Source organism: Eublepharis macularius, chromosome 18 (assembly GCF_028583425.1).
Source record: "Eublepharis macularius isolate TG4126 chromosome 18, MPM_Emac_v1.0, whole genome shotgun sequence".
NCBI classification, from domain to species: domain Eukaryota; kingdom Metazoa; phylum Chordata; class Lepidosauria; order Squamata; family Eublepharidae; genus Eublepharis; species Eublepharis macularius.
In genome coordinates this window covers 4,529,551-4,593,342 of record NC_072807.1, presented here as the reverse complement: position 1 = coordinate 4,593,342, position 63,792 = coordinate 4,529,551, and the positions used below count along the sequence as shown (strand labels likewise).

Below are 63,792 nucleotides of genomic sequence, written 5' to 3'. Positions count from 1 at the left end.
TCTGGAATCATTCCACTCACTTCCTACCACATTGTCACCTCTCAACTAGGGTTGCCAGGTTTCCCAACCCCCTGGGAGGGAGGCTGGAGGCTCGGCACCTGCCTTTCGGCATCCCTCTTGTGCACACATGCAGCATGCATGCTCCTGGCCTGCATGGTGATAACAATAACATTCGATTTATATACCGCCTTTCAGGACAACTTCATGCCCACTCAGAGCGATTTACAAAGTATGTCATTATTATCCCCACAACAAAACACCCTGTGAGGTGGGTGGGGGTGAGAGAGCTCCTAGAAGCTGTGATTGACCCAAGGCCACCCAGCTGGCTTCAACTGGAGGAGTGGGGAATCAAACCTGGTTCTCCAGATTAGAGTCCCATGCTCTTAACCACTACACCAAACTTCCAGGAAGTGACATCATCATGCAGGCCATGTGCCACCCTGGGAGCGGTCCGTGGTGGTGGTGGGGGAAATCCGGCTTGATTCGGGCCTAAATCAGGCTGCTGTAGTGCGTGGGAGTGTATCCCAGAAGGTGTGTTCCTCCTCGTGCCAGCCAGGTAAGCAGGGGTGAGGGTAGAGGATGGGAGTGGGGGATCCCCCACCCCCAGCAAGGGACTGGCAGCCCTCTTCTCAACTCTTCTAATGCAGGCAGGCAGAATGAGCCTATTCATGGCAGCACATGTGCTCTCTGGAATTACAGGGTGAGGGTCCCGATTAAGCCGTGCAGGAGAATTACTGGGTTGCAGCTTTCTTGCATTCGAAGAAAGGCTTTCTTAGAGTTCAGTGCAAGCAACAGAAGGCCAGAAACAAGATTTGGGTCCAGTAGCATCTTAAAGACTAACTAGACTGCTACTCTTAGGTCAGCAATGGAATGTCCTGGAAGGTTAAGATGTTCTCCCTCTAGTTGCTGACCTAAGAGTAGCAGAGAAAATTCAAAGGAAAATTATGCAAGATTGCTGAAATAGAGTTTATTTGCAAATTTGGAACAATGGATTCCCCTCAGGCTTGAATCGGGACATGGGATTTTTCTCACAGATGCTAATTTTCTGCACTTTGTACCCCTGCTCTATCAAGCTAATTACAGCTAGCTTCCTGACACTCTAATTTGCAATACCCCTCCCACTCTCTGCTTGGATTATAAAGACTCCTATTTTTTCCCACTCCTTGTATCCGATGACTCTTGAAAGCTTTGACTCTCGAAAGCTCCTATCCCGGAAATCTCGTTGGTCTTTAAGGTGCTACTGGACCCAAATCTTGCTCTTCTATTGCAGACCAACACGGCTGCCCACCTGAATCAAGAGAGGCTGGCAGTCCTTCAAATGGAGACCGTTAGAGCTGGAGCCAACGTGGCTGCCATTTTCCAGAGCAAACAACTGAATGCAAACAACTGAAATACCATTTAAAATAAAAATCTCACTAATATTCTCAATGGATCAAGTATCTTCTCTTCCCCAGGGGATGTGTAATACTGCAAGTTGTCAGTGCCCTTCCAGCATTAATCTATTTCTAACATCAAACTTAAAACTGATCCATCTGCTGAAAATGGAGAATTGGGACAAGAATTAAAAGTAGGAGTCGCTGGTTCGATCTCATGACTTCCTTTCGCCTCAATATGAGGCACCGGCTCTCAGTGTCCTGGGCAGGAGAGTCCACTGCGTCAGGATAATTAAATGGAGGGGCTAAGGACATCGTCTACTTCTGATGATTCCGTCAGCACATGACAGATTCTGCACATCACTTGCCTTTTTCTACTTGAGATGTTGCAAGTCAGCAGGATCAGGTAATTCTTCCCTGCTCCATACCTGAACGAAGAACTAGGTGGGTCGGTGCACTTTCTCTTGGAGAGAGGGAAATTGATGCTTCCTTGTTAAAAGCACCACAAATGATATTCCTAAAATTAATCCAACTCTCTCTCCTCTCCTCTCTTTCCTCAAAAGTCAGACGAGTCTGGTCATTGTCATAGACTACTAGTCAGCTGTTGGCGTAAATGCAAGTTCATGCCAAACAGCAAATCGTGGGTTTAGAAAAACTGTAGAAGTTCTGGCTTGAGCAATTCAGGTCCATTGGGGGTTCATATCATGAAAGCATGTTCTGCACATGCAGAGGGATATCCCAATGGCAGCCACAACCACTGGTGGCCACCATGACCTGCTTGACCCCATTGCAGGCTGGGTGGGCGAAATAATTTAGTGAGTGGAGAGGCAAAACCCCGCCCTCCCATCCATGCGTACAACGCAACTGACCTTAGCACAGCCTCATATACCTCATTAGAGGGATGTAGAAGCATGCAAGTTCTCTTGGCTTCTCTCAGCAGATATTCAACACCTGCCTTTTTCTTCCTCTCTTTCTGCACAGCGTTTTCTACACTGGTAATGACTTGATGACTTGACGCGGGGAGTAGAGATTGCTGCACAGGATGATGTTGCAGGCATAGCTATTTTGCCAGTGCCCTCACTGGTCAGAATTCCCTGGTTTTAGCCCATTCTAACATTACTCGTGGACTTCTGTTTTCAATTCCTCTTTCTCTTGGGAAAGCCCAGAGATCTCAGCTTCCACAACGTGGAGGTGCATTTTGGAGATCCATCAATCACAGCAGTTACTGCCCATGAGATCCACGACCAACTCAACCAATTCATGGGAACTGAAATGGGCAGCACACAACATTAGCCACACCTGCTATTTACCAATCACTTCCTCCCTAAAATACCAAAGAATTTCAAACTCTACATTCCAAATGTTCTGTCTGTCCAGCCATATTAAAGGTACGATACACATTCTTTGAGAAATTGGCTACACTTAGACAGCCAGTGTAGTATAGTGGGAATCTCAGACTAGGATCTGGGAGACCCAGGTTCGAATCCCCACTTTGCCATGGATGCTTGCCTGGGCTAGTCACACACTTTCAGCTTAACCTACCTCGCAGGGCAGGTTGGATAAAATGGAGGAGAATGATGTAAACCGCTTTGATTCTTCATTGGGAACGAAGGCCACATATAAATGAAGTAAATAAATAAAATTTGCTTATGTGCCCAGGGTATTGGTAGCTTTCAGTGACAGAGAAGAACTTACTTATTTATTAATTAAAATGTTGAAATCTTGCCTTTTCCCATGGCTCAAGGCAACTTCCCAGGTTGTCTTCTCCAAAATGTTATTGAATGCACAGGAACATGGCAGATTTTTTTACTTGCTGAAGACATTTTCTTTTTTGTCAGTTTGGTGAAATGTTAGCCATTTCTGGCACAAAAGCCACAATAGCAAAGTTACTATCAACTGAAATCTCAGGCATACCTAATAGAGTGCAACTTGCCCTTTTCTTATGCCCACAAAGGGAACCAGCAGGGCTTTTTTTCAGCCGGAACGCGGTGGAACGGAGTTCCGGAACCTCTTGAAAATGGTCACATGGCCGGTGGCCCCGCCCCCTGATCTCCAGACGGAGGGGAGTTGAGATTGCCCTCCGCGCTGCTGAGTGGTGCAGAGGGCCATCTCAACTCCCCTCTGTCTGGAGATCAGGGGGCGGGGCCACCAGCCATGTGACCATTTTCTCCAAGGGCAACTCACTGAGTTCCACCACCTCTTTTCCCAGAAAAAAAGCCCCGGGGACCAGTAAGGCCCCATCAGTTGATAGCAATCTATGGTCAAAAAGGGGTTCTTTGTCGTATGGATATTACTCTCGAGATGGTAGTGTAATCTTCTTAATTCCTCCAATCAGAGGCATAAGGAACAGTGAGAGCTAGCCTCACTTTTCACATATATACATGGAGCAATCGCTATCATTTTAAATACTTTACAAGTTCAGGCCATTGACTGTACAAGCGCTATTTATTGTGCATGTTTCCATGGGGACTGGAATATCAGCTTCCCACAAGTCCAACCACACATCTTCTTTTTGTGGTACGTTTTTTTCCCTTACTGTAATGTGGATAAGCAGTTTTTCATTTCAAGGGAAAACTATTATACATCACAAAGAAAAGGGGTATGATACATTAACGTAAGAGCAGAGCATGTTTATCGGAACCACTCAGGTACATTCATTCACCAGGAAGCTGGTGGTCTGGACACGTATCATGCGATGGCGATAGCACACTTCTATTAAAGCCCAGCTGGAAAAGTCCAAAGATGCTCTTCTCCTTCCATTTTTCAATGACCATCACAGAGTTTTACTAGAAGGATTACGAGACCGATGCCTCTGGCAGTCTTTTCCCATCAGCATTCCTCCGGAGGCAACTTTACCCTGCTGATTCTAAGAAGCGGTAGGCCGTGTCACAGATGTCCCCAGTTCTTCCCCTACTCAGTAGAAAAGCAGGGGGGACAGACAGATGCCTCTTTCTCCGATTACGAATGAACAGCATTCTCTATGATGGAGTCACAATCTACAAAATCCCGCAAGTATGTTGCTGACAAAGGAGGCGGCTCTTCTTCTAAGTTTTGTGCTTCTTGCGGAGTTTCTCCTGCGACTGACTCCTGCGTGTTGGTGTCAGGACTGGAGAGGCTTTGGGCATTGGGCTCAATGACTAGTGGGTCACTGGACCGCAGAGGAAGTAGAGCCTTGTGCCGCCTAAGGCTGTCGTCACTATTCTGGGCTTCCAAGGAGTTCCTGTGTTTCGCGTTTCGGCCGGCCACTGCGTTCTTCTGGTGCTCCTCAAAGCTCAGTGACAAGGTGACAGTCCCACCACCAAAACTCACTTTTTGCTTGCACCCATGTGGCTGTTCTGCAGGAGTGGCAAGAGAAAAGGGCTCTTCGTGGTTGCTTTTGCTGCTGATGGATGAGGAGGGGGTGGAGCCTGTGGAGCCGCCCAGACTATTGGACCTCTTGCGTGACACGTTGCTGCGTCTCAAGGTGGCTCTGGCTGCCACCTTGAAGGCATGGGCAGCGGTACTGCAACGCACCTCCTCAATGGTGTTACGGGAGGGCTTGAAGAGGATGATGTAGACCTTGTTGAAGAAGATGCAAGCCAGCAGCCCAAAGCTGGCAGCGAGGATCGCAATCACCTCCACAGCAGACACAAACTTGCCATAAGTGCTGGCATAGGCTGGGATAAAAGATATCCAGACAATGAAGAAAATCAGCATGCTGAAGGTGATGAATTTGGCCTCGTTGAAGTTCTCAGGCAGCTTGCGGGATTTGAAAGCAAAGAAAAAACAGATGGCAGCCAGGAGACAGGTGTAGCCTATCAGGAAACCCAGAGCCATCAGCGAACCTTCGTTGCAGGTGATAAAGATGATCTCATCCTCCAGCTCATGGTTCCGAAAGCTGGACGGGGGAGCTGTGTAGAGCCAAATGACGCAGATGACGATCTGCACAAATGTACACAGGAAGACCAGGAGAAACTGGAGGTTAAGGCCCCACCACTTGCGATGGAGGCTCGTGGGGATCTTGGCCTCAAAGACCAGGAGGACGCGGTTGGTCTTCACCAGAATACAGGAGATGCAGAGGACAAAGCTGATACCAAAGGCGGGCTGTCGCAAGCGGCAGTTCCAGTCCTGCGGTTCTCCAATGAAAAAAAGGGAACTGGAGAAGCAGCACAGCAAGGAAAAGAGGAGGAGGTAAGAGAGTTCACGGTTTGTGGCCTTGACAATGGGTGTGTTGCGGAATCTGGTGAAGACTCCCAGGACGAACGAGGTCAGGAAAATGCCGAGCACAGCAAAAAGGGTGAGGGCGATCCCAAACGGCTCTGTCCAAGACAAAAACTCTATTTGTTTGGGAGTGCAAAATGTGTGGTTTTCATTGGACCAGAAGTTTTCAGGACACTTCTCACACGCACTGGCATCTGCAAGAAGATAAAACATTCAGTCAAAGAAAGATGGCGGGGGACAAAGTCTGAAGGGCAAGACATCTCTTTCAAAGCCTTCTGCACGCAGCACGTTTGGATCGACTGATCAAAAACTACTGCTTGATGGGTTCGGTCAATATGCGTGTGTGTTATGTGCCATCAAATTGCTTCTGACATACGGCAACCCTATGAATGATCAACTTCCAAAACTTCTATCATTGACAGCCTTGCTCAGGTCTTGCAAACTGAAGGCCAAGCATTAAACACAAAGGGCACAATCTACCAGGATTGCACAAACGGTAGCGCCAGAGCTGGCGCCAACACATGTCAAGGTGGGGCAGCTGCCGGGGCCTGTGGCTTCTGGTGGGGCCCACTGCTGCTGACTCTCTACTCATAAACCTCTCTGATGTCTGCACACACACCCTTTCACCGCTGGTTTGTGAGCGCCTTGCCACTGCTGCTCCCAGCTGCAGATGCTGCCTAGAGCTGCTGGATAATGACGTGTGGGTGGTGCACGAAGCATCAGCGTTCCTGGTGGCCCCGGCAGAGGCACTCCTAGTGGCCCCCGGCACCATTAAGGAAAGGGCATGCAGGCAGGGTGGGCAGCTGTACTGCAAGTGGTGGGAGAGCTTGCAAGAGGGCAAAGGAAGGATGCACAGGCAGGTGGGGGCACGTGGTTGGGAGGGCAAGAGGGGAACCTAGTAGTGGCCTGGGGGGGCTGAGTACTCTCTGCCTGAGGTCCCCCCAGACCTGGAAATGGTCCTGTGAAGTGCTGTTGCACAGCAGCATTTCTATGGGGGTTATGCGAGAGAATAGGCTCAAAATAAATTACAGATTAGATTGACTGGATCACACATTGTGAATTTAGCCTCTTTCATCTCTCTTCAAAAAAAAAAAAAGAGGGGGGGTTGATTTAGTTCATGCTGGAGCGGAACTTGCCCATGCCTGTTGCTGCAGCAACAGTAGGGAAGAGGGGGGGGGGGGGAAATGAGCCTGTGGCATCCTCTCCAGGTAAGACTGGATGGTTTTCCCACTGACTTAGATTCCCATAAATGATTGTTCAGTTCTTTAACAACCTTATAGGTCATTAGTGGAATCAGATCACCTCCGCAATATGACCTGCCTCTATACTATCTTGTGCCAGCCTGTTCATAGAAGGAACAGCATCTTGCCTTTAACCTCTCTCCATATATAAGCAAAGTTTTACTTTCTTATACTCTCCTACCTCTGGAAGATGCATTGCCTGACTCCTCAGAAATCACGTGCAAGGATAGTCCCACAGCCTTTGCAATTCTCCTTCCTCATCTTGGCTCTCCACAAATGTGCTTTCGCCCTGAAGCCTCCTCTGCCACTGACTGGAGACATTCCCTAAGGTTGCCTAGCAACCCCCCAAAAGGTGGCTGAGATCTCACAATGTAGCAATGCAAGATATCGGTCAGTATTTATTTTTCTGTACACTGTGTGACATCATTTCTGCAGTGGGGGGGGGGGAGGCAGACTGAAGCCCCCATTCAAATAGGCTTTAGATGTTTCTTCAAAAGTGGGTGTTCCCTAATTTTCAAATGGTTTCATGATGTAGACGTTTCGTTCTGCACAGTGGAACAAGCGATGTTCACAATTATACAGGTGTTAAGAAAAGCTAGTTGTGCCTTTAAGGCCAGCTGACTTTTATCTCCAGTACAAAGCCTGTGTAGGTTATTGACTTTGCCCTTGTTCCGATCCCTCATTTCAGGGCACAAAGATGGGCTCAGAGCCTCCAATGACTGCGAGATGCTTCCAGTCCCATGTCCAGGTTCCACTACTCCGGACTGTGGTGGGTGGAGGCTCGTGGGATAGGAAGCCCCACACCGAAAACTGGCCTGTCAGAGAGAAGGCAGGGAGAGGCCACAACTCTCCTCTCAGTCATGGCATTTTCCTAACTGCAATTTTTCCCTACATGGAGGAACATTCAATGTGGGCAGCCCCTCCCTGCATTCTAAAACGGCAGTGTTCAGAAACAGGCGGACTGCCTGGCTAAGATATTGATTATCCTAGGACAGATTCTTGCAGAGGTTGTTTTTCCTTGGAGGACAAAACTGAGAATGAACTCCAGTAAAGGAACTCCTGGATGACCAGAATGGTCCAGCCTAGCCCCATCTTGTTGGCTCTCAGAAGCTAGGCAGAGTCAGCCCTGGTTGGTACTTGGATGGGGGACCACCAAGGAAGTCCAGAGTTGCTACACAGAGGCAGGCAATGGCAAACCATATCTGTTCATCTCTTGCCTTGAAAACCCCATAAAGGGTTGCCACGAGTTGGCTGTGGCTTGATGGCACTTCACACACACACAAATATTAAATTCAAACAGAAGGGAGATCTGCAAGGATTCCCTGGGGAGAGAAATCCCATCCACACAGCTGGTCCTCACTTCCCCCCCTTTTGTTTTTATTCCCCTCCACCACGACCAGCCTCAGAATCCCCCATTTTGTCCCCTCTTCCCTAATCAGCAATCTGGCTGATTTTGCTTACCTCCTAACCATTTTAAAAAACTTTTTTTCCGTTTTGTTTTCTCCTTGTGACATCTACATATGCGTGGTAGTTGCTTATTACTTTGGGTGTATGTGTGTTAACCCCATCTCAATTATTTTTTACAGTTTTACACACAACCACCACCACCACCCCGTCCCATCCATACACAGTCCCGTTATGCAGAATGTTTGGTCCACCAGGTTTGGAATTACATAAATGGTATGTTGGAGGGAGTGAACTATGCAGTGTTTTAACTAACAGTCTGAAACATGGACTCATCTCAGAGTCCTCCCTACACAAGACATGATACATGGGGACGCTCAAGTGTAAGGAGACGCTATGTTATCGAGGAAGCGTAGTTTTAAAAGGTTGAGCTGGAGATCGCTCCTCAGAGGGTTTGTTAATTTCATCTTAGCCTCCCCAAAGGCTTTGCCAATTTAACCTCCTTTTGGGGAGGCAAAGATCGCTTTGCAGAGCAATCTCTGGTTCGGTCTTTCGAAACTCCGTTTCCCGGCTAACAAAGCATCTCCCTGCACTTGAGAGTCCCCGTGTTAGATGTCTCGTGTAGAGAGACTCTTAGAACAGATCTCAAACCACAGCTTCTAACTCCAGCGTGGGAAACGTCCCTCAACAAACGGCAGAGCTATTTTCTCTCGCTGCCTTGGAGCGTACCTGTTTCATCGCTGATCTCCCCATCAGTACATTCTACGCATTCAAAGCAACAGGTCGGCTCCCCCTCAATGATACCTTTCCTCGTGCCTGGCTGGCAGTCTCTGCTGCAGTTAGAGAAGGGCACCTGCATGAAGATAAATAACCTAATTGAACTGGGAGGCAGGGCAGGGCTGCCAGCCCCCGACTGGGAAATTCCTGGAGATTCGGTGTTAGGGCCTAGGGAGGGTGGGGCTTGGGGAGGGGAGAGACATTAGCAAGATAGAATGTCATCAATTCCACACCCTACAAAGCAAACATTTTCTCCAGAGAAATGATCTCTGAGGTCTGGAGATGAGTTGTAATTCTGGGAGCTCTCCAGGCCTCACACGAAGGCTCTTACACCTAGGGCCTTTCTATCAGCAGGCCCATTATGTGATGGTGATCCTCTTCCCACTGTGGAGGGAAAGGCATATGCCCCCCCTCCATGAATCATACATTGTTCTGTATGAGGCTAGGGTTGCCAGGTCCAGTTTGGGAAATTCCTGGAGATTTGGAGGGTGGAGCCTGGAGAGGGCAGGGTTTGGGAAGGGGCTTCAGAATGGTATCATGCCACAGAGTCCATCCTCCAAAGCAGCCATTTTCTCCAGGGAAACTGATCTCTGTCACTTGGAGATCAGTTGTAATTCTGGGAGGCCTCCAGTCACCACCTGGAGGCTGGCAACTCTATATGAGGCAAAAAGCCCCATGTGAAGGTCCAACCCAGGAGTGCTAACACCATTTTACAGGAGAATTTAGCTGTTTAAAAACTGCTGCAAGGTCACAGCACAGTGGCATCCTGCAATCTCCACATACCCACACACAACCACACCTTTTCAAGGGCTGAATGGGGGAGGGGGAGAAAATCCCCACCGTGCCGCCGTGCTACTGGCTCCATCGAGATCAAACCCTCATGACAATTTTTAAATGGCTAAATTCTCCTCTAACCTCGTGTCACTGCCCTCAGACTGAACATGTTGCTGCCATAACGTGTAGTTTGGCTCTAGGAAACTTTGCTTCAGAAAATTACTGTATCTTGTACATTTACTGAATAGCCACAAGATGGCGGTACAGTTCAACACTGCAGATTTGAATTGGCGGTCTAAGGTTCTTAGCGCTGTCGCAGAACTTCTGAAATTATGAACGTTTATCAACCATGTACAACAAAATGGATCTTTTTCATAAATCAATAAAGAGCAAAGAGATGATCTCCTGTGCATGTGGCTGCCTTTCCTTTGAAAGAGTTACTGAGACTGGAAGATAGTAAAGAGCCCAGTAGCACCTTTAAGACTAACCAACTTTATTAAGCTTTCGAGAGCCACAGCTCTCTTTGTCAGATGAGACTGGAAGGTAAGAAGAACACAAAGAAACAAAGAGGTCTTAAATGAGCATACTTGGTTCCCTCCATTCATTCCTCTGAGATGCTCTAGAAATAAAATGTACTCTACTTACCTTTTAGAATGTACCTGAAAATGCAATTCAGTTCCTGCGGATGCAGCAACTTTACTTGCTATCAAGATCATTACCTAATCTAGGTACTTTATACTTTAAATACTTCACATTTAAATTATGTTGCTGTCATCAGTGGTGAAAATAAGCCCTTCCTCAAAGCCAAAATAAAAATTGGATGCTCTTCTACAAATAGATAAATGTTGTAACAAAGGGAGGGTATCAAAAATGGGACAATAAAGAAATTACTGAAAAGACCTCAGCTCATTTTGAACAAAAGCTCTCTTCTTCAGAAGAATAATCTAAAAGATGTAAGTGAAGGAAAGATTATAGAACAGATTCACAAGGAGTGACAATCAATTATGCTTCAGATTATATTGTTATACAGGATCACATAATGCTAAAAGCTACTTGGAAAAATCTTTTAGAAGGATGACAACTCTTTTTGATTCAGGTGGGTAGCCGTGTTGGATGAAGAGAGATCTGACTCTTGAAAGTTCATATCCTAGAAATCTAGTTGGTTTTTAAGTTGCTACTGGATCCAAATCTAACTCTTTTTGTCTGTTATATATTCTTATGTGTAGCACCGGAAGAAGAAATTTTGATTTTAAAGGATTTCTTTCAACACCTATATGTTTTTCATGTAATTGTTTTATTTATGTTAGGGGCAACATGTGGTGAATGGTTAACGTGCAAAATAATTGGTCACTGTGCACATTCACCATCCCTTATGGAGATGGTGCTCATCAACTGTCCATGAGGAAGGAATTGTATACACTGCCCAGTCAATATACACATTCTCCAACAGGCCTTGGGAAATGAACATCTGTATATTTTCCAGCAAATATACGTAATGTACAACAGGCCTTGGGAAACGGTATACCTTGGCTGAACAAAAATTTATTTATTTATTTACATTATTTATAGTCCACCTTTCTCACTGAGACTCAAGGCAGATTACACAGTGTAACAACAGTGTGCCCAAATCTACTGGAACTAAACTGCACCTAAGAAATAAACATTTTGATGTTCTTTATTTTGAGGGCTTGAACTAGGGAATTACGCACAAAGCATCCCCTTCCTTATACTTTCCCTCTGTGTAATCCACGTTCCAGTCCTTATAGAACTATATCTAGTCCCATGAGATAGAATATTGATTGGTGATATGCAGGTTGTCAGTTTCCATTCTGGAAAGGCAAGGGAGTGAAATTGACCAGATGTGTGTGAGTGGAAGAATACAAACTTCTAGAATGTTCAATAGAATCATAAAGGTCAGTTAAAGGGCAGGGGCATTGACAGAGCGTGTTGGGGGAGTGAAAAAAGATAACTTGCTGGTGTTCATTTTTTCCTCCTCCTGAGAGAGCTACAGAGCTCCTGCCTGAGTGATAATTTAGGGGAATGCTAAGTTCTTATGAAAATACATATAAATAAAGTTATACAGCGTGGAAGTGAGTCTATGTTACTAGACTTTAATGGGGTCATGGGTACAGTCTAATGGTTGCCTGAGCCACAGGCTTACAAAACATTCATGAGAGCAACAGAAAACGAGCTATCCAGAAAATGGGATTTCCCCCAATACAAACGTATTAGCATTGGAATGCTGGGGAAATGTGGTTTCCCTGCAATATCAGAACCAACTTGAGTCCAGACACTTGGATTTCTCATGTTCTAAAATGGCTTCATGAAAGATACGGAGGGGCTATCTAACAATTCAGTAGTCAATGCATTTTTTTGCTTTAAAAGGCCCCTGCCAGTATATCTTCTTGCTTGCCAAACACAGACACACACCTTGCCGGCTAATATGCTTGTAAAATAGGCTTTCTGGGTAACCGTTAGAAAAGGAGTGTGCATATTTTGTTGCCACAGATCAGGAAAGAAGCAAGTATGGCCCTTGCTGGCTGCTAGCAAATATGCCAGGTTACTGAGGCCAGCCAAAATCTGTGGACCCCTGTGGAAAAATACAGCCGATGTCAATTCAGGGCAACAGGCACCTCTTACCTCCTTGGAGAAGCCACTCCACAGAATCTTGTGTTCGCTGATGAACAGCCTTTCTCCCTTCTTGGCATAAACGTTGTAGTGTCCCACCTCCTCAAATACAATGGAGCCGTCTTCTGGGGACAAGTGCCAATTGATGATGGAGTAATTCCCTATCAGGCCCCCAGACTCATCAAAATCCACTTGCTCTCCCATATTATTCGTGAAGTTCAAGTGCCGCAGATGCTTCAGTACCTACAGAGAAGGACACACAGACGTGCTAAAACCTGCCACAACTGGTATTTGCATCTCCGGCAGGAAGGCTCAAACCTTCCGGTGCCAAAAGGTAAAACCATATAATGCTTGAAGGAAAGTAGCAACATGGGATTTGTTGCTGCTGCTGCTGCTGCAGTGGCCACAGAAATCATTATACTTCCTTTTAAAAACTATCTTCATTCGGAGTAGAGGGCAGACATCTTCTAAGACCCTGGTCTTCAATGGAGTCTTTATCTGAGGTCCAGCCCAGATGATCCACCCTTCTGGGGGACATGTCTGTTTTCACGTGATGTGTCTGATTCCCACATGAATTTGGAGTGTCGGCAGTTTGTGTCACCTGACCAGTTCCATTAATGTTTTCCTCTAATATTTTTGATCAGTTGCAATTAGAACACTGCACTTGCAGGGAAGGAGGCTTTCAGTATCTAACAGTGCAATCCTATGGAGAGTTACTCCAGTCTAAGCTCATTGACTTTAATGGGCTTAGACTGGAGTAACTCGCCATAGGATTGCACTGTTAATCTAAACTGTCTGAAAGAATGGGGACGATCTAGCCATCTGTGTCGATGGTGCTCCTTTCAAAGTACTGGCTTCCCTTAGCAAGTGTGCAATGGCATGTAGAATCAGTAGAGAATTTAAAAAAACAAAACCTTTTACAATAAATGATGCAGATTTACATTTGCAACTATCAACACTCATGGTAAATATCCCTGCCAGGCATCACATCAGGGGGATGAAATAAAAGGGGGATGAAATAATCAGAGGGATGAAATAAAAGAAAGTGCAAAGTGCTCAAAGTGCTCCTACAAATTCCTATGAGCAACTTGTCTTGGTGTACCTGCAACACAAAGGAGAACATTGATTGGTATCAGTGACATTACTATTCTTGTGGCCATTATTAATTTATTCTTGTTATATTTATTGAGATATTTATTGTGAGAATCTTGTAATCTGACCTGGAATATCTGTTCATAAGAATTTCTAGGACCACTTTCTTTATTGCACCATTTAAATACCATAAAAATCCATAACAATTTTTAGAAATGTCTTATTGTTTGGGGATATTAGTTTTGATTGCCTGTGGTTTAACTATGCAGTAGCCCTGGCAGGGGGGATCACTTTCTATTTCTAGTCATTCTCAATTCAAAAGCAGCTACAAACTGCAGATCTTACATCCTCCACCAATAAACTAGAGTAGTCTGCCACTCTTTGCAACCAGAGACATTGCCTATTACCTGCTTTTTTATTTTTCATGACTAGAATTTTTAATCATACTATTGTGATCATGAAAGTGAAAAGAAAATTAATGAGCAATCACTTTGACTGCAAAATGAAACCAGTAATGAAAGTTGCCTCTCCCACTTCCCGGGAACAAGAAATACCTGTGCTAAAGGTATTCAGGACTGTGAACGGGACATTAACTATGCTGAGAAGCACACACTGCTGTACAACACAGAGGAGGAAAAAGCAAAGTTGAAAAGGAGAGAAGTCTGAGTAGCACCAGGCCAGCCCCCACCGGTCAGGCGGCCACTGCAAATTTCTGCTTGTGTGTTTTTTTAAAAAAAAACTAAGTCAGGTCTGCAGGAAGATAGAAAAGCAATGCAAAAACCAGTGGAAGGGTTTGGCATCAGCTGAATGCCTCATCAACGGTGAGTTGGCTTTTGGCCACAGGCTGCTGCAAACGTGTTCGACAGCCATTCATGTTGCTCAGTGGAATTCAAACATCCCCCCCATTGGCTAACAGTCTGATCATGATGAGCACTGAACATGGCAAAGTTCAAGTGCCCGATAGGTTTGCTCAGAAATTCAGGGCATCCCTAAACAAGTCAGATAACAAGAGCAGAGCCTGCCGGCTTGGAACAGGCTGTTCAGTGTTGCTGTCTCAGATACTGGAGCCTGTTTTCCAAAACTATCTCTGGTTTAACTCATACGAATGGGAGGCATCTGTGGGTTCCCCCCTAAAAAACTAGTTTTATTTTATTCATTTTATTTATTGTCTGCCCTTTTCAAATTCCCACACAATTTGAGGAAGCTGAGAAGGAGACCGAAATCTGGCACTAAAGTGTAACTAACGTAAACATGACAGCTGGGCTGGTTCTTGCCCAAGGGCCCCAAGTGACGGCTTGGACCAGCACCGATGCACCCAAGGGGCCACCAGCGGCTCAGGAGGTGACTGGCGTCACTCAACCAGTTGCTCAGATTATGGCTGAACCGAGCATGCCTTCCAAAAGAATCTCTGGTTCAACTCATATGAATTGTGTTTTCTCCAACAGGGCAGCAGGGGCCCAGGAGGGGCAAAAAACCCCCAAAAACCTTGAGCTGTCCCTGCTTGGTAGTGACTTCAGGGATACACTCCCCCTTTCCCACCACATCATCCACACAGTGGGAGCCTTTGTTCTATTAAGTTGCTCCAGCAAGACTTGGGGAGGAGAAAGTAGACAGAGGGAGCTTTTTCTGTTTCTCCCATCATACGAAACTCAGGGACTCCCAGTGAAGTTGGTGGGCAACAGGTTCAGGAGCAACAAAAGAAAAAACAGGGTTGCATCTACCTGAACTGTTGCTCATTGAGTGTTCTTCTGTGCAGTCCCACATGGGAACTGCATATGCGCAGGCCAGTTGCTGTGCATGCGCATGTGCAGTTCCCATGTGGGACTGCACAGAAGACACGACAATTAAAACAGGATTTCACCTACCTGTAACTGTTGTTTGAGTGTTTTTCTGTGCAGTCTCCATAGGAACTGTGCATGTGCAGGCCAGCTGCTGGTCTGCGCATGTGCAGTTCCCATGTGGGACTGCACAGGAAGACACGACAATCAAAACAGAGTTGCACCTACCTGTAACTGTTGTTCATTGATCTGCTGGCCTGCACATGTGCAGTTCCCATGTGGGACTGCACAGAAGAAACAACGATGAATTCATCTTTACTCAACAAGTAATTAAATTGTAGAACTCACTGCCAATTAATATAATGACGGCCTGGAGCACAGACGGATGTAAAAGGAGGTTAGACCGATTCACAGAGGAGAGGTCCATTGGCTACTAGCCATGGTGAGCCATGTGTCTTGAAGCCATGAATAAACTGAACTGAACTGAGTAAAGGGGACCTCCATACCTGGAGGCAGTAGACCTTTGAAGACCCAGCGCTAAAAGGGCAACATCAGAGGAGGGCTTTGGCCTCTGCTGGCCTCCAGGACAGCCAGTTGGCCTCTGTGTGAAGCAGGATGCTGGACTACACGGGCCCCTGGTCTGACCCAGCAGGGCTCTTCTTACATTCTGTGAAGTGGCTGACTACGAGCCACCTCTGAGCATGGGCCTGCCAGGGTTTGCGGGGCGGATATCCCGCTGGGAGGTGTGGGATACCTCCAACTGGCCCTTTGTAACCTCTTGTCCAGTAGGATACCATGCCTTAGGTAGGCACTGAGTCTTTGCACGGCTACAAAGGGCTGGATGTCAGGCTGACGGCATCCTGCTGGTACCAGGCCTGGGTGTGCTCAAAGTGGCACCTGCTCCCTCCTTGGCATGAGCAAATGCAGGCTTGGATTTTGTCACTAAGCAGACACGCTGCTACCATTGGATTATTTCTGTGAATGCCAATGGGATCCTGTACGCAGAGCAAACACGCAGATACCCTTTGCTTAGCAAGCTCTGCCACTATTAAATTCTGGCTGCAATTACATTATAATGCTGAGCTCTCCAGACTTACTTATCAAATGCTGTCAGAATCTGAATAATCTAATTGGTTAGTTCATATGGGGGGGGGAAATCGATGCTATTGGTTTATTTATAGATTCATTATTTATGTTTTCTCAATCAGATGCATTCCACAGGATAAAACACAGAATTCTGGACACTGAATCATAACATTTTTGTAGTGCAGCCAATAAAACTTGCTCCCCTTTGAGTCTGGAGATTCCATTAAAAGCAAGCCATATGGCTTCTTATATCCACTCTTTACAAATTCCCCACAACGGAGAGCTTTTTCTTTAGCCAGGTTCAATGTTATGCCATCTGCAATCCTATATGGAAGATATCGTTCTTGTAAGTTGTATTGAAACAATTTTCACATATTCTTTTTTATTGCCCTCTCTATGTAAAAATTCATACTAAATATTTAGATTCTATTTTGGTAAGCAAGATCATGGTACTCCCTGATTCTACTAAGATTCATTTTATTTTGAATGACTCCTCTCCAGACATAACTGAGACAGTGGCTATATTTTTGCAATGCACTATAAAGTTGTGTGGTGGGAAGATATAAAGAGTTAATTTGATGGTATATTCATTCAACTGTAATCTCAAAGCAATTTGAATCTTATGTTCCGTCTTACCTATTCCTATGCCAATAAAGAACTAACTGAAACTGAAGCTCAGCAAGCTCACATGAACACTCATGAAGCTGCCTTCTGAGTCATGCCCTTGGTCTGTCCAGTTCAGGACTGCCTATTCCGACTGGCAGCAGCTCTTCAACCTATCAGGCAGAGGCCTTTCATATCCTTTACCTGCTTTTTAAGACTGGGTATCTTGGGAAGGATTCAACCTGGGACCTCCAGCATGCAAAACCACTTACAGCAGTTTGAGCCAGCACTTAGAGCCAGTTTGGTGTAGTGGTTAAGAGCACGGGACTCTAATCTGGAGAACCGGGTTTGATTCCCCACTCCTCCACTTGAAGCCAGCTGGGTGACCTTGGGCGAGTCACAGTTCTCTGGAGCTCTCTCAGCCCCACCCACCTCACAGGGTGATTGTTGTGGGGTAATAATAACACTTTGTAAACCGCTCTGAGTGGGCATTAAGTTGTCCTGAAGGGCGGTATATAAATCGAATGTTGTTATTGTTTTGTTAAAAACCCAGAAGTGACACAGGGTAGCTGTACGAATCGCTGAGAACTCTGTAGTTTTACCATAGAGTTTGCAGTGATTCCTAGAACTTCTTTATGTGAATTAATGCACTGCACATAAGTCCAAAGGCACTTAATTTAGTTCCAATCATTCAAAAGCCTTCTTTTCAAAAACCATTCTTTTACAGATGCACAGGTCACCGGAAACAATAGGTAAGTAGTAACGTATTAACCTCTCTTTTTATCTTTTCAGGTAGAAGCAATATACAACCTATTATGGACTGAGGATGAATTGAAATTCATAGAATCATAGAATCATAGGGCTGGAAAGGACCTCTAGGGTCATCTAATCTGACCCTCTGTACAATGCAGGATATTATCAAAAATCCCGCCCCCCCCAGTGACCCCTGCTCCATGCCCAGAAGATGGCAAAACACCTCCAGGATCCTTAACCAAACCAGCCTGTGGAAAACAGCCACCCAACCCCAAGGTGGCGATCAGCATCACCCTGGGCATGTAAGAAGGGCCACAAAACCCAAGCACTGATGCAACCCCTTCTGCTTTCCTCCTCATGATCCACCCGGGCTCACAGAATCAGCATTGCTGTCATATGGCCATCTAGCCTCTGCTTAAAAACCTCCAAAGAAGAAGCACCCACCACCTCCTGAGGAAGCCTGTCCCACTGAGGGACCGCTCTGTCAGGATGTTCTTCCTAATGTTTAGCCAAAAGCTCTTTTGATTTAATTTCAAGTTGTTGGTTCTGGTCCGAGCTTCTGGGGCAGCAGAAAACAACTCCGCACCATCCTTTATATTGCAGCCCTTCGAGTATTTGAAGATGGTTATCCTATCACCTCTCAGTCGTCTCCTCTCCAGGCTAAATATTCCAAGCTCCTTTCCTCATAGGACTTGGTCTCCAGACCCCTCACCAAAACAGGAGTGGCACTCACTCCTGTTTTGTCCAAAGTGCCAGTTTTGGAATTTCAAAAGCAAAGTTTGTGCCTGTTCATCCCTGGGGAAGATTATTCCGGCATGTGACACAAGGGTAGCAGTCAATTGTGGTGCAATTGCCATCCACTGTACACAGCTGTTAACAGTGGATCCAGATGACACCAGCCTCACGATTATGGAACAATCTCCCCAGGGGAAGTGGTCCGGGCCCCCCACCCCCCTCTGTCTTCAGGAGGCAGCTGAAAACTGTGTTATTTAGGATAGCTTTCACTGAGCCACTTCATAAAATAAACATCAGTAGCAAAGCACAGTTCTCTGTTACATTCTTTCTCTGTTACACTCCAATTTTCCCAGGAGCCAATTTTTCATGATTTCTCCTGCTATTGTTGCGAAGCAGAAGCATAACTTCTGTGGTGTGGATGGTGTCTGCGGATGTGTGGTTGTGCGGCACTGTGGGAAACTCCTCTCTAAGGGGCACCACTCGAAGAGCAGCATCTCTGGGCAGCTCTGTCAGAGGCAGAGGCCGTGCAGGGACATGAGGCAGCCAGAGACCTTCCTGATAATGCCTTGAGAGAAGAGCCATTCTTGCAAGAGGCCAGAAGCAGTGAATGAGCAGGAGCAGCATACAGCGTTGCTGTCCCAAGGGCTGTGAGGGGAGGCTGATGAAGAACTCCCTGGCGACTTGTTCCAGGCTGGGCAAGAGGAGGAGGAAGTGGTTGCTCACAACCTCCCTCCCCGTCCCTTCCCATTTGAAGGCAGGTGGGTCCAAGTATTTGGTCACCCCAAGCACGGGATGCCCGTCACCTCCTGACCCTGTTTTGCCGCTGGACACATCCAAGTCAAACTCCAAAAGCAATGCCACAGGGGCCTGGCTTTGGGCTGGCCGGCAGTGGCCCAAGCGCAGGAGGGGCTGCTAGTCTCCTCCCATGCCACTGATGGCTGGGAGTGAGCCAAGCCCTTCTGGGCATCACCTCATGGTGCCATCCCAAGCAGTCACTGGGATGGCTCAGTGGGAGAATGGTATGTCTGATGTGTGTTTTGATGGCTCAGGGAGGGGAGGAAACCGCCAACAATGCTCCCCATATTTACTTGCTTCATTTATATCCCACCTTTCTCCCCAATGGAGAGCTTGCATCACTCTCATCTCCTCCATTTTATTTTCACAACAACCCTGTGAGGTAGGTTAGGGTGAGAGTGTGTGACTGGCCTAAGCTCACACAGCGAGCTTGCATGGCAGAGCAAGGAATCAAACCTGGGTCTCAGAGATCCTAGTTTAGCCCCTAGACAATGCTGGCTCTATTCCGTTTGGTCTTTCCTGTTCATTGCAACTTCCTGCTCTGTCACTTATGAGCCGGTCTGCAGCAGCACTGCTGCCACTTTTTATCATTAACGTTCTTAGAAGCAGCAAACTCTTTGTCATCTTACCTGCAATCTCCAGGCAGTGCAGTGATAGCTGCCACAGCCTTGTGTTTTGAAAAAAAAATTTGCATCATAAAACTTTGGTGCTATATCTCTTCATGTAGTTTCCATGTGAAACGTTTAAAAGTGCGAAGGAAGGCTGAAGTTCCTAGTTGTTGTTGTTATGTCATTTATAGTCTGCCTTTCTCACTGAGGCTTAAGGTGGATTATGCAGTGTGAGATTCACCTCAACCATCGTATGCCTGGCGAACAACTCCGTTTTGCAGGCTCAGTGGAAAGATAGTAAATCCTGCTGCGTCCAAGTCTCTACAGATAGGGAGTTCCCCCAGGTTGGTGCCAGGGCCAAAAAGGCCCTGGCCCTGATCAAGGTGAACAAAAGGCTCTCTGGGTGAGAGACGGTCCCACAAGTATGCTGATCCCAGTCTGCTAAGGGTTTTAAAGGCCAGTACTAATACTTCGTACCTAATCTGGAATTCCACTGGGAGCCAGTGCAGCTGGCGCAAAACCAGTGTTATATGTGACTGGAATGGAGTCCTGGTCAGAACGTATTTTGGCCCAGTTGCAGCTTTTTGGCCCAGTTGCAGCTTCTGGAGTAGGGACAAGGGCAGCCCAGTGTAGAGTGAGTTGCAGTAGTCAAATCTGGAGGTGACCTGCTGTGCTTTTTCACACAAGTTGCCAGTGGAGACTTGAATCTGCGTTATGGCGCCCTGTCCCCGTGGCAAACTTGTGTAAAGCGTAATGTGTAGTTTGGCCCTAATGGACTCATTAACTGTCCCCAACGCTCTCCCCCACTCTTGCCCTGAATGAACTGAGCTGCCGTGAAATGCTGCTGAATTGATTCTTTGGTATTTATGTTGCTATCTTTAGTTACAAAACATAAATGACAAGCTCTGAAGAGCGAACGGAGTTGGCTAATCATTGACGAGTGGTAACCTATAAAAAGTTGCAGAAGTCACACCATAATAAGGGCAGAGGATGTGAATTTTTAAGAATGCTTTTAAAGAGAATGTTAAGAGGAAGGTGATCATGTTTATTAAGATGCAAAATGATCCATTGGTCTAATCTGCTGAGGAAAAGGGTGTCTGACTTATTGCCTGTCTGAAACCGCAATCAGCTATACATGAGGTCCCTGTAGCTGTGAAGGGTCCTAGAGCAACAAAAGAGTTAACCTTCCCACTCAGCTGCTAATTTCTTCTTCTTCTAATTTTATTTGGAGAGCGAAATACAATTAACAAAATTAACAAAATACAATTAACAGAAATTAACAAAATAGCTTCTAATTTCTTATTAAAAGATCCTCAGCCACAAATACATTTTTTGGCTTTGAGCAAGCCACTCTTTCACACTCTCAGTCAACAAAAGGGCATAAGACTGCCCTACTTGGCAGGGCTGTTGTAATCCACTACAGCAATAATGTATGTTAAGTGCTATGCGAATGCTAAGTCTAATTATGCTAATTTCACAGCCAAGTCACCAAAATTGGAAGATGCATGACTTGTATCAGTTCAGAACGTTACTTCCAGTGTTTTTCTGAACAATCTACACAGAAGTATAAATCAATAAATGATGAGGATCTCAGTTTGAGGGGTGGGGTGTGTGTTAAAACAGAAAAGTACCTATTTAAATATCTACAGAATGCACATGAGACATTTGTATGGTATATATGAGCAGGACTTTTTTTCTGGGAAAAGAGGCGGTGGAACTCCGCGGGTTGCCCTCAGAGAAAATGGTCACATGGCTGGTGGCCCCGCCCCCTGATCTCCAGACAGAGGGGAGTTTAGATTGCCCTCCACGAGTAGCGCGGTGGGCGATCTAAGCTCCCCTCTGTCTGGAGATCAGGGGGTGGGGCCACCAGCCATGTGACCATTTTTAAGAGGTTCCGGAACTCCGTTCCACCGCGTTCCTGCTGAAAAAAAGCCCTGTATATGAGTATCAATCCCAGAGCATCAAATGACCAGTGGGAAGCCAAATCGGGTGGTGCTTGGAAGAGCAATACTTTCTGGTGGGTCTCAAATCTTGTTTACTTTTCCACTTGGAGAATACTTTGCACACAGATGTTGCTTCTAATGGTGGAACTATACATTGTCAGCTGGACCCCACAAACACATCCCACTAGCGGAGGTATTTTGCTGGCAGATGGAGCCTTCCCTTGACACAAGACAGGCAGCCCCTCCACTAGTGGAACACATCTGTGGGATCCAACCTGATGTTTTGGTGCAGGCATCTAAAATTTATTTAGCAATTTAGCTGCAGCAATAATAAGGGAAAGACCTTGGGCAGGGGGAGCTGTTTAAGCCTTATTCAAGCACCCAGTTGCCACCTGGAAACTAGTTTTAATAGCTTTACTCCCCTCCTCCCCCGCAAGCTTAAAAAGGAATGAGTTTCAGCAGAAAAACAGAAAACAAGACAAGGGGCATAACAGCACTATTTTCATCAGGGTGGTATAATGATAAAAGCATTGGATTAGCACTCTGGACTTCCATGTTCAAATCTTGACTTAGAGCCAAGCTACAAGTGACGAGAATGACTCTTGCCTGGCAAGTGAACAGACTCGCGTGTATTCCTCCCTGTTCACTTGCCATTCACTTGCTCTCCACTTGATCAAGCGGAGCGCAGGTGAATGGCAAGTGAACAGGGAGGAATACACTTGAGTCAGTTCACTTGCCAGGCAAGTGTCATTCTCGTCACTTGTAGCTCGACCCTCAGCCATGAAGTTTACTGGGTAACTTCAGGCAATCTCTCTGGGCATGACCTGCATTGCAGAATTGTTTGGAGGGGAGCAGAAACAGGGCAGAAGGGTGAGATTAAAAAATGTGATGGAAAGATTTAGGTCTTCCCACCACTACCACTTAATGCCAGACTTCCTTCCCCACATCACACCCTAGAAGGTGCATTGTAAGTTTAAAAGAAATTCAAAAAGACCCACAAACCTACATACAATATGAGTGGTGAGGCTTGAGATGCTGTTTTTCCCAAGTGGATGGTCCAGATTATTCAATGTGAAGAAGAACTATCTGATTCTTCAGGCCCTCTCTTTTTATACAGGACAGTACTTAACTACCTTGTGTTGCTGGAACAAATCAAGACAGAACCTTATACAGTAGCTAGTTCATACACTAGTAAGTACAGTAGAGCAGCACCAGGCCCCCCTACTGATGGATTTCTTGATAGCCAGTGGCTGCTTCCCCAAAGCAAAGATCCTGTCTCTGGCTTTCCTTCACTTCAATAGAGGAGGAGATAATTCAGAAAAACCCATTATGCTTTGTGCCTGCAGGACATGCCCATTCAAAAACAGCCATCTCCATCATAGGAGGGCACTTGGCTTACAACCTCTCAGCATTTTGTGACTAGCTCTAGATCCCAGGGAGCCATTTTGGGGTTGGCTGTGCCCAATCCACAGCCACTTTGTGGTGGTGCTCACTTCCTGTTCTCAAAATTCCAAGTTCAACAATATTGGGAGACTCCTGAAGCCGCGTAACTTTTTGAAGTTGCTTCCTCCCAAGTGAACCCCCTACATCAGCACTGTCTCCTCTGATCCACAACAGACATCAAAGCAGAAGAAACCTTTCCGGGCTCAGCACCCAGGATTCCTTTTAGCTGGAGATAAGGACTGAACTCTATCTACTAAGCAGAGTTCTCTCCACTGTAAAATGCAACCGGAAGCAATAGGGACTCTGGATTATTCTAGAAAGTGCCTCACCAGGGAAAGTCTGTCTATTGATTTCTAGAAAGGCACATGTTAGCAAGGGAAGCACAAGATTGTTTTATTGAGATTAATTGCTGAAATAAAGGAGTTCTCCCATGATGGACACAAGTTTCTCATTAGCTGCACCCAGTGACACCGAGTCCAAACTACCCGCATGTTGACAGCCTCATTACGAGGCACTGCATGGATGAGCTGCAAACTCATTTCCTACAATCACTCAGAGTTTAAACAAAGAACCTCTCTCATAAACAAGCAGCACTTCTTCTGTGCATGGAGTCATAGAGTCTGGTTCATAACCGTGTGGTAAAACCTGAGTATGAAGCAGTCTGTCCAGAGAGGACGCTTCCCAATCCCACCTGCATTTGGGCAGGGGCATTTCCTGCTGCCCATTGACCTGCTGCCACTAGTAGCCATCCCACAAGCACGGAGAATATGCATGTGACTGGAAGTGGAGCGTGGAGCATGCCCTCAAGTCATAGCCGACTTCTGGCAACCCCTGGTGGCTTTTTTCATGGCAAGAGACCAACAGAGGTGATTTGCCATTGCCTGCCTCTGTGACCCTGGCCTTCCTTGGAAGTCTCCCATCCAATTGCTAACCAAGGCTGACCCTGCTTAGCTTCCACAATCTGGTAAGATCAGGCTCACCTGGGCTATCCAGGTCAGGGCAAAATTAAACCCTGCCCTCAAGTCATAGTTGAGGTGAGGTTTTCATGGCAAGAGACTAACAGAAGTGGTTGTCATTGCCTGCCTCTGCATAGTAACCCTGGTCTTCTTTGGAGATCTCCCAATTCAGATTCTTGACCTTCTATTTAAACACCTTCTGGTAGTTATTAATTAAAAAAAAGGGGGGGGGGAAACTACTTAAGAAAAAAAGAAAGGATGAATGCAAGTATATTGAAAACGTTTCCTGAAGAACCAGGCAGCCTGCCTGAAGCACGGAGGAGGGGGAAGAAGACTCTCAGAGGTTGGTTTGTATGTCAGTCATTTAAATGGTGAAATGCAGAGTCGGCCAGGCTTGCGCTCTCACCATTGAGGCACACTGTATTTTATTGCTGCACCATCACTCCAATGGCACAGCACTTCCGGCGTGAACCTGGAAGAGATGCCATTGTGTCGGGGTGATGCTCTTGGATTCCACCAAAACTGTGCGGTTTCCATTGAAACTCTATGGCCAGAAGTGGTGTTGCACTGTCGAAGCACTGGCAATCCCTGTCCCATCCTCCCCTGGTGCCCTACCGAGCAACAGCAAGGGACTGAGTAGCCCTGTTGTAGCATATGGTAATATTCTGACCCTTCTTGTTCTGAAAAATCTGTCAATCTGATCTCCTTAACACTATAGAGGGGTGTGTGTGAGAGGGACCTTGGTAAGGGGGGTTAAACTTGCTGTTATCACAAGGTGGGCTGAAATGGTAGTTTTCTATAATGCTGATTTATTGCCATTGACCACTTAATGCACAGGTTTGTTGCTATGCAGACAAATTATGTGTTGGTGTGTTCTTGAAGCATCAGAGGGATACCAGACCTCACTACACCAAAGGGCTCAGAATGCTGTAACTGTGCTTCGGATGGCACTGTAAGAGCTAGGGCTGCCAGGCTGCCCACTACGGCAGGCAACCTCCCACCAAGGAGATCCATGCTCCTGATGCCACTCTGTGGAGCTGAGGAAGCAAAATGGGGGGCAAAAATCAATACTGCATGATACTCTAGGAATTTCTCAAATCTCAATGGTTTTTACCACAGAGATATGGGAAATTCCTAGAGCATTGCCAATGCCATGACATTGCTTCTAGTTCAAAAAGAAATATAGTTGCCAGGCTCAGCCAGGTAGAAGGGTTGTGGGCAGGGACATGGTGGGGGGAGTCACCACCAGTGTGACGACATTATGGGTAAAACCCAGAAGTGACAGCGGGTAGCTCTAGGAGTCACTGGAAACTCTTTCTGAAGATTCCTAGAGCTACCTGCTGTCAATTCTGGGTTTTCCCTGGAAGTAACACTGTCATGCTGGCAATGGTACCATTATTTGAAATTCTTCTCTCAGTGCTTGGAGCAGCAGCAGACAGTGAGAGCTAGGGCAGGGAATCCTTTGTCTCCACCAGGGGCTTGGCAGCCCTAAGCAGAAGTAAGTTCACAGCATCACCAAACGGATTTTTGAAGGTTCTACTCCCATTTTGCTCCCAGCGGGGATTGCCAGCTGGGGGACAACAACCATAGTAAGAGGACCTGTCCTTTCCGAATGTTGAGAACAATACCTATGGGACCGCCTCCCTCCCTACACTCCTCCATGTCAACTTTGCTCTCCTGAACAGGGTCTCCTGCAGGTGCCACCCTGCACATGGGTGAAATCAATAGCAGCCCGTACATGGGCTTTCTCTGTAGTGGCGCCTACCCTGTGTTATGGCCTGCCTGAGGAGGTCAGGGGAGCCCCCACTCTCCTGGCTTTCCACACATGATGCAAAACTGAATTATTCCAAAAGGCTTTTTGCTCAGATAGGAGGGCTGTATTGTAGGGAGGGGATCTCAGATGCTCCACTAATGAGTTAGGAACCATAGACCTCACCAGTATGTTGTATTGGATTCCTGCTAATGCTATGTCTTTGAGAACTTGTATCTATTTACCCTATGGCATTGTTTATGGAAGTGTGCTTGATCTTGACTGTACTCATCTCACACTGTGTAATCCTTCTTGAGTCTCAGTGAGAAAGGCGGACTATAAATGACATAAACAACCAAACAAAAGAGCATAAGAAGAGCCCTGCTGGATCAGAGCAGAGGTCCACCTCATCCAACATCCCATCTTACACAGTGGCCGGCCAGTTACCTGGAGGACCAAAGATCAGGCAAGAGCCCAAAGCCTTCCCCTGAAGTTGCCTCTTGGCACTGGTATTCCAGGTATGCTGCCTCTGGATGTGGAGGCTCCCTTTAGTCACTGGTAGCCACTGATAGACCCTCCTCCATGAATCTGTCCAGTCCCCTTTTAAAGCTATCACAACATCCCCTGGCATCCAATTCCACATTTTAATCACCCATTGTTTAAAGAAGCGTTTCCTTTTGTGTGTCCTGAATCTACTGCCCATTAACTTCACTGGATGCTCTGGAGTTCTAGTTTTTGGGGGGAGCGGGAGAAAAAAGTTCTCTCTGTCCACTCTCTCTGCTCTGTGTATAATTTTTAAAACTTCATCATGCCCTGTGCACCAGTCATCTCTTTTCTAAACTGAAAAGCCTCAGATTCTTTAGCCTTTAGGAAAGGTGCTCCAAAGTTACTTTATTGATGTTGTTTTTGTTAAACTGCTCACATGTTAATGGCAAAAAAAGATTTTGGAGAGAGGTAGAGAGACCGAAGCTTCTAGTGGGAATCAGCAGAAACGGAGGGCCCCCAAATATGTGGTATAGCCCTCATGCCCCTCAAGTCTGCCTATGTGTCCTGGCAATCAGACACCTGCCGTAAATCACCGGAGCCTGACTAAGATGAGAACTGTTTTCCCAACCTGAAATGGCCTTGGGGAGCCATTCATTGCCCTGTTGAGAGAACTGATGTGTACTCATGACATACGTGCTCATAGTCTACACACAAGTCCCCCAATGGGGCAAACAGTGGCTCTTGGGTGTCATTTCAGGTCAGTACAACAGCATGGGGGAGTGACTTAAGCCCCCTCTCACTGCATCTAAATCAGACCCGATGTACCTGAGCATGTAAGGTTCAATAGGGAACCCCTAGCACATGCCTGCTCAAGTGCACCGGGCACAGATGGAAACAGGTTGTTTTGTAGTCAGGCATTTCTCAGCGGTTGGGGAAGCAGAGAGAATGGAACAATATTCTGAGAAGGATTTAATTCCAAGCCCCTTACTATTGCTCAGGGGCATCATGTGATAACTTGGAAGGATTTGTAGCAGCATGTATGGACTGGAATATATTTTTAAAGCTGTTCTTTCCCCCTCATTGCTGCGTGCAGATTTTATAGAACCATAGGGTTGGAAGGGACCTCTAGGGTCATCTAGTTGAACCCCCTGCACAATGCAGGAAATTCACAAATACACCCCCCCCATACACACACACCTCCAGTGACCCCTGCTCCATGGCCAGATGATGATAAAACAATGTCAGTAGCCCTAGCCAAACTGGCCTGGGGAAAATTGCTACCTGACCCCAAGGTGGCGATCAGCCTTACCCTGGGCATGGAAGAAGGGGTCACGAGAACTAAGCACGGAGGTAACCCTTCCTGCCCTCCCTCTCTTGATCTGCCTACGTTCACAGAATCAGCATTGCTGTCAGAGGGCCATCGTGCCTCTGCTTAAAAACCTCCAAAGAAGGAGAGCCCACGGGCACTGGAGAACAAATGGCTGAGCAAGAAACCAAAGGAGGAAAAATATAATATACAAAAAATCCACCTCAAAGCAAAAAAAGAAAAGGTCCTTGTGCCCTCTGGTTAGTTTGAGCATGGTTGCTGTGGGCTGAGAACCTGGAATGAGTCTGGACAAACTGTCCACGCCCAGACCCTTCCCTACACTTTACTTACCCCAGAAATCTTTTGAGCAAAGAGGGAGCCCAACATTGCCGTCGTGCTACAAGCTCTGTAAAGACCACTTGCAATCTTCCGCCAACCAGCCTGTGGCTGGCAACTGGTGGGAGATTGTGGGGAGCATGAACTCACCCTTTGGGACCTGTGCTGAGGCCATGATGTCACTTCTGTCACAACCCTGAACCCTTCATCGTCGTGGGCAACTGCATGGTCACTGCACCATTACTGCCTTAGTTCAGGACATGCGTGTGCTCTCCCTGCATTAAGCGCCCCTTGCTCCCGGAAGCTCCGCGGAATCAATATATCTAATTCTTGACATGGCCACATCTGTGGATACTTAAATCTGGAGGCTGGAACAATGAAAACACTGAGAGATCCCTGTCTTTCGGTGCTACACCTCTGAAGATGCCAGCCACAGCTGCTGGCGAAACGTCAGGAACTACAATGCCAAGACCACGGCAATACAGCCCGGAAAACCCACAACAACTAATGAAAACAAAGATAGATCTTTCCACAAACCTGAAAAAGGCCCCATGTTCACAAAAACATCTGAAATCTTAAAAAAAAAATATATACATGGGGAGACCTTGGGCGTGTCACACACTGTCAGCCTAACCTGCATCGCATGGTTATGGTAAAACGGAAGCTGCTTTGGGTCTCCCTTGTGGATAAAGATGGTGTATAAATAAAGGAAGTAATAAATATAGCTGAAGACAGGGGGCAGACAAAAGGTAGGTTGGGGGCAGCAAGCCAAGTTGAGGATATGGGGGTTGTCAGGAGAACAGAAAGCGCAAATCATGTGGGAACAGGTACACAGCAGAAAATGAGGTACCCAATGCACGTCCTTGCAGGCTTCCCATCAGGCAGCTGGGCCCAGCCCCACAGGAGCACGCTCTGGAGCTCTGCCTTGTTGCACAGGAAATGACATCATTTCCTGCATGACAAGAAAGGGAAGGCCCCTGTTGGGGGGGGGGCTGATTTGTTGAAAAGTTTCTCCTGCACCTCCCCCCCCCCTCCTGTTCCCCAGGCTGGGCTCCAGAGTACCTGGTAACCCTAGTGGGGAAGGAGAGAAAATGAAGACAAGGTGGGGGGAGATAAAAGTAGGTTGGCTGATGGGTGGGAAGAAGAAAAGGAGGCAGGAAAAAGGAGAGGCTTTCGGGGAACGGAAAGACGAAATAGCATGTATGGGGGGGGATGAGGTGCCTGCCCCCACTTGTAGAATTCTACTGCTTATGAACTCCCAGGTTCTCTATGTATCCCCACACATGATCCATCTCTCTCCCTAAAATGTCCATTTATTTCAATGTATTCCTGATTGCAATGTATTGCTTCCCATCAAGTCCCAGTTCAGATGTTATTCTGGGCACATAGCTCATGCTGAGAACCCAAATGGTGTGGATGCTGTTTAGTGGGATAGGATTTCCATGCAACAGTGGCCACTGGCCATGTGCAGGGCTGGAAGCCAAACCAGAACCACAAGGTATGGGAACTTCTCAGTGCGCTGGAACCACAGAATCACAGAGTTGGAAGGGGCCATACAGACCTTCTAGTGCAACCCCCTGCCCAGTGCAGGATGAGCCGAAAGCATCCCTGACCAATATTCATCCAGCCTCTTCTTGAAAACTGCCAGTGAGGGGGAGCTCAGCACCTCCCTAGGCAGCTGATTCCACTTTTGAACTACTCTGACCGTGAAAAAGTTTTTCCTAATATCCAGCCGGTACTTTTGTGCATGTAATTTAAGCCCATTGTTTCGGGTACTACCCTCTGCTGCCAACTGGAACAGCTCCCTGCCCTCCTCCAAATGACAGCCTTTCAGATATTTAAAGAGAGCAGTCATGCCCTCCCCTCAATCTCCTCTTCTCCAAACTAAACATTCCCAAGGCCCTCAGCCTTTCCTCATAGGGCTCAGTCTCTTGGAAAAGTTAACTGTCTAAGATAAAGAGCCTGCCTTGGGATAAGATCTGCTTAGGACATGTTTAGAGCAAAGGATGGAGGAATTGCATTTTTGAGCCAGTTTAGTGTAGTAGTTAAAAGTAGCAGGACTCTAATCTGGAGAACCAGGTTTGATTACCTACTCCTCCACTTGAAGCCAGTTGGGTGACCTTGAGTCAGGTGCAGCTCTTTCAGAGCTCTCTCAGCCACATCCACCTCACAGGGTGATTGTCGTGAGGATAATAATAACACACTTTGTAAACTGCTCTGAGTGGGTGTTAAGTTGTCCTGAAGGGCGGTATATAAATCAAATATCATCATCTTCACCATCACCACCACCACCATCATCCTTTCGGGACCCCTTGCTCAATCTGTAGCTTGAAAGTATAGGTGTGAACCTTTTTCTTCTTGTTTTAAAGAAATGCTTGCAGCTGTTCTTTGTACCACATGGACTTCCACTGCACAAACATGCTATTTTAAAACAGACACCAGGAAGAGGGGTTGATCTGTTGACAAACACTCCAGCATGCAAGTGGAGCCAGAAGACCCTGCAGTAACCAGATGCCAGATAGCAGGAAACTCAGGCATGAGGCAGGGCCTTAGACAGCATGCAAACGCAGGGGGTCTGGGAGCCTGGGCCCTCAGAGTGAGCAATGCCTGAAAAGGCCAAGCGGTGGTGGCAAATACCAGAAAAAGAGACTGAAAGACCCTCTGAGGGTTAGGTGGAAGTGGGTGGGTGGAACGTGCCAGGCAGAGACTTGGACTGCCACTGGTTAGTTCCCAGACATCTCAGGGCCAAGCTACACATGACGAATGACACTTGAACAGCAAGTGGATTGAGTGGAGGGCAAGTGACCAGGGGGAAATACACTTGCTGTTCAAGTGTCATTCGTCATGTGTAGCTTGGCCCTTAGAGGGCAAGACGGGACAGTGCTCATGGGTCAGGGGGGCTCTTCCACCACACCATTCGTTTAGGAAATTCCAACTCTTGCCATTCAACACTAGACGTCTCTCAATCCTACTAACGTTATTCACTTGTTACTTCATTCATTCTAAATCAGAGCTATGCCCATAGGTTTTCCCCAGTGGGAGGAAAAGCAGCTCACTGGGATAAAGATTTTGGGCAAGACAATAGAGTTAAGAAGCCTCTCTGACCCAGAACCTACCTCCCCTTGAAAACTACAGCCCACCTGGCTGCTTTCTGTAAAACAATAAAAGAAAAGTTGGAAGCAAGAATCATACAATGACATGCAATGGGTCATTTCACTCACAGAGGGGTTTGCATGTTAGCTTCTCACACATAAAATGGTGCAGTTTTTACATGCATGCAGGTACACCTCTCTAAAGGGGTTCTTTCAGAGCTAAACTACACGAGACGCCCAACATGTGTTGGTTTCCTGCAAGTTTACCTGGGGAGTGTAGTTGGTCCAGCAGCAGCAGCAGCAGGGCCAGAAAATGGGAGGGAAAGAGTCAGCGAGGGGAGCCCAAAGCTGACAGGTGGCTAGAAGTGGCAGAAGGAGTTGCTGAGGCTGCCGCCACCACCTTTGACACGAGACTCAACCATCCCTTCCCCTCTCTGTGAGAAGGGATGGTTGAGACTAGCAGTGAAGGTGGCGGCGGCAGCCTCAGCAGCTCCTTCTGCTCCTTCTAGCTGCCTGTCAGCCTCGGGCTCCCCTCGCTGATTCTTTCCCTCCTGTTCTTCTGGTCCTGCTGCTGGGCTGGCTACACTTCCCAGGTAAACTTGTGGGAACCCGACACATATCGGGTGTCTCGTATAGTTTAGCTGTCAGGTGACAAATAATATCACATCCCCACAAAGGTCAAATGTGTTTCTATTCACCACACAAAGGAAAGGGAAAAAATGGGCCACATTCAGCATGATGCCTAGGCATTCAAACCCCTCCTCAGAGAAAGATGTGAAAGAACAAAACAAGTAATTGTGCAATCCTATACACCATTACTCCAACCTAAACCTGTTTGTTTCATGGGCTTAGAGTAGAAATCAGTGGCCTTACACTGGAGAAGCTCTGCACAGGGTTGCACTCTTTGAGTAAGGCCAACAGTCCCTGTTGCATGGAGGAGTTTTGAAATCAGGTTTCCTTCAGCACACCTGACCTGCACATGCCCGAATGCTGATGCCACGGTCCCCAAGCCCACCTCAGGAGGAAGGGCAGCCTTCCCAGCCGCACTGTGCTGCAGGTGGGACGTTCCTCGTCTGCCAGGCTGTTACAGTCTTTCTGAGAGCCCTTTCCCTGTGTTGAATCTTAAAGTGCTTTCTGAATCAGATGTGCCCAAGTAAGTAGAGGAGGAGGAGAGGAAAGGTCCTGTTACACACTGATCACTACCTGAGCAGAGAAGAGGGCCAGCGTTCCTTCTCTTTCCTCCCTGTGACTTCCTCCTAAGCAGGGCGTGTGCACGTATCACCTTTTCTAAGCTCTGATGGGTAAATCATTCAAACCCCCAGATGTTAAGAAACAATCTCCAACCTAAGCATTAGTTTTCTGTCATCAGATCCAAGCAATAAAGAAAACATGGATGCAGAGAGGAAAGATGAGATGGGGGAAAGCAGTGTGGGGAGGAATTAAATAGACAGGTGCAGAGGAATGATGGGATGTGGCAGAGGGGAGAGAGATGAAGGAAATGATTCTCAATTTGAGCTAAAGCCTGTTTGGAGAAGAGCCCACTCCTCTATCTGACAGAGCAGGCTCTCGGGGGAAAAAATTGGTGCCTCAACAAACACTGTGAATATGTTAAGAATGATTATTGTAATACTTGCAAAACAGTGCAATAAAAATGGCTGAGGAATGGCCATTCGCATATAAACACAGTTCAAAGACTACAGACAGAATCTGGGTTTAATGAATTCCTTTCAAGTATATAGATACCTAGTAGACAAAAAATGTTGTTCTGACCTCTTAGGAAGATGAGTATATTCACTGTCCTGTACAAAGACTGGCATCAACAACAGAAGAGAAACTTCTTTCCAATGTATTCAGACGTCTAACAGTGCAATCCTATGGAGAGTTACTCTAGTCTAAGCCCATTGAAGTCAATGGCCTTAGACTGGAGTAACTTTCCATAGGACTGCACTGCAAATCAGGAACCTATAATCTTCTACTTGGAGATTTCTAACAGCAGCCAGAGAAAGAAAGCTCATTCTTTAATTATTCACAGTGTTGCTTGTTGTGGCATTGCATTTTTCCTGTTATCTGCACCAGGGTTCCCCCTTATTTGTTTTTCTTCCAGAGTGGGCTCCAAGACAGGAAAGTTTATGGTAGAATAAAAACATGTTCGTCTTTAAGCATGACGCAAAACTCCTGTTTATTTTTCCTCCTTGGTCATGTGATCCTCATGGGTACCTCTGTTCTCTTCATCGTCTGCACAAACACACGGCACTGCCTTATCCCGAGTCCACTCGGAATGGCAGCAGATCGCCAAGGTCTCAGCTGGAGGTCTTTCACAACCTATCACTCAATCCTTTTTACTGGAGATGCTGGGGATCGAACCTGGGACCTGCAGTGTGTCAAACTGATGCTCTGCCATTGAGCCACAATGCTCCTGAAATGAAGCTGCCTCATACGGAGTCAAACCCTTGGTCTAGCAAAGTCTTGGATCAGTAAATCCAGGAGCTCTCCAGTCACCACCTAGAGGATGGCAACCCTATCTGCATGCCAACAGATGCTCTCCCACTGAGACACTGGAGGAGACTCTGTCATCCACATACACTCCATTTCCTCCCTCCCCTTACCTACAATGTTCAGGCCAAATATAATAGTCATGCTGGCAGGCAAGAAAAACTCTCCTGCATGTGATTTCACATGATCAGCATCCCATTAAAACTGGGCCCACAGCTACTAGGCATGCAACTTTATCACCCCAGCACAATGTTAATGGTCTAGCAGGATAGCAGAATGCACATGGCAGCCAAAGAGGATGGGAACACACACTGTTACAGATAAGTTGTTCCTGCCCGCTACTATCCCATTTAAATTAGACCATGAGCTTTTGCTAAGAAAGATATGGGAGAGATGCTATTCCATGTGGCCCTCGATCTGTAAAAGCACCGCACAAACATTCTGTATTTCAATGGACAAACTTACCTGCCAGGCCTCAACCTTCTTGATATCTGCACATGACCCATTTGTGAACAGCCCTTTCCCAGGGGTACATGTGTATATATCCTGCAAAGCGTGAGCAATGGAATAGACTGCCAAGTACACATTGTAAGATATCCGCAGGTGAGTATAATCCATGTATGGAGTCTCCACACTGGTGATGTTTTCCTCCCCGGTGCATGGGGGACGGAAGGCTGCAGTGCCATTTCCAGCTGCATTTTCTTCATGGCCCTTGTGGAAAGCAGCAGCCCCAAAATGGTTCTTATTACCCTCTGGCAGGTAGCAGTTAAAAGTCTCTTCCCAAAACTCTTTGATAAATCCATTGTTAGCTGACTTCTTAGGATGCACCTTCTGCAAAAACTCACGGAAGCCAGGGATCTGCCCTGCTTTGAGTGCAAACCCAATGGTGCCCCCCATGACATGGAAGAATTCTGGCATGGCTATCAGCGAAGAGCTGGCCCACGCCTCACTCGCCAGCCAAATTCTGCCTGTGATGTTACGTGTGACAATCTCTTTGATGAGGGGCTCCAGGTCTGGGGCGCTTGAGAAGACCACAATCACCTTGGCTGTGGAATTCTGGATGACCTTCACCACCTGCTGGAGCTGGTCCTCGGGCAGGTACTGGGCAATGAGCTCACTGAAGTCAATGCAGATATTTCTTTCTTCTGTCTCTTCCCGGAACTTTTCAATACCTGGCCGGCCATAATTGTCATCTGCTGCAATGGTGCCCACCCAATTCCAGCGGAAGTACTCCACAATGTCCGCCATGGCGGTGGCTTGATGCTCATCGTTGGGTATGGTGCGCAGGAAAGATTTGTACTCGTTCCTGTTGCTCAGGAGCCGGCTGGAGGAAGCATAGCTAACCTGGGTGAGGGGAAAGGGAACAAGTGGTAAAAAACTGCTAAGCTCAATGGATAAAAATATCACCTCCCCAATTCTGAAGGATTTTGTTTGTTCACATCTTATGATGGTACATAACACACCAAAGCCATATATCACACAAAACCATGGTTTGTACTTTCAAATGAAAGACAAAAAAAGTGAGAAAAACAAAACTGAATTCAGAACCAAGAAGGCTAAAGACCCAATCCACCGGGCAAATATTAAAATTATTAAATATAGAACATACATATATATCAATATACAAAAATACATGTTTATTACAGGATAATGTAAAAACTATTACAGGCTCAAATATAGCCTCAATTCAGATTAAAGTCATACAAAAAACTCAAACAAGAATCTTACGCAACTCTGACCAATTATGTTTCAGCCATGTGGCCTTCTTCATTGGTCAAGCATATTTATTCTACAGTAACTGAAGGCAATGCAATAATATGACAATAATTAATAAATATAACCAATAAATGACCAGAGTTATGTTGCAATTAATATCAATAACTCAAGCCAGCTGGGTGACCTTGGGTCAGTCACAGTTCTCTCAGAGCTCTCTCAGCCCCACCCACCTCACAGGGTGATTGTTGTTGTGGGGATAATAACAACACACTTTGTAAACTGTTCTGAGTGTGGCATTAAGTTGTCCTGAAGGGCGGTATATACATTGAATGTTGCTGTTGTTGTTGTTAAGGCACAGATGTACTTTAAAAGCCTCATTTAGAATCACCTTCTGCCCTATTTGGGTGTCTTGGGTGGTAATTCAATTGTGTACACACTACTATGTGACTCCAGACTGCACTTAGCATTGATTCTTCTTGAATCAAAATAGGAAAGTACACAACTGAGATATGCAGACAACACCACATTACTGGCAGAAAATAGAGAAGACTTGAAACGGCTACTGAGGAAGGTTAAGGGAGAAAGCACCAAGGCAGGATGACAGCTGAACATCAAGAAGACAAAAGGAAGGACTGTCAAGGAATCACACAATTTGAAGGCTGACAACTAGGAAACTGAATTTGTTAAAGATTTTCTATTCCTTGGCCGTTTCCAGACGGCTTACCTGCATCCGCTCCATGCCGCAACGTCGCGGATCTTGCCGGGGAAAACGCGAAATATCGCGTTTTCTCGCGCGAGTTTTGCGCGACGTCGCGCAAAACTCGCGCGAGAAAACGCGATATTTCGCGTTTTCCCCGGCAAGATCCGCGACGTTGCGGCATGGAGCGGATGCAGGTAAGCCGTCTGGAAACGGCCCTTGTCTCAATCATCAGCCAAATGGGAGACTGCCACGAAGGACTCAGAAGGAGATTGAGACTTGGAAGGGCGGCCACAAAGGAACCAAAAAGAGATCCTTAAGGATAAGGACATGTCACTGCTGGAGATCAAGATAATTCATACTGTGATATTCTCCATCATAAGGTATAGATGTGAAAGTTGGACAATGAAGAAAGCTGAAGACGATTGATTCACTTGAAATGTGGTGTTGGTGGAGATTTTTCCGGATACCATGGACAGCTAAGACAAACACGTGGGTTCTAGAGAAATCCAAACCTGAATTCTCCCCAGAAACTAAAATTACTAAACGGAGACCATCGTACTTTGATCATATCATGAGAAGACAAGACTCACTGGAAAAGACAATAATGCTAGGAAAATATGAGGGCAGTAGGAAAAGCAGAAGACCCAACATGAGATGGACTGACTAACTAAAGGGAGCCCCCAGCCCCCAGTCTGCAAGATCTGAGCGAGACCGTCAATGACAGAAGATTTTGGAGGATATTAATTCATAGAGTCATCGTAAGTCAGAAGTAACTTGATGGTACATAACATAAAACATACACAGGGCCATTTCAGGGGCAAAAACCAGAGGAGGAGGCCTAAGCCCTCTTCAGCACACACCAGACTCCTGGTCTGAATCAGGCTGAACAAATGCCTGAGGATTCAGTTTTTAAAATTGCTGGGAGTTTTTGAGCTTGGAATTCCCAGAACACAGCTGGTGTGTAGAGTTGCTAACTCCAGGCTGAGAAATGCCTGCAGATCCTGGGGCAAAACCTGGGGAGGGTGGGTTTGGGGAGGGGAGGGACCTCAGCTGGGAACAATGCCCTAGGGTCCACCCTCTAAAACAACCATTTTCTTTATAGGAACTGGCATCCCTTGTTTGAGGGTCCTTCCTCATCACCACAGCATCCATTCTCATAGCAGTCACACCAATTAGAGCCCTCAGAACTTGTGCATGCCACAATGCCTTGTGTAACTCTAGAAGCACAATCTGCCCTCTAAATTTACCTGCTGAGAAGGATGAGCTTGCTCCCCAACCCTCACTTGCTGGCAGATCACAGTGCTGCACAGGCAGGGGAAAAAATTGAATCAGGTGTAGTATAGGTCTTGGGAGGAAGCCACTGTCTTTATGGTGGAGGGACCATGCCAGCACGAGGGAGGGAACCGCTGACAAGGGAGCAGGGCAGGCACAGAGTGGAAGCGAGATGGGATCTTGTGCTTGCTCAGGGATGAACCTTACTCAAACAATGGGTTGGATCCAAGAATCCACTCGTGCAAGGATCATGGATCTTCCCCAATTTTCCTCCTCCACTAGCCATCTCTGAGCCCAGAAAAGTTGATTCCTGAGGCCACAGGACCCATGTGGGTGTTGCAATAGGCGAGTCAGCATGTCTGGACTTGGGGGGGGGGAGGTGCTGCATGTCTCTCTCTGTGTGTTATTTTCCCAATTAGCAAGATAATCTATATGCTTTAGTAAGCCGCCTGAGTGGTAGGTAACAAGTAAAAATCAACAAAATACAGGGAATTAAACTCGTCTCTTACTGACTTCAAACAGGAAGTTCTCACAATGCATCTAGAAAATGTTTGGGCTAACTTGTGGGGGGAAGGAATTTCTAAAATCTTTCCTAAACTCACACTGTTTGGATATGGCTTTCTGGAGATATCTCTACTAAAGCAGCATTATAAGGTCAGCGTAAGGAAGACAGGATCTAGGGCTAAGAATGGCCCATAAGGCAGAGGAGAACGAGGCACATACATGAAATGAATGCTTCAGACTGTCCTGCACCAGCCCGGGGGGCATTAGGCAGTGCCCTTACTTCATGCAGGGGGTAGCAAGGTTAAAGAGAAGGTTGCTGTGTGTGTGCACAACAAGTAACAAGTAAGGTTAAAGACACCACATATAATCTGGCTGGACCAAGTGAGAACCAAGTTGGCAGTACTAACTGCTGGCAAGTGGGCTCAACAATGGGTTACGGCAACAGCAACTGCCTGACCCAACTAATCTCAAGTTCCAGCTATGCAACGCAAACACTGTGGATATGAGAAGTCTAAAACTCTTGTGTCTTGATTTTCTGATGATGTATTGATACTCAGTGTCTCATCAACCAGAGAGTTCTGTGCAATAGCAGGGACATTTTTTAAAAAATAGCATGCAAAACTGTATAGATATCAACATGCAGACTTAAACATCCTACCCATAATAATATCAGATGAGAGTTGATCTAATGCTGTGGTCAAAATGCTGGAGAGGGTCTGGTTCAAATCTCGCTTCTGCCATGGACAATCCATGCTCAAAGGCAAAGCCTCACAGTTGAAGGATGGGAATAATGTCAACTCTGTCTTAATTTACAGAGTTTGAGGAAGGAGAACATAGATGTGCTTTAAAGCACTATATAAATGCTTACTAACATGCTGTCATTCCATGCACCTCTGCAGCAGAGTATGTTTCATCTTGTGTGGACACTTCTGTTTGTGCAAGATCGATGCTCTTCCATGAGCCATTGTAGAAATGGAATTACTAGCACAAGAAGCACACTCCATGGCAGAGGCTGTCTAGTGCATAGAAAACTCTTTTATAGGAAACAAACCATAGAATTTGGCACACTAGAATACCAAGCCAGAGGATCAAATGCTGAGCATAAGATTATGTTCTTGTTACCTGTTTGCTATCAAATCACATTTCCACATCTAAGGACCATTTCCTTCATTCCATTTTGTAAACATGGGGCACCTCTTCTATAGGGGGAATGGCTAATACATACTACTATTCCAGGGGGGGTGGGGACCGAAAAAGCCCCAGTCTTGTGGCACCCTAACAGCAAACACATTTTTCATTCTAGTATCCTCGGGCTACAGTCCACTTCCTCAGATGCAGATGATGAAGTAGGCCCTAGCTCACATAAGCTTATGCTAGAATCATAGAATCCTAGGGTTGGAAGGGACCTCCAGGGTCATCTAGTCCAACCCCTGGTACAATGCAGGAAATTCACAAATACATCCCCTCCCCACACCCCCAGGGACCCCTGCTCCGTGCCCAGAAGATAGCAAAACATCATCAGGATCCCTAGCCAAACTGGCTTGGGGGAAATTGCCTCCTGACCTCAAAGTGGCAATCAGCATTACTCTGGGCATGGAAGAAGGGGCCACGAGAACTAAGCACTGATGTAACCCTTCCTGCCCTCCCTCTCTTGATCTGCCTAGGTTCACAGAATCAGCACTGCTGTCAGATGGGCGTCTAGCCTCTGCTTAAAAACCTCCAAAGAAGGAGAGCCCTCCACCTCCCGAGGAAACCTGTTCTGCTGAGGAACTGCTCTAATGGTCAGGAAGTTCCTCCTAATGTTTAGAAGAAAACTCTTTTGATTTAATTTCAACCTGTTGGTTCTGGTCCAACCTTCTGGGGCAATGGAAAATATCTCCATGCCATCCTCTATATGACATATAAACATATTGAGGGTTACATAAAACTTAGGTTTGTTTTTGGTGCTACAGACTAACACAGATACCAGTCTAGGACTGGAATAGGGATCATTCCTGAAGGCAGAGAGATTCTGAGTGACACTCTAGGAATTCTTCTTAATCTCTATGACAAAGACCATAAAGGCACGGGAAAATTCCTAGAGTGTCACTATGGAGGCAATTTTTCAGCCATTTTTTCTCTCACACCACAATTTCTGAATCGGTGTCAACAGCCACCTATTTCTTTGCTGTTTCTCATCTGTGCCTTAGTAGTGGCTACTGTCTTTCAGTCTGTTCTGGTTCTCACAAACCCCCAGGGCTGCTTCTACTGCTTTCTTTGCAGAGTTTGGCCCCCTCTCCTTTTCCACAGCAGCAAAATGCATGCAGTCTGACCTAATGTGGCCTTGAACAAGAAACCAGTTTAATAATTCAGCGTTGTAATTTTTGCTATCACTTGTTGTTTCTTCTAGGTATGGATATATATTGACAACCCAAGGATGTCCAGCGATATGGACTCAGAACAAGAAGGTCCCACTGGTCCAAAAGCTACAGAACCGAGCCTTCAGGCTTTGCCAGCTTGTAGAATCCTGTTTCATCCAACACTTCTTCACAGGCTCATAACAATATAATAGACATCCAAATACTCATATGGTCTACTCTTTCATGATTACCTAGCTGGTTTCTTGTTCTACTTACGTCTAACTTCTTCCTCACCAGTTGGACTATGTTATAAATTGTGCCTATTGTGGATATTTTTGTAGACAGGAAGGACTGTGGACTGATTATTCTTGTATTTATCACTGTAATTATTATTGTATTTATTGGAATGGTTATTTATTCATAACACTTGGAGCACTTTGCACTTTAATAATATATAATTATAAACATTTAAAAATTTTGTTCAAAAAATGTATATTGTTTGTGCTTGTACACATATTAGTTGATTTCCTCCAGAAGGGTTTCCCTCGTTGGTTTCTAGTTTGGTTCCAGAAGTGCCCCCCCCGCCCCCGTTCTAATGTGGCCTTGGGCAACATCTCTCTAATCTTTCTTTGAAGGGTGCCAGTGAAGCCTTCTCTGCTCTCTAGTGTCTTGCAACCCTCCCCTGCTGCCGTCTGCTAAGAGTGCTGTAAGAGCTTCAGTAGGCGCTTTCTTCTCTCTCACATTTGTTGGTTTGGAATGTTCGCATTCACTTTGTCCCTTTCCCCTTTTCCTGTCACAATTGGTTCACAGTCACCAACCAGACCATTCTGAGGTACTTTTTTCTTAAGTTTTGGTTGTAGCTATACAGATGTTCTGATGCTAAGGACTGAAGGGAAATCCACATGAGATTTACTGTGAGATGTTGCACCAAACTCTTTTACTGACAGTTTTGTGGTCTTCTGTTTAATTTTTGGCCAATAGTAATTTTTGGTCCGCCTGTTATTAATCCTGGGGCCCAGGGCCAAGGTTTACCTGCCCTGGGTGGGCAAATAGCAAGCCAGGTGCAAGCCCAACACACACACACACATAATGATTATGTATTCAGTACCTGAGGTATGTAAAAGAGACCCAAAAGATTGGCCACAGCAGTAGAAATCCCAGAGCCAGTTGCTCCTACCACTGCAATTGTGGAGGGAATGTGCTCTGAGCAGTTGCAGAACTCATCCAGATTCAGGGAGTCAATCTTGTTCTGGGCCACAAAACTCAGCGTGGCTTCCAGGGCTTTGGAGACGGTGTTGCACGTGTCAAATATGCTGTATCCAAGGGTCATGTTGGGAAGCAGAGTAGGGCTGTTGTTGATCTCCTCTATAGCAAAGATCATCGCCTGCAGCCAGCGGAAGCCACGGAAATTATATCTAGAACAAAAGGGAGAAATCAGAACACATATGGGGGTGGGGGAGAGTGAAATAGAGGAGGCAATGTGTCCAAATAAAACGGGGGAAAAAACCAAAAATAAGATGGCTTGTATACTCCTCGGGCTAGCGATCCCTACAGAACAGGGCCGAGGGCCATTTCACACCCCTTACATGAGAGGAGGTCTTCTGCAAGTAAAGCACCATCAGATTGTAGCCAGCTTATGGAGACCCCAGAGGGTTTTCAAGGCTAGAGACATTCAGAGGTGGTTTGCCACTGCCTGACTCTATGTAATGACCCTGGAACTTCCTAGCTAGTCTCCCATTCAAGTACTAACCGGGGCCAACCCTGCGTAGCTTATGAGATCGGGCTAGCCTGGCCCATCCAGACCATGGCAGGCCAGCTAAATCAGATTAAATTGGCCATTCACAACTACCTCCCCTCCCCACACCCCTAGTGATCCCTGCTCCTTGCCATTTTCTGGGCATGGAGCAGGGGTCACCGTGTGTGTGTGTGTGTGGGGGGGGGGAGGTAGTTGTAAATTTCCTGCATTGGGCAGGGGGTTGGACTAGATGACCCTAGAGGTACCTTCCAACCCTATGATTCTGTGGGATCCAAGCACCATGTTTCTAGTGACAGCCAGACAGATGCTTTCAGGAACCAGACAGGCAAGGTATTCCTAATAGCTCTGCATAGCTGTCTGTTTATGCAGAATACTAGACTAAGAATACTAGACTATAGGAACTAGACTAAGAATACTAGACTATAGGAACATAGTCATAAACAAATAACAATACAGACACTTAGTGCCACTGTGTATGGTTTCAATACAGGTTCATATTTATGTGTATATCAATTAAGACAATAATGGGCCCAAATGATTACATGTGGGATTGCGCAATATGCGCTGCTGAAGGTGGGTTGTGAAACTGACAACTGCTCTCTTTACCAGTTTTAATTGTTCTAATTGTTTATTTTGTATTTTAAGCTGATGGAATCCGCTCTGAGCCTACTTGCAGTAGAGTGGACTACAAATCGAATAAATAATAAATAATAATAATAATACAATGCTCAAGACAAAAATATTGTTACAAAGCTCAAGACAAAAATATTGTTACAACAGTGCTGTGGTTACAACAACTGATAGTGCCAGTAATGAATGAGTCCCAAAGCTTATATATTATGTCCCTCCCAAAACATCAACATAATGAGTTTTCCAGATTTTTTTTCTCGTTTCGTGTATCTTCGTCAGATAGAACATTTCGTGATAAACCACAACAGGAACTATAATGTAAAATAAAATTAAACAATCAAGCAGTGATGTACATTGACCATAGTACAGACTCATGGAAATCAAAAACATATCCTATGTTGATTATTAAGCTGAATTCCACAACTGAAAAAAAAATATTTTCAACAAGTGCATGGTAATCTATTTCAACCCAAGCTAATTGGAAGCTGGCAACAATTCTTTCAAAACAAGCAACAATATCCTGAGATATTAGATTTTAAATATGGTAACATAACATAAAAGTTCCTTACAACATGCATGATGAAACGGAAACTTGCCAGGAGTTTTATAAATTTATTAACTGAAGGGAGACCCCAGTTCAGCAACAATATAATGGACCACGGTCTTCTGATCCATCAAAGTGGATCAGAGGTTCACTGGGAGTGAACTTCTACCATTTATATTCATTACTAAGCAGCAATCTCAGCTTTAACATTTAACATTTAAAGGTACAGGGTATCAGTCACAATTAAAAGGGTTACATTACACAAAACATGATAATTCATAGCTACTATTGAGTCCATGTGGAGTCCTCAATTTGATAATCAAATGAGCCTCTAGTCTTAATAATTCTGTTTGAATGTCTGATAAATTATATGTGTGAGGCATGAACTTCTGGATAACAAAACACTTTGTCTTGAGCTTTGTAACAATATTTTTGTCGAGCACTGTATACTAGTCTTATAGTCTTATCGATAAACACATAAATATGAACCTGTATTGAAACTATACACAGTGGCAGTATAGTGTTGCTAGGGATTCAAAAGGGTTAAACATAAGACTGGATAATACTAGCGACAAGGACCACTGTGGCATTATTTGAGTCCGTGGAGGATACAAATTGTATAAACCCTTAAGCAATAGTTTACAGAGGTAGTGGGAGAAAATTGTCTTGCTATCTACATCCTTATGAAAGGCAGATATAGCCGCCAAATGAACCTTAATAGCCGAGGAGGAAAGTCCAGCTTTACGCAGTGACACCAGATAATCAAAAATGTTACTCAATGGACATGTCTCGGGAGATATTCCCTGTGACTCTGCCCATAAAAGAAACCTATTCCATTTCAATGCACATGATCACCTGGTAGAAGGTTTTCGAGCATTCGAAATAATGTTTGATGTATTGTCGAAGGCTTAATGTTTGCTACCTCCTTCGAAAACTGAGAGTTCAATTTCTTATGAACCACGCCGTCATGTGTAGTCTGCTCAGGTTGTGGTGCCATGTCTTGCCAAAGCACAGTAAGTCTGGTACCACTGGAAGAGGCATGTAATTTCCCTTTACCATGCTCTTGAGAGAAGGAAACCACGGCTGACGTGGCCAGAAGGAAGCTATTACTATACAGTTGGTCTGGTCTGCCATGATCTTGCAAACTGTTCTCTGAATTAGAGGAACTGGAAGGAAGGCATAAAAAGCCCCCCCCCCTTACATTTGAAAGGCATCCCCCCTCGAGTCCTTGCCGAGCCCCCCTCTCGAACAGAACTGTTGCGCCTTCACATTCTCCTATGTGGCGAAAAGGTCCAAGTCTGGGCACCCCCATTTCTGGAATATTTGGTGAGCGTACTTGTCCTGGAGCACCTACTCGTGATGTGAATTCCTTAACCTGCTTAGATAGTCTGCTTTTGTATTTTTGGAACCTGCAATATGGAGTGCAGTAAGCGTAATATTTCGGGAAATAGCCCAGTCCCATAATTTGATGGTTTCCAAACACAGCTTTGACAACGCAAGTCCCTCCTTGCTTGCTTATATAAAAGACCGTAGTCATATTGTCCGACAGTCTCTTTTCCCTGTCACCATATCTGCAAGTGAGTTAAGTGAGTAATAAACTGCTCTTAACTCCAAAAAATGAATATGGTGCTCCTTTTCACTTTCTGACCACACTCCATTCACTGATACATCCTCACAGTATTCTCCCCAACTCTCAAGAGAGGTATCTGTAGTGGTAGTGATGTCATGAGTCGTTAAACCAAAGTGTATCCTTTTGTCCAGGTTGGTAGGGTCTGCCCACCATGACAGGGAACGTAAGACCTTTCTCGGAACGGAGAACTTAGACTGCAATTGTGAATTAAATTTTTTAACAAACCACAGTTGTAGGTGTCTCAGCCTTAACCGTGCCAGAGGCACCACCGTCGTAGTGGAGGCCATAAGGCCCAAAAGGAGCTGAATAAGATGTGCTGACTGGTACCTACATTTCTGAAACCATTGTACCAAGGCTATTATTCTCCTACTATGATATGAGGGTAAATATGCCCTATTAGTGGTGGCATCTAACCTTGCACCAATAAACAGTACCACCTTGTTTGACTCCAAATTAGACTTTTCCATATTAATCACCAGGCCCAAATTCTTGCAGGTGGCAAGTATGAGCTCCACATGAGAATACAGCTCTTCTGGAGAACGTGCCATGACCAACCAATCATCCAAATAAGGATAAACTGCACACCCCAACCTCCTCAGGTGGGCTATCACCACTGCTATACACTTGGTGAACACCCTTGGGGCTGTAGCCAGCCCAAAGGGTAATGCTGCATATTGGAAGTTCTCGCCCTTAAAATTAAAACGTAAGAACTTCCTGTGTTTGGGACAGATAGCAATATGAAAATATGCATCCTGCAAATCTACAACTGAAAACTAAGAATTTTCTGGAATCATATTAATGACCCAAGGTAATGTGACCATCCTGAATTTCGATACATGCAAGTATTCATTCAACTCCCTCAGGTCTAGGATGAGCCTCTTCCCCCCATCCTTCTTATCCACTAAGAAGAATCGAGAGTAAAACCCAAAGTGGTTATCCCAAGAGGGGACCCTCTGCAGAGCCCCTTTGTTCAATAAGGATTCAATTTCTTGCTGCAACTCAGGCAGCTCGTTTAAAGGAGCGTGCAAAGGTAAATAAGTAGGAGGCAAGGTGTCAAACTCCAGTTTATAATCTTCTTTAATGATAGACAACACCCATGCATCCTCACAGACAGCCTGCCAAGCCTCAAAAAATTGTGACAATCTGTCAAAGAACAGCAACTGGGCATTCGATGTAGACTCTCCTAGTCATAACTGGTCTCTCCGACCCTGAGACTGATCTTTGCTGGCGTCGGATTTGATTTGCGATAGAAGGAGGTATGGCATGACGACTGCAGCAGCACACCGTAAGACCTTGCAGTCTGCCTGTCATCTGTCGCTTCCGAGAATAAAGTAGTCCCTTCAAATGGCATGTCTTCAATCTTATTTCTCGTTTCCATGGGCAGAGCAGTTGCTTGTAGCCGTGCATGCCTTCTGAGAACAACAGCCGTATGTAGACCTCTAGCAGCAGTATCCAGTATGTGTCTGCTGGTACAGATCTGCTGCTTAGATAGGACAATGGCCTCGTCATGGATCTGTTTAGCTAATATCTTCTTCTCTTCAGGCAATCCCTCTTGTCCCACAGCAAGATCTGATAACCACCCATGATGGCCAAAAAATTAGCCATCTTAATCGTGAGGGAAGAACCCAAGTAATACTTCCTGCCCACGGTATCCAGTTTATGACCCTCCTTGTCAGCTGGTGTAGCGAGACTGCCCTGCCTCTGGTGTACCTGAGGCTCCTCCGCTATCATGGAGGAAGTTGGCGGGTGCACAAACAAATAGGGACATTTATCCCTTTTGATCTTATAAAGGGCTTCCACTTTCTTTGCCATGGCAGGAATGGAAGCAGGCTTTTGGCGCAGTTCATCCATAATTTCAACAAAGTCCTCTATCACTGGGAAGGTCACCACCTCTGGGGTGTCAGAGTATATGTGTTTCAGGATACTGTCCCGAGATTTTGGTTGAGGAGTTGATACGTCTATGTCCAACAATTTAGCCATGTGCCTCATCTGATCAGCGTACAGCTTGTAATCAATAGCAGCCCCCCCCAGTACCTCCTCAGGGGGCGGTTCAGATGTGAAGCTGGGGCTCCCCCCGGAACCGAGAAGTTCAGCCTCCAACTCTGAGCCCCGTCTTGGTGTCAAGGGTCGGGCCCTTGGGTGCCACATCAGATCCAAGTCATGCGATCTGCTTTGGGTAGACTTGGGCACCCCTGGAAATGGATACGGTGGGAAAAAATTCCAGTCTTGTGGATAGCCAGGCATAGGATAGGGTGGATACCAAAGTGGCCTCTGGTATCGAGATCTGTCATTGGAACTAGACCGCCGCCTCCGACACTTGGCTCTATTTGAACCTTCAGTCAAGGCTATCAACACTGAGCTCAACCTCCATTTTGATGCCGGGGAAAGAGTCTGTCTAGGTGATTCAGATAATGGCACTGGAACCGGCAAAGCAGCTCGCTTGCGATACTTATGCCTACTCTTGTCCTTGTGTTTGCACGGTCTCGAGGTCGATGCTTCCATTCCATCTGGAACCGGGGACTTCAACCTTCTCCTTGCCAGTGATGAGACATCTTCGTCCAGCTGTATCACGCTGGCCCTGAAATGGGCTGAGGATGTAGTATCCCGAGACTGAGATCGGGGCCAGTTTTGATCCTTGGGAACCAATGGATCCAACGGCTGATCTGCAGGTGTCAGATCCGACGCCAACGCTTCCGTCAGGGTTCCTGGGGCTGAATGTTTAGCTTGCTCCGCCAGAGCAGATTTCTTTGCTGCCAGGCTTGTGGGGACAGACATCGCCTTGTTCTATAACATCACCTTCAGCCTCAAAGCTCGGTCTCCTCGTGCTTTGGGGTTGAACAATTGGCAATGTTTGCACCTTTCGACCACATGCCCTTCCCCCAGGCAGGCCAGGCACAGCGAATGGCCATCAGTCCTGGCTATCTTCATTCCACAGCCCTCACATTTTTTAAAGAGTGACTTGTCCACCACAGGGATAGTAGAAAAAGTCATGCCCAGCTGCGGATGGGGAGAAAAAAGGAGAGGGGAGGGGAAGTCAACTTACCCCCTCAGAACTCCGTGATTATACTAATTATTATACTAAATTTAACTATTATTACTATCCAAACACTACTAGACTACTAAACTACTAAACTAACTATGAACAACAACTCTAAACTCTAACAATTCAACTACAACACGAAGCCTTGCTGAGAAAAACCGTCCGCTCCTTGCAGTGGCAGAAAATGAACTGAGGGATAGGGGAGGTGGGCTCCTCACCACGTGACTGTTTCAGTAGGAAAAAGCCAGCTCGGCACGATTAGCCTAAAAGCTTGAGAATCCTGCTCTGGATGGATGGCCTGTGCAAGCGCAGTCCCAATGTGGGACTGCACTGAAGACCATAGATGAACCATAGGTTACACATGTTGCACACTTGGAACCGGGTATGGTTCTGCCCTATGGGCTCACCCTAAAAATGTGTGCCATAGGGAGCCATAACCTATGACAGAAGAGCGGTAATGTTTCTTTACCATTGTAGATATCCCCTCAATGGCCTAAAGTGTTAGGATGTCGGCTCTGGCTGAGGACCTACCATTACGGCTTGAAAGAGAAGAGCCAGCCTTCCCTGCTGAAGAGAGGGGGCAAGTATGTGAACAAAAAGGTCTGTTTAGATACTGCCAAGAGGCAGAGAGAAACATCCTGTTATCACTGTGAGTTGGCTGAATCACTGGGAGGTGTAGGATGTGGTTAAGTGGTTCGCCTGTGAATCAGCACTCTCCTGGTTCAAATCCCACTACTGCCATCAGCTCAGTAGGTGGCCGTGGGTAAGCTGCTCCTCTCAGCCCCAGCTCCCCAGCTGTATTGTGGGGATAATAATAACACTAACTTGTTCACCGTTCTGGGTGAGGCACTAATCTGTCTAGAAGAGTGGTATATAAGCGCAGTTATTATTATATTATTACTAGCTTGATGCCCATGCTTTGCTACAGTATTTAACTACTTTAAATCCAGTCAAAATATTTATGGGTACGTAACATTTTTTGTTTGGGGGGGGGGTTGAACTGGTTTTGTAGTATAATAGCATAGTATTAGCATATAACAGCTTCACAAAAGTGTTTGAATAAAGTGGAGCATGTTGATGCCTAAAACTGATGAAGTGAATTTCTAAATGTAACATTTATTGAAGAGATTTTTAAAAGGAAGATTGTACCGCAATAAATAAAGTGAAAAAATACGTACAAACGGATTTTTTTCTACTGAAGGACCTCTTTGTAGATCTCATTGGTGGTTTTCCCCCACTTTGGAGCCCCCACTTTGAGGAGAAACTTGTGGGCTTGGAAGCCAGGAGGGTTGAGCATGTTGGAAGCCAGGAGGGTTGAGCAGGGGGGGAACCCTTGAGGGGGAACTGCAGTCTCTTGAATTTGAAAGGGTTCTCTGATGGTATTAGTGGTATGAGTGGTATGAACACTGACTCCCTCCAAGCACTACCAGTGAACAATATTGCCTTGATGATGTTCCTGTGGAGGGCTTTCACTCACAGTCTAGTTCCATTTTAGTTTGGGTGGGTTGAGGTTCCAGAGCAGCATCGCTGGAGCCCCCACTTTGAGGAGAAGCTTGAGGGCTGGACTTCCAGGAGGGTTGAGTGTGTTGAGGAACAACATATGGGTAGTGGACCACGTCATCCACTTGCATCACTGAATCCCCAGATCTGTACTCCATTTCTGTCCCTTTGAGGGAGTTGTGTTTCAATAATGATGGCAGCCTTGTCATTCTTGAGTGTCAGAATGGCACGCTTGCATAGCCAGTCCATGGACTTCTCCGTAATAGTGGCGATATCAGGGTCTATCGTGGCTGTTAGGTCTGCTGGGGTCGTCACTGCTGTGGCCAGGCCTGCAGGGATGGTCACCTTTCCCTTGGACTCGGGATACTCTCTGTCACCTATTTTTAATAGGAGTCCAGAGAATTCCCCAGCGGTCAAGTGGACCCTCTCAGGTGGACCCTCTTAGTGAGAGTTTCCTGATGAGGGTCCACAGATATGATGCCTTGACAACACACGGTAACCTCGTCAGCTCGAGCTTCCCTTGGTACTACTGGCAGAGTCTGCCAGAAGTCTCCAGCCAGCATCACAGTGACTCCCCGCATCACTCTCTAATTTCCCCTGACATCTTTTAGGGTTATGCTCAGTGCCTCAAAACATCCCTTGTGTGCCATGGTGCTCTCATCCCAAACAATAAGCTTACAGTTCCACAGCACTTGGGCCATGTTGCTTTGTTTTAAGATGCTGAACAGGAGGGTTTCTGCATGGATGAGGTTAAGAGGCAGCTTGAAGCTAGCGAAGGATCATAGGCCATGCCTGAGTGAGCCTTGACCTTCCATGGAAGTGAGCGCCTCTCTACTCGTCTTCCAGGATTGCTTTGCTCATAGAGAGACTCTGCCGCTCTGTGCACCTTTGGGTGATCTTGCTGGTACTTGGCCACTGCTGCTTGGTACACCGCAGGACTATGATGTGCATATTTCTTTGCTGCATCTTTAAGTTGCTTCTTCCTTTTAGCATCAGTGTATCTTGCACAACATCTGCCATAAGGATTATTGGCGGCAGTAAGAGGTGATGGCTGTGAGAGGTGTGAGGTGGAGTTGGACTGAGGGAGGGGTGGTGTGGTGGGCCCTTCGGCAGGTTCATGTGAGAGGTTCGCATTGAAATGGCCCCTAGAAAGGTCATGCACCATCTCCCTATGAACATTTAAAAACTCAGTTGCCTTATTGTCTTTTATATAAAATCCTTATTCAGGAGTCCTGTTCTGTCCTTCTTCAACTGTCTGTAGTGTCCTTGACCTTATTTTTACCTCAGAGCACAGAGTTCCACAGCTGACCCATCTGAGAGAGGGGGGTGCAAGCAGGCAGGCCTCACAGTAGGGTTGCCAGGTCCAGGTTGGATAGAGTGGGGTTTGGGGAGGGGCCTCAGATTGGTATAATACCATAGAGTCCACTGTCCAAAGCAGCCATTTTCTCCAGGGGAGCTGATCTCTGTCACCCGGAGATCAGTTGTAATTCTGGGAGATCTCCAGCCACCACCTGGAGGCTGGCAGCCCTACACCACAGGGAGATTGGCAACCCTGGTGAACTTTGAGGGGAAGACTGGGAGGTGTATTTTACCTCAGGACACATTCAGAGACTCCCAATAGCAACTGTTTGGAATGTTGGCCCCATATGCAAATGACCTTGAAAGCTAGCCCAATCAGGGCAGAGTGGCTGAGTTGGCAGTTGGCAGGGCGGGGGAGGAGGACCCTGCCAGCCACACAGGGAAGCTGTATCCCTATGGGGAAAGACATTTGACCCCTTTTTACCCCCTTAGGGGGCGAATTTCTTAAAATCCCTTCTTAGTGAGCCCCTCCATCACAAAAGGAACATCCTCCCCAAATTTCACGTTTCTAGGTCCAGGGGTTTGGGCTGGGCGTTGATGAGTCAGTCAGGACACTTGTCTTTGTATATATAGATTACTCTCGCTGGAGATTTGTTTTGGGGATATTGAATCTGCTGCTTAGCAGGAGCGCTCCTGGACTTCCACCTGCATATCTGAAAATAAAGCAAATTCTACAAAAATGCAGTAAGTCTTTGGTCATCTCTCCTCCAAGGGAACCAACTCAGATAAGCACAGTTCCTGGAACTTCTCAGGGCTTGGGGAAGTGAAGAGTGCCTAATGACAGTGCCGGTCCAACTAGCCAGCGGTACAATTCAGTGGTCGCCTTTCTATACGGCAAATTTCCCCAGGGGGGTGCAAGTTACTGGTCATATTCAATCTTTTCCAGCTACGAGAACAATCCAAACTATGGTTAAACTCTATAGTTTGCAGCAAATCCTAGAGCATCCGTCTGATGTGATGAAATCACTTCGTTTGGCACTAGAAGTGACACTGTATGCCAGCCCAACACTCCATCTTTGCCCTTCCTCTGTTGGCCTGTCAAGTGCTATGGGACATTCCCAGGAGGTCTCCCACTTGCCCTTTTATTCCAGTCCTGCCATCTACTCACAGAGTTGATCCCCCTACCCCAAGCCAGGTTGTAACAACACAACTCTGCCCTCTGAATTGCCATTTTCTACAAGGGAACTGATCTCTGTTGCCCCTACCTAGAACTTGGCAACCCTGGAATGAACTATTGTTCCCCGGATCACAAGTTTGGAAGAAAACACACCCACAAATCAGTAAGAATGTAAAAGCCAGTAATGTCTCCAAGGTGAGAACATATACATGGAGGAAACATGGTTAGTGGAAGGGGACATACTTTACATGTAGAAGGTCCTGGGTTCGGTCCACAGCATCTCCAGATGAAAGGATCCCAGGGAGTAGACCTGGGAAACACCCTTCTCTCTGAGTCTCTCTACACGAGGCTCTATGAGTCTCTACACATGTTGGGAAATGCAATGTTAGCTGGGAAGGGTAGTTTAAAAAGACAGCGCTGGTGATAGAGCAAAGGTTTTGCTATACATTGGAGCTGTGTTAAGGGGCTGTGAAATGCTAGAAGAGAAACTTCAGACCATTATAACCTCTCCAGGCCCAAGCCCAGCTCTGGAAGGCAGCTCCAGCCCATTTCCATTCCTCACTGCCCTCTGGCTGCACTCCCACCCAGCTTTAGACTGGAGAGGTGAAATTGACAGAGCTTTTGGGGAGGCGAAGATGAAATTAACAACTCCTCTGAGGACCGATCTCCTCTGCCTCTGAATTTTTAAACTATGCTTCCCAGCTACACTTGACAAACACACACCGAGGTGTCTTGTGTAGAGAGACTTTACCAGAGACATTGGAGAGCAGCTGTCAGTTACAGCTAGACTGGATGAATGGTGTGACTGTGTTTAAGGAATATTTGCATAGTGGCAGAACTGTCAAGTACAGTGGAAAGGTATGTCTAAATTGCACGTCATACTTTGAGAACCAAGCCACTTAAATAACATCTGGACAGTCTTTTAGATTGCTTAGCGACACAACACTTAATTCCCATTTGGGAAAAAGAAATGTATTAGGCTTTTGGCAAAGGAGCACGTTTGTTACACATGCTCACTCGAGCTTACCTTATGCACTCGACAGATTCTGGCCTAGATTTCAGATCCTGGTGTTTTGCAGCCACTCCAAAATGAATGGGGAACAGGCCCCCGAGAATAATGTCTCCTTTCTTCTGTGCCCTTTGATTGGGTCCATAGGCAGAGGTATTCCAAGTGAATGCAAAGAGGAGGAAACAGAAGCTATATAAAGTCATCATTCCTCTGGTTCACAAGGGGGATTACAAGATGCAAACTTCAAAATGGGAGTATATGAAAATGACTAGGCCATGTAACCTCCAATGAACTTTTGCTCTTCTGAATGCCGCACACTTGGGATGTGGTGAGCATGCCTGGGACAGAGTAAGTGGCAGGATAGTAGCCCCAGAGCTTGCATCTCCTTAGCTGTCTTATCCATCGCAATTCACTGGTCCAGCAGCTTCTTGCGTCTTCAGAACCTCCAGGGTATTAGGCAGAGTTCATCTTTACGACCTCCTACAACGAGATGTTAGAAAGTAAACCTCAGAGGTTATTGAGTTTTCGTTTTCTGAACTGCTTTGTGCACATGGGTTGAAAGATGATTTTTTACAAAAATAAAATTATCTCTCTCTTTCATACAAGCCCAACTCCACTGGCTTAGTATTCACAACTCAACACAGTTGGATCCCTCATTCCATCCTGGGCAGAAAAACAGAAGAAAAAGAAATACTGCAAATTAAAGAGACTTTCCAAAAATGTTCTTTGCTGAGCACACAAACTACCTCTGTGATCATCATATATACTAAGAGACAAGTGCCCCCCTTAATGGATACTTAACCTCGCTGTGAGGAGGAACTTTGAAAGCAAAGACATGTTTTTGCAATCTTGGGTTGCCCAAAAATTACAGAAAAGAACAAAACAAAATTGAGGGGGTTTAAATCTCCCCAAACCCTTCTGGGTTCTCTGCACATGCTCAGTTGTGAACAGATGGTCCCACATGAACTGTATGGCAGCAAGATGCTCCCAACCCGGCTGAAGTTAAAACTAGCCAGGTCAGAAGTGGCATGCTGACGCTGAAGGCACAGAGCCCCTCCCAGCCACTGGCTGCTTAAGATGCTGGTAGCCAAGTGGCACCTGGGACTGGGCATCACCTCTCCCCAGATTGTCCCGCCTGGCTGGACGCCAACGCAGGCTCTCCCAGTGCAACAGCGAGCATCTGCAGGCACCCACTACACCACTGCAAGAAGAAGGAAGAAGCAAGGGGGAAGGTTTCTGGGAAAGTCGGGGAGAGGGAAGGGAAAGTGACAACAGCGGCAACCAAACAAGCAAAGGGAGTCAAAAGAGGAAGCAGCCACAGCAGCGAAAGCACAACTGGGGTTGTCTGGGGAAAGAACTTGGGGGAGGGGACAACCGCAGCCAACATGGCGAGGCTGGAGGAGAAGCCACTTCAGGCACCATTAAGAGCCCTGAGACGACTAGGGAAGGCAGGGTCGCCTGACGGAGGGGGAGACCCAGCTCCCTGCAGTCCCCCCACCCCACACACTCTGCATTCTCGTGGGCCCTACTTGTGTGAAACTATTTGAAGATGGTCCCTGACTTGGTACTCTCTTCCTCACATCTCAGGCTGGAATGTTGTTTGTGTAATGATTCCGAAGGGGTGCATCTCCAGTCAGGAAATATAATCTTGCCTTATAATTTCCGTGGAATTGAAAGGAAGAAAGAGAACTCTCCTAAGGCTAAATGCAAGTAGCAGAATACATACAGCTAAAAACAAATTATTGGGAGGGAACGTGGCGTAGTATAACCCGATCTTGTCAGATTTCAGAAGCTAAGCAGGGCTGATACTTGGATGGGCAACCACCAAGGAAGACTCTGCAGAGGAAGGCCCTGGCGAAGCCCCTCTGCTTCTCACATGGCTTGAAAGCACTTTGCTGTGGATGCCATAAGTTGGTTGCAACTTGACAGCATGCATGTATGTAAACATGAAGTCACAGACCTTCTGTTCATCTCCACCTCTTTCCTATCCTTTTATTGTATCTACAGGCTTAAGACTGTTATTAGTAACCTCCTTGGGGACCAATTTTTGGTACCCTGTTAATTATTGTTGCTATTATTATTAATCATCACCATTTTTATCTTTGGCATCCTTTGGGCACTTGGAAAAGAAGGTATGAAAATGAACTTTAATGTGGCTTCAACGTCTCTTTGGATGGGCCTTTGGATGTCTTTCTTCTCTCTGGGGATCCAAAGTGGGGGAGCAGATTTGCTACCCAAGGGAGTGCCTTTGTGCCTCCACCTGTACTCTACCTGTATACTTGCAAATAAGCCAAATATTACAAAGACACCATAAAGCTCTGGTGCTTTCTCCTCCCAAAGGAACCGACCCAGGTAAGTGTTGTCCCCTAGAACTTCTCACCACTTGGAGAAGCAGGAGGGGCACATCATAGTATTCTCCCCCCACTTCAAAGATGGGGGTGGAGGTCAAAGTGTGCTCCAAAGAGAGTTAGTTCACTGAAGGGATTTTGGCCCCTTCCTCTTCCCCCTGAGCTCCCAGGGTCTTCCAAACATTGTTGATGAGAGTCAGGAGGCCCCTCCAGAACAGTAGAGCCAGTTTGGTGAGGGGTTATATGAGCGTGGGACTCTAATCTGGAGATCCGGGTTTTATTCCCCCCTCCTCCACTTCAAGCCAGCTGGGTGACCTTGGGTCAGTCACAGCTCTCCCAGAGTGATTGTTGTTGTGGGGATAATAATGACATACACCTGCTCTGAGTGGGCGTTAAGTTGTCCTGAAGGGCAGTATATAAATCAAATGTTGTTGTTGTCGTTGTTAGTAGTAGTAGTACGGGATGCAGCATGGGAGGCTGAAGCAAGAAAGTGGAACTGACAGGAGTCACCCCTCCCGGCTTGCTCTTGTAGCAGCCCAAGTTTCTTCCCAGTACAACAATGAGGGGACCTCTCTAGAAAGTCCCCAGAAGTCTCAGGGCCAAGCTACAAGTGACGAATGACGCTTGAATGGCAAGTGGATTGAGTGGAGGGCAAGTGAACATTCATCAGTTGTAGTTTGGCCCTCATTCACACCCCTCTTTCTGTCTCTCAGCTTTTCCACGTGCTGACCAACTTTAGCCTCAATAGAACAAACTTGTTTCCTTAGAGCCCAGAGCTCACTGTATTGAGCACTCCAACCTATAAGTTCTGTCCCGCAAGCAAGCACACATGTGACACTCTGTGCAAGAAACCAGACAGCCTCCACCCCATGCAGTGGCAGGCATTGATTGACAGCCACTATTGACACCAACCATGCCAACGTCTTCTGTAATCAGAGCACAAAACAGACCGAGCCTTGGAAACACTTGGCTGTTGAGCTTGAGGTAGCTAAGCAGTAGTTGTGTTGCCTGCTCTAAGTAGTCTCTTCACAGGCTGCACAACAAAGAACCACCTCTTCCCTTGTGCTGCTCCTTTCCGCCTTTAGCGTCATTTCTCCCCCAGATCAGACAGGCCCGTGGTCACAGCAGTAAGCAGGGCTTTTTTTCTGGGGAAAGAGGTGGTGGAACTCAATGGGTTGCCCTCGGGGAAAATGGTCACATGTCTGGTGGCCCCGCCCCCTGATCTCCAGACAGAGAGGAGTTGAGATTGCCCTCCGTGCCGCTGAGCGGTGCGGAGGGCAATCTCAACTCCCCTCTGTCTGGAGATCAGGGGGCGGGGCCACCAGACATGTGACCATTTTCAAGAGGTTCCGGAACTCCGTCCCACCGCATCCCCGCTGAAAAAAAGCCCTGGCAGTAAGAATGACGTGGTCCTGGCAGGGCATGTCGGAGGGACTTGGAATCACACCGTTTCCACCCACTTCCATGCAGGTCTGAAAGCCCATCCCTGGATGCTTCAAATCATCCTGACTCAACCCTGGACCAATAAATGTTTTGATCCAGGACTAATAACCTTTTGCTACCAAAGGAAAGCAGATCCTCTGGACAGTGCCTGGGACACTCATAGGCTGACACACAAGATCACATGGCATCTTTCTGGAGGGAAAAGGACAAAAAATATTTTCAGACCAAAAAAATTACAAAAAGATCTGTTAAGGGTTTCTCTCTGTGAAGGTGATCTTTCCTCAGCCTGGAATGCAGCAACACCTGAGGGTCACCCTCCACTGAGCACCGGCCAGCCTACCTGCCTGCCCAGCCCACAGCAGCACACGCTCCATCTCCGGGACGACGGTGTGACTTCTGGAGGCTCTATGCCTCATTTAGCCCTAGTAATGGCCTAATTGGGTTGGAAAAATGCAGGAGCAGGAGTGAGATTAAAAACCAGCTTTGTGGTCCCGATTTAAGACTTTGGAAAGAAAGAGAAGAAAGCAAGAAGGAAGAAAGAGAACATATTTCCTTCTCTGAATAGAACATCTTTGATTTAATGAAGATCGATGTTACCTGTGGCTCTGTTACCAACACTGCCAAAGTACAAAAAAGGACAGCGCGCGCACACACACACACAGTTATTTCTAAACCCCATCAAATTTCACGGATGACTTGCTTCCAGCATCCCCCCCCCCCGCCCCATTCCCAGCTCAAAGGCTCTGCTTCTAGCTCTTTGAATGGACTGTAGCAATTACAGAGTTAATAGATGATTTTACCTGGTACGGGGGAGGGGGTGGCAACGTGGGAGGACTCCAGTGACGAGCAGGGCCATTCATTGCAAACCCAACCTGGCCAGCTAGGGAGGAAACCAGGGCTGCACCGTGCAACTGGAACATTTCACAGTCCAAGACTGGGTGCTTGATCCAGAGTGGACATTAATTCCCATGCATGGTATTCCAACAATGACTTCCCCTTTATTAGGATTTTAGCAGACCAGATTTCATATAGAGTGCTCAAAAGTTCTATTATTGGGACCTTTTTCACAGTTCTAACATAGGCCAAACACAAATACTGCCACTTTGGGGCAGCTAGCACAGTAACTGGGCTTTGGTACCTGAAACATCATAGGTCCACCTGGAGGGCAGATTCCCCTGACTGTGGGGGTGTATGATATTGCGGTGGAATAAGCCTCATTTTGGGGCTCAGAAGACGTATCTGACCCATAGATGCAGAGGAGTTAGCCGTGTTAGTCTGTAGTAGCAAAATCAAAAAGAGTCCAGTAGCACCTTTAAGACCCAGTTCCTTATTCACATCTCTTCCCAATACAAGCTTCTGGGAAGCAGCTAAAATAGGCACTCTTAGCTCCAGAACCAGTTGTTGGATTAGCAACAGCACATGTCTTCTTGTAGGGGACAGTCTCTGGATTGCAGGCCTTTGTGATCTGGGGTGATCCAATGATTGATTTGGATGACAGCTTCACCCCCTTTCTGCTTTTCCATTTGTCCTGGGGGCACCCTGCTTTGAAGCAATTAACTCAAGATCTGGGCTTTGTAGCAGGACCCATCACAGGTCCACTTAGAGGGCAGAGTCTCCTGAATATGGAGGTATATGACATGTGCTCCTCCAAACTTTATTTTGGGGTGCAGAGCTTTTAAATTTTACTCAAATTTTACCCAATTTTTTTTTGCAAATAAGGAACTAGGAATCGCAAATAAGAAATTGGGAACTGGGAACCAACTTCAGCTTCGTAATCTTGGGGAAAAGAGTTTCTCTCCACAAGACACAAGTGTCCACATGGGGACACTTAAGTGCAGAGAGATGCAATGTTAGCTGGGAAGCGTAGTTTAAAAAGACGAGCCAGCAAAGATTGCTCCTCAGAGAGTTTGTTAATTTCATTTTCACCTCCCCAAAGGGAAGGTGAAATTGACAGAGTGATCTCTGCTGGCTCAGTCTTTTAAAACTATGCTTCCCGACTAACATTATGTCTCCCTACACTTGAGCGTCCCCACATCTTTATGCAGAGAGACTCTCAGACACTCACTTCTACAGCAGGAACAAACAAGTCATGCTCCTCTTAAAAGACAAGATACTAAATTAAACTCATTATGGAACAACTATCAGTACTCCTATGAGATGTGAAGGCCTGAAAAAAGTGGGGCATGTTTACAAGAACCTTTTTCAATAGAAAAAATGGACCTTTGGGGCCCCATCAAAAAATGTCCTATGAAATATATTCTCTTTTGGATTTCGTGGTATGCTTCTCAATGCAAGGTTTTAGTCACTCAATATATGCACAGTCAAGACTTTTATGTAAGATCATCTACAGCACTGAAAAATGAAATTCCTGCAAACTTATGCAACGTATTTCAAAGTATATATTTATTGATTAAATATGAATAATTTCACCCACAATTAATATTTTGTGTTGTTATAGCAGCAGAATAAATTTAGGTGATAAGTCAGTAATGCATACATTCCCTTTTTTTCAACAACTCTAGTTTTTTCCCTGTTCTTTTCCCCTCTATGCCTCAAAAATTTCTGGAGATTTTATATTTCCAGTTCTTTTGTCATCCTTTATCTGTGTCTGGTCCATGGTCTCAGTTAGATCTGATAATTTAAAAGTAGCAAGATTTGGGGTAAGTAGCAAATAAGAATCTTGTTTTAAAGAGACAGAGACAATATACATGAGATATTCTTCCTCTATGTCTCCAAAATTTCTGGAGATTTTATATTTCCAGTTCTCCTGTCATCCTTTATCTGTGTCTGGTCCATGGTCTCAGTTAGATCTGATAATTTAAAAGTAGCAAGATTTGGGGTAAGTAGCAAATAAGAATCTCGTTTTAAAGAGACAGAGACAATATACATATTCTTCCACACCTAGTTGTGAATTGCTAATATAGAATCATAGAATCATAGGGTTGGAAGGGATCTCTAAGGTCATCTAGTCCAACCTCCTGCACAATGCAGGAAATTCACAACTATCACTTCTCGGCCTTTTGGCTAAGATCAAGTGTAGAAATTCACAACTACTCCCCTCCCTCAACTGCCCCAGTGATCCATGCTCCATGCCCAAAAGATGGCAACCATAAACCAACAATAACGATCTGGTTTGCAACTGATTCAAAAGTTTCTCCTGCAGCAGTGCTCTTATAAACCATTCACTCTCTGCCTCAGCCCCCATCTAAAACATGAGTCTGTAAAGCAGGAGGGAGGTAAAGCCCCACCAAATTGGTAGATAACACAGGGATAGAGGTTTCTGGACTATATCACAAGAACTACCAGAACTGTCCTCTGCTTCAGTCCTCAGCATGCCTCCCCCCCCGCCCCGCTTTAGTCATCAGCATGCCTCCCCCCCCCCCCGCCCTGCTTTAGTCATCAGCATGACACCTCATAGAAAGGAGGATAGTGTTGTGTGGCCTTCCACTCAGGTCCTCCAATGGCCTTTTGGAATTTTGCAGGGGGACCAAACAGCCGTGCTGGTGAAGTCCTGCAATTCTGCATCGCCTCCCTTGAGCAGTTGTCCCTGTATTCTGGATAAGCGATAGCCAAGCCTCCGAAAATAACCCAGAAATCTTCCTTGGAAGCAAAAACTGAACTCTTCTTAAAAACCACACCTCTCATTCTTTCACGGTTTAACCCAAAGTCTCCTTTTTCTTCCTCGACCCCAAGACTCTGAGAAAGGATGGATCTGAGCCAACTTCCCCTCCACATCAACCAGCCCTATTCCTAATCTATTTGAAACTCCTCTGCAGGGAAATTAGCGGATGCTCAAGGTCAACTGACGTCTTATGAAACCCTCAAGTCCACCATAAGCCCTGTTGACGAACATACTCTGGGAGTTGCATTCTTGGAACTTAATTCCTTGCTACGCAAGAACCTGATCTGGATCTGGATGGGAAGTACACAGCAAACAAGAGGGGGCTTAAGTTCCCCCCTCCTCAGCCCGGATCAGCCTAGAGAGCAGGTGTTTGACCTGTTGGGAAATTGTGTGTGCCTCTGTGAACGAAGATCTCCTGAGCCCTAGTCCAACTAGTCAACCACACTGCCGTCCAACAACATGGCATCAAAAACTGAGTGCACATGCAGAAAAAAGTCAAGACTATCTGTCATCACTTTCCCTGTTTCAAATCAAAACTGTCATCACTTTCCGTGTTTAATTCAAATACAGAATCACTTAGTATTATTACTCTCAAATAAAGTTTCTGGAAATAAATAGAAAGCGAATGTACACAGACAACGTCGCCTTCAGAAATTCTCTGCTAAAGATTGCATCGAGTACGTTTTGCAATAACAATCTGCATACTGTAATCCTAAACCCACTACTTGGTAACAAATTTTGTGGTAAAAATATGAGATTGATTGCCATGTCAGAACATCCAAGTGGTGCAACTCAGTCTTGTGAGCCTTTCCATTCAACAAAAGGAAACGTTAAAATTTGGTGTATGCATTTGCGCATAAAATGCGAGGTCCAGAGCAGTTTCCTTTTACTGGTTATTCATATCAGATGAGGAGTTTTTTTAAATAAACAGGGGAAAGGGAATTCCAGAAAGGAGGCATTTAGGAGATGCAAAATCTGGAAGTGCAAGGGTGGTGCCCCAAGCAATGTTATTTTGCCCACATCAAAGACGTATTCCACAGAGATTTAAACTGCTTTAATAGCCTTCCTTTGCCCCAGAAATGTAGCTCTGTGAGGGAAGATGCACGTTTCTAATAAAGAATTTGCATGACGTTCACCAAATTTCATTTCCAAGGTTCTGTGGACAGACTCAAGGACAACGAAACTAAGATAAAACTTTAGGTTTGCTATGTAGATATGCCCATAGAGGAATATTCAAAGCCAACAGTGGTACACATTTTTGGTAAACAAACACATTTTTAAGAGTTCAACACCTTTTTTGTTCTGTTTAGGAAAAACAGAATTACACCACAATTACAGGGATAATGAGAGACTTTCTGCTTCAGTAGCAATTAAGCTGGATGCTGAAAAGCAACAATTCGCAATTAGAAGAGTGGTAACTCAGTGAATCAGATGCTGAATTAAGCATGAAGCAGAAAAGAAAGGGCTACCCTCGCCCTTTCTTTCTCAATTGAGCGTCCCAATCAACCCACGGTGCGCTAAGGAATTCACTGCCGCCGGTTGCTATTAGCACGGGGAAAATATGCAGGCTACAAATACTGTTTGAGTGAACAGGTTAGTGTTATAAAATTTGTATGGGTACCCACTATGGAGCAGTCTATTCAGTTTGTTTTTGTCAAGGTGTATCTATTTTGTAGATGCAAGAACTACACAGTCACGAACGTGGAGGACAAGACAACGCACACGCTCCTGACGAGGCGAGGGACGAAATCTGTGCTTCAGCCGGCCCCAGATTGGGCGTGTCTAGATGTTCAACGACGCTAGGGTGGCCTAGCCCCCCTCCTCTCTCCAACGCGTTATTATTGTCACTCAATGGACTGTCACGTAGTTTATATGGATTACAATTGTATATAGTTAGCCTGTATTACATACTGCATAATAGGGTTGCCTGTTTGTTATAACGGTGCTAAACCATTTAGCCTGTATGCTGTGAGGCGTCGCCTATTGGTACTTGTGTTTGAATTCCCCTATGAAGAATATGCTGTAAGGCATTGCCTATTGTAAGTTTATGCTTATTTAAAAAAAATTTGGAGCATTGAAAAGTAAGGCGTTGCCTATTGTAAGTTTATTTTGCATACTTTAAAAATTTTTGGAGCTTTGAAAGTTGTAGACTTTATTGATATTGGTTCTAGAGCTTGAGGTTCATTCCATGTGAGTTAATTTCATAAGCTTTGTTGTCTTGGAGCATTGCTCGTTTCAACCCCTCGCGGGATTCCCCCCCCCCTTTTATTGTATTGAATTAAGCATGAACACAGATGTCATTTGTGAGACAGTTTCTTCAGATGAATACAGCTCTGATCTTGTGCAGCACTGGTTCATTTCAGCCCGGAAAACCCACAACAACCATTTCAGTGGCACTTCATCTCCTAATGAGTACCAACCTTATCTTTTCATCTGGGACATCTGAAAGAAGTGATTTCTAGAATCATACAGCAGAAAGATCAAAAGCTAGGTTTTATGCAGGGCCTGTATAAGACATGGTCAAAAGAGGATTGTTTCCACTTGGTGCATCCAGTTGCCACCAGTCACTAGGACAGCTAGTCCCCTTGTGGGGGCAGGGGATGCCCCACTCCCAGCCACCACCCCCTGCCACTACTCACCTGGCCAGTGGGGGAAAAGGTGCAAGAACGGGCTTCCCAGGGCACGCTCCCGGCATGGTGTGATGACATCACTACTAGGAATGACATCATTGTGCAGGCCACAGGATTGCTCCCGCCCTGTCTGCTGGGCCGATTCTTTAAGAATCAACCTGGTGTGAAGCCCAGGAGCACTCCTGGGGCCTGTGTGATGACGTTACTCCTGGAAATGACATCATTGCACCATGCAGGGAGTGTGCGTGTGCTTCATGCACACGCGATGACATACTAGTGATGAGTGCCGGGTCCCTCCCTTCCCGCCAGGAGAGTAAGGGGACCTGGCAACCCTACCAGTCATCCTGAAAATGGTAAGACTAGGGGTGCCAGCTTGCCTGATTTGGAGGGTAACCTCCCACCCTTCACCCCTGGCCTCCTCCACTACTCTAACGAGCAGAGGGAGCGAACAGGGAGGGAGGAACAGTATTGCACAATGCAAAGAATCAAGGGATTCCTAGAGTGTTGTACAATGCAGGGACAGCACCTCTAGCTTTTCAGCTAGAAATTCCACTGCAGCATTGGCCCACCCTTCCTGCCCGTCTCTGCCATCCCGAAGACTCCTGCTAGTTGCCAGCCAGCCAAGTCACACAACATGGGCAACCACTCTGGAAAGCAAAAAGTATGGGAAGAAGCAATGTTTGGTGTACAAAGAGAAAGAGGACCCTACAGGGGGCAGCAAGGGCTAGTCAGATAGGAGCACGAGTTCAGCACCTCTCTTTCCACTGAGTGTCATTTCCTTGTCTTGTCTGCAGATTGGTACTCTCAGGGCAATACCCCCCCCTCAGTCAGCTAGATAACTAGAAGTCTGTCTCTATCTCTCCACTTAACTATCAGTCCTGGCGCCAACTTGGTGGAACTCTCTGTCTAATGAGACCAGGGCCCGGCAGGATCTACGGTATTATCCTTTCGCCGGGCTTGTAAGACAGAGATGTTCCGCCA

General features: G+C 46.2%; 1 protein-coding gene across 1 annotated transcript; it reads right to left on the bottom strand.

The window, feature by feature from the left end:
• Positions 1-3,848: 3,848 nt before the first annotated feature.
• Positions 3,849-52,971, bottom strand: CASR (calcium sensing receptor). The gene is made up of 6 exons (XM_055002828.1): positions 52,787-52,971; positions 41,292-41,598; positions 34,118-34,996; positions 12,410-12,640; positions 8,948-9,071; positions 3,849-5,767 (listed from the first exon to the last, which is right to left on the bottom strand). The coding sequence occupies exons 1-6, from the start codon at positions 52,969-52,971 to the stop codon at positions 4,332-4,334; spliced, it is 3,162 nt and encodes a 1,053-aa protein (XP_054858803.1). The 3' UTR covers positions 3,849-4,331.
• Positions 52,972-63,792: the final 10,821 nt, after the last annotated feature.

Coding starts and splice junctions, on each gene's coding strand:
- CASR (XM_055002828.1), bottom strand. CDS start 52,971: ATGACTTTATATAGCTTCTGTTTCCTCCTCTTTGCATTCACTTGGAAT. Junction 41,599..52,786: donor GAATCTGTCGAGTGCATAAG/GTAAGCTCGAGT, acceptor CTTTTGTTCTAG/ATATAATTTCCGTGGCTTCC. Junction 9,072..12,409: donor GGAGTGGCTTCTCCAAGGAG/GTAAGAGGTGCC, acceptor ATCTTCATGCAG/GTGCCCTTCTCTAACTGCAG.